Genomic DNA, 66,530 nt, shown 5'->3' on the forward strand with positions numbered 1-66,530 from the left:
GCGAGGAAAAACTCCCTTTTGGGAAGAAACCTCGGACAGACCCAGGTTCTTGGTAGGCGGTGTCTGACGGGCCGGTTGGGGGTGTGATGAACAGTGCCAATGCCACAAGAGTTATTAATTATTAGTTTGGACCTTTTTAGAAAAGACCTTGTGCAGTTTATATATATTTATATACAATATTAAGAGTAGAGAGAAAGACACACCATGCACACCATTCTTCCACTATTATTCTGAATACGACAATATTCAGAATTTGATACAGGTCATGTTAACATCATATTCTGTTTAGATATTCCGAATAAGGCCTTTTTCCGAATTTAGCATGTTCTAATGAAGACATGTCGAATATGCTGCTATTATTCGGGTTTTAGAGGCATTTGTTGGTCATTTACAGTTGCTATGGTTGTTGTACATAAACCAACCAGCCAACAGTTTGCAGGGCTGCGGTAGAGATGCATGCTTTTTATGGTTTTTAGATATGGGCTAACATCGCAACACTGACTTTTTCAACAAGGTGGTTGAAGGAATGAAAGAAGGACGCTGTGTTTGCATGGTCAAACAGGTCCGCCACCAGGGGGAAACTTTGAAAAAATCCTATTTTGCATGGCCACATGTAAACAGGAATCTTAGTGGAATATTCACTTTCATAAGCAATGTTTACAGCTTAGTGAGAATATTGTCTTTTTCAGAATAAGGGGCAAAAACCGGAATAATGTGTGCATGTAAACGTAGTGAGTGAGAGTGACATCTCTCAATCCCCCCTTCTCTTTCTCCACTTGCTACCCAACTAATCACTACCTTTACTCCCATCCTCGTTTCCTCCACCTCAACACGGACAGGCTCCCCGCTTCGTCTTTTCTCTCCGCCTGCCTGCCTCCCCTGACCCTCATCTCACTTTCTCCCTCACTACATCCCTCCGTTCGCTCTACTCCATCAGCATCTCCCTCCTCCACCTCTCTCCATCACTGCCACCAATGTCCTCACTTGCTCCCACTTTTCCTCTTTACATCACCCCCACTCCCCCTCCTTTCCTCCGCTCTTGTCTCTTTTCCTTTTTGTCTGATTCGGCTCAGAGTCCCGAGGCTTTGTCTGCGCAAAGTGCTCCTTCTGTGCTTCCCCCCCCTCTGCTAGCGTGCGAAGAGGAGGGGACGCACCTACGAAATATTTATATTATGTAATGAGATCATCTGGAGACTAATGCTGCTGTATACCAGATATACTTAGCGGCCATTAGTGGCTTCTCTATAGCATAAGCATTTGTCTGGCTGGTACACCCATATTTTAGGTTTGTCACAGATGGATGATGGAGGGACTTTGGCTTGAGTAGGTTCAATGATATATAAACCTCCAGATGATAGCAACAGCAACATGTTTGCTCATACAGTAGGGGTAATCCTCCTTCCTATAATGCTTTTGTCCTGGGTCTAGCTTTTACCTTGTGTTTTTTTTAGTAGGTGAAATGTGGATTGATGGATTTTTTTCCCTATGGAAATTGCGGTCAATTAGCACCAAACTCAGAACACATTTCTTCATCAGCCATTAGCCATGTTTCCATCCTCATGTTTTTATGGGAATTGAGTAATATTGAATGAAAAATTCCTGATGGAAACAGTAAAACTTGATTGAATTACATGAATATTGACACAAACTTTGCACGTTCGATCTCATCGGATTTTCCCTTAATCCAATCGAATCCAATCCAACTTTATTTAAGCGCTTTAAAACAACCAAAGTTAAACAGAGTGCTGTACAGAAGAATAAATCAAACATCATAAATAAAATACATAACAATATAACATGAACACAAAATACAAGTCAACATCTTACTAGGTGTCAAAAGCCACAGAGAAGAGATGGGTTTTAAGATGGGATTTAAAAACAGACAAAGAAGAGGCCTGTTTAACGTGCAGAGGCAGATCATTCCATAATTTAGGAGCCGCCACAGCAAAGGCACTGTCTCCTCTGAGCTTCCGCTTAGTTTTAGGCACACTCAGGAGCAGCTGATCTTCTGACCTGAGAGAGCGAGTGGGGATATAAGGGCGTAGAAGCTCCGCGAGGTAGGGCGGGGCAAGACCATTCAGGGCTTTAAAAGCAAATAAAAGAATTTTAAAATGGATCCTAAATTGAATAGGCAACCAGTGGAGTGAGGCTAAGATGGGGGAAATGTGCTCAAGTTTACGTGTGCCAGTTAAAAGACGTGCAGCAGCATTCTGTACCATCTGGAGACGGGCGATGGAAGACCCACTTACCCCCACATTAAGTGCATTACAGTAATCCAGCCGAGTGGTAACAAAGGCGTGGATTACCGTCTCAAAGTTTTGTCTTGACAGTACTGCCTTTATTTTGGCCAGCTGCCTCAAGTGGAAAAAGCTTGATTTGACAACAGCCTTGATCTAACTGCTCAACTTAAGCTCTGAGTCCACTTTAACCCCTAGGTTTTTGATGCTAGGTTTAATATACTGTTCCAAGGAACCCAGATCTACAGGGGGGGGGTCCCAGTGGTGCTACCAAAAACCATCACCTCCGTCTTTTCATCATTAAAATTTAAAAAGTTCAGAGCCATCCAGGCCTTTATGTCGTCAAGACACTTAAGTAGCAATCTGACAGAGTATGCATCTTTCTTTTTAAGAGGCACATAAATCTGACATCTGCATAACAATGGAATGAAATGCTGTGCTTCCTAAGTGTGGAACCAAGTGGGAGTAAATAGAGAGAGAAAAGGAGGGGGCCAAGAACTGAGCCCTGTGGGACCCCACACGAGAGAGGAGTAGTGGAGGATACACAGTCACCAAGGCTGACACAGAACGTTCGATCAGGTAAGTACGACCTGAACCACGCCAGTGCTATGCCGCTGATGCCCACCCACTGCTTCAAACGTGAGATCAATATTTCATGATCCACTGTGTCAAATACAGCAGTGAATCTAAAAGCACAAGGATAACACAGTCACCAGAGTCAGTAGCCAAAAATATATCATTAAAAACTCTCAAAGTGCTGATTCTGTGCTGTGCAGGGTTTTAAAACTGGATTGGAAAATTCTAGAATATTATGTTCTTCCAGAAAGGGCATTAATTGACTGTACACAATCTTCTCCAGGATTTTTGAAAGGAAATGCAATTTGGAAATAAGCCTGAAATTTGCAAGGACTGCAGGATCTAGAGCAGGTTTTTTAATCAGAGGTTGTACTACTGCATGTTTAAAATTTTCAGGGACCACACCTGAGGACAAAATGCTATTAATGACTGTAATAACAGATGGTCCTACAGTGGGGAAAACCTCCTTAAATATTCATTTGGAGAACCTGAGGGCTTCAAATGACCAACAATCTCCTGTAAAAAGGAAAGAGTCACAATCGGTAAACGTCTTGATGGAAATGGTGTTTGCCGATTAAATAATGAATGGTGATGACGTTTTAGGGGATTTTATGGTTGCAACCCGCCATAAAACGAAGACAAAGAAGTTGTATTCATTTCCGCCACGTATATCTGCTTTCTTTGCAGACATGGCAGGTGTCAACAAAGACAGATACAGTAAGTGGCCGAAAGAGGAGACGAGAGACTTTAATTTAATTTACGAGTGAAATATAACGGATAGTTTAGATAGCAAAAATCGTCATCTGGCATTTACGTGCATCTGCATCATCACAGCGATGATTTGAAAGCGTCGTTGTTGTCTTATTATAGCTTGATATGTCGCACTATTACAGGTTGTACAATATCATTTGTAGGTAGACAGCGCGATCCATTCTGCCTGGAATGGAAAATGTTAGCTTGAATGTTGTGCGATTCAGTGCAAAAATGAATGGAAACACCTTAAAAAGGTCTCAAATCTATTCCATATATCAATTTGACCGCAAAACAGCATGTGACGTCATTATGCACAGGTTTCTTTTTGCTTTAAAGCCGTTGGATGGAAACGCACTTTCACCGGCTTTATTCGCATGAATGTTTTTAGAGAACTTCAGGTTATTTGACTGACAAGTGGATGGAAATTAGCTAATAGCTATTGACAGTATAGTCTACTGATTGTACAGTTTTGTGCTGAAATGATTTGCCGATTACGGGGCTAAGAAGGTAGAGGTGGTCAGCTTTCACTCACAAGGTTGTTAATTATTGTCATTTATCCATTCAAAGATGTCAAATATTCTCTGATTCCAGTTTCTCCAATGTGAGGATGTACTGCTTTTCTTAGACTTTTTATTACGTTTTAGACTGTTTATCAGACAAAACAAACAATCTGAAAAAAAAAAATCACCTTGGAACGTGGAATTTGACATTATTAGTTTCTGACATTTTATTGATTAAAATGGGTTTTTCACAGTTTGACACTGTCAGCCCCCCACTCAGATAAATTCAAAACATCCCTTTTGTTGCAATTATTCAAATTCTTGCACCCTGCTGCCTCCTCTATATAGGATTCTTACAATGGAGATACTACAGATTTGACAGTGTTTGCAATGTCACTGTGTGCGATTACATAACCACAAAGAAATTGCGATTTAAGTAAACAAAAAGGTGTGCTGTGTGTGTGACACTCTAATCTCTGTATGCAATGCAGTCTTCACTTTAGCGACAGAACTTAACAACAGATGAAGCCACCGTGGCTTAAGACGCTTGGTGTTTAATTGTTCACTGTTAACTCACTTTACATCGTCTTTGCTATCTCCTGTTCCTCTCACTTTTCTCTCACACAGCCGATACGTTTACCGGTTGCTCTCCCTCCTTGCTTGCTCGACCACTCACTCACTGACTAACTTCACTCAATGAACACACCTGCAATTCTCGCTCTCACTTACGCTACCACACTTAACAAAAAGATATGACCAGTCAGTGTATTTTGGCAGTAGCGCGTGTGTCGCCTATGGTCACGTGCGTATCAGAAGTGTAGAGGGGTTTCAGAGCATGCAAAGAAGAGGTTGTACAAAGTATATTTTGTACTTTGATCACTAGTTGTTATGTTATAGGACTGTTGGAACGCATACCGAAAGTAAAAAATCAATACTAATCGAATGCTGAAATTACTATTCGAATGTGACTTTTCTTTATAAATATGTTGGCTAACGTTAGCTAATCTCCCTCTTCTCGCCTTGGTGATGATCTTAATGAATAATGCAACAAGAGCGAAGCATGTAAACTGCGCTGTTTGTTTATTCAGAATGGAATGGATTGCAAATGGATCTGAATGAAGAAACGTAAAAAAAAAACCTCAACGCATTTCTCTGTGAGGGCATGCCTCGCCCTCATGCTTGGAGAAGTAACAAAAGAGGACATTGAAGGCCGACTATCATCTTTTCTGCCACGGTGAGCCTGCTTCATGTGTCTGTTCATTATCCAAGTCCCCGTTTTATTTTATGTCATGGGCAAGCAGCATGCCACACTTAGCCTCCAAACTTGCTCAAAGGTAATTCTCCTGTTTTTCTTTTTTTCTTTACATCCTCAAGCTCCATGTTGCACTTAAGCTCCACCATACAGCCCAGCAGCCCCGGTGTGATGTGTGCGAGAGGAGGAGACTCCGCGCATGACACGTTTCATTTTGTAACTGTAGTCCAACTTGTGTAACTTTTTGGACACATTTGTTACTTTGGCCTAAATATAGCCTATATAGATAATAGTTCTCATTATGGCATAGCTTTCTCTCCACCCAATTAGGTTAGTAATAATAAAAAAAAAAGATACAAATGCTTGATCAAGGGCCCGACCCGGCCCGAGGATAGTGGCGGAAAATAACGGCCCGGCCCTTGGGTTGGGCAGAGAATCTAAACCAGGGCTCCAGACTGGTCGCATTTTGCAACCATAATTTGAGAGTGTGCGACTGAATTTTACATCCAGTCGCACATGTACGACAAGTAAATTTGCCCCTTTTTTTTTTTACACATTCAATGTGGAAATGTCGGTACCTGAGTCCTCTCTGCATATGACAGAGAGCGGAGCTCCGGAACACACACACACACACACACACACACACACACACACACACACACACACACACACACACCAACCACCCACATACAAACACGCACGCAGAGGTGCGGACGGAGCAAACTACTCTGTAGTTTTGTTGAAGTCACAGTTAGTCACGGAAATGCCGATAAAGTGGTTACAGTTTCTCAAAACTTCACGCAGACAGCGTTTGCTGCGATATGATATTAACGGCGAGGCGAAAGCGGTCGCGGTGCTGGGGACTGACTGACAGGCTAAGGCTGTAAGGCAAGGCAGCTTGATTTCTACAGCACCTTTCAGCAACAAGGCAATTCAAAGTGCTTTACATGAAACATTAAAGAGCAGTTAAAAACGGTCATGATGAAAATAAAAAAGAATAACATACAAATAAAAGAATAAAGAATACAAGTTACAGTGAGTAATAAATGAATAATTATTCAATTCAAGGTTGTAGGGACGGGTTTGGGAGGAGAGAGGGAGGGGTTTTATTTTGTATTTTAGTTTAGTAGCCTAAACAATGCATTTTTAATTTTAAGTTGAATTCATTGTAATTGTAGACTGGAGATAGAGCTGGTAAATTTTTTCATGACAGCGATGGTGCTGTCAGTTTACCTTTTATGTTGCATCTATAAAAAGTGCACAATAAAATGTGAAACTAAATTTGAAACAGCACATTGTAATTTCTATTATCAAAGTGTTTATTAGTAATACAGTGGAAATTAGTAGAAATGTGAATATTTGGTTAGCATGTTGATTTACGGTGTGTGCCCCTAGATTTTCTGGTTGCGCCCCTAAAATTTTCAGTTGGGGGCCAATGTGCTCCTAGTGAAAAAAGTTAGTCTGGAGCCCTGTAAACACTACTCCAGTCTACGTAAGTGGGCTGAAGTTTATACTTGTGCGTTGGTGTGTCGATCTCTTTAAGAGAATAGCAGGGCCGGCACGTGTGTGTGCGTGGGGAGTGTATGGTAGAGCGAGTGAGAGAGTGACGGTGATTACCTTCGGAGCGAGTAGTGACTATAGAGCAGGGGTGTCAAATTCAATTTCACTAATAGCCGAGACACACTTAGCCAATTATCGGCCGTTAGACAGTCTGGCGAGGTCAGTGACGCAAATCTGTTCGGTGTGTCCCGTGCCGTCGTCAGGCTGTTGGCGTTAATTTTGTCCGACCTGACATGTTTGGTCGGCGGCAGGGCAATCGGGACTCACCCGGAAATGGCGAGCGGGATGAGGTGACTAGAGTCTCTCAAAATCTGACGAAAATCTTTTAAACTGACCTTTGTTGAGCTGAAACGAAGACAGATTCAGGAACTGGATGGCCTATTTCTCGCTTAAAATGTTCTCAGAAACATGTTTCAGTACAATATGAGATCGTATTCTGAACGGCCGTCATGACAGTCTGGCTTTGAATTTCTGGAGAAACCAAACCCATGTGACGCGTTCGTCCAATCAGCTGCCGGTTTTCATTTCCTGGGCAACAATACAGATTAGCGCCGCCTGCTGTTATAGAGATGTATTACGTCTCGTCTCGTCTTTTTGGTGCGTTCTGTAGAACTTTTTGGACCTCGGGGACGCAACTGATCATTTCCACTGGCTTTTCTGCCGAGGGTCGGCCGTCTGGTTGGTGTGTAACCACTTTTAGGGCCACACTAGAAATGAGAATCAACTTCAAGGGCCAGACGTGTTTAGTTTATTGACATGCTTTTATTTTCACTTACAGTTTGGTCAACATAAAAAACCCTAAATAATCATACCATTTAGCAAATCATGAAAAACAAAGATTACATTTTTAAAAGCATGCTATTCGCAGCAACCTGTTTCCCAGCCTGAATATGTAAACTCTCTGCTTCTGTGGGCATTTCTGAGGCTCAAAGTCGGCAAATCTGCCAAAAATCAGCTTGGAGTCTCGTGTAATGTCGTGTAATGTAATGTAAAACTGTTTCCTGTCTTTTTGGTTTGGTGCACAACCAGTCGGACCAAAATTTGTTGTGAATCTTAATTTGAAATGCGGGCCGGATCAAAATGTGCGAGGGGCCGGATTTGGCCCCCGGGCCTTAACTTTGACACGTGCTCTAGAGGCATAGTGGGAGAAACAAAGTGTCTCCCCTGTGCTGACCACAGTTGGAAATCTGCAACAGGAAAAGTTAACCCTCTCCTTGATTTCATGTTGTTTATGGAGAAGGAGAACAAGGAAATGAGTTGGGGGAATACAACGCTACCACGCCACGGCCGAGTGACGTCCGTGCACCTCTCAAAAAATGGAACTACACGGCGCGTCGACGCACGGCGCTCGGCTGTGGTTAACTTTTCCTGCTACGGATTTCCCACCATGGTCAGAAAGCACAGGGGAGACACTTTGTTTCTCTCACTATGCCTCTAGAGGCGGTACAAGTTCCGAAGCTAATCCCCCGTCACTTTTCACTCACTCTACCACACACTCCACATGCATACAAACATACTGGGTCTGCTATTCTCTTAAAGAGATTGATGCACACACCAACGCACAAGAACAAACCTCAGGCACTTACGTGGGCTGCAGGGTTCCTAACCTGCACAACTCTTTCCTCTCCCTAAACATGCATACTGTTGTTATATGTAGGCTATGTCATTTGTTCTATTTTAAATGGGATAAATAAATAAAACTCAAAGCCCAAACCCAAATTATCAAACTTGTTGTAATTGTTGCAAAATCAACTCATTGCTTAATCCACTAATAATTTCAGTAGCGTTGTTATTTCATTTCATGGTAGATGTCTTTGGGTGTTTATGCTTATTTGTTGTGTGTTTCTTATAGCCTACATTATTACAGGCTGAAACAACAATGATAGATGTTCATCCTGAGGAACATTATTTGTGTCACAAAGCTTGAGTTCAACAGCTGAGAACATAGAAAATCATCCAAATTTAAATCTCTCATCAGGTGGCCAGACTTGGGAAATTTCATGAAGTGAAATGTGCCAATAATGATAATTTCTTGCTTTCCAAATTACACATTAGAGAGTGAGACATCTGGCTGCACTTCATAAAGCTTCTGTAATCACTTCACCTTCGCATCTTCTCTGTGGGCCCCAAAAATAGAAGCTTCAGCAGCACACAAAAGAAAATGTCAGCGAGTCGGTCAGGTGCCAAATAAGTGAACAATAAGCACTAAATGTATAAAATCGTACTGTAAATGCTAACCTATCCTTCTGGTTGACGTCATTTGAAGATGACAAAACACAAACAGCTAGAGGTAATCAACAACGGCATAAAGCTCTTCAAAAGTCTGAAGCATGTGTCCATACTTTTTACACTTTTTTAATGTTACAACTGACACCACATTAGGGTTGGGATTGACAGGGTACCTAACTATAACATATAAACCCACTATTAATTACATTATCTTAATGCCGTGTAACTACTGTAGCATATAAATAATGCACATAAAATACAAACTTGAGCAAGGGCGTTCAACAATTGGCATAATATTGAATCAACAGCCACGTGCAACCTAGCTACCAGGTGAAGAACACAAACAACGAAATCACCAGCTAACAATGAACTGACAACATAAGTTATACGACTTACAATTCTCAAGGACGCACGCACACACGCGATCTCCACTGGCTAGACAGCGAGTCTCTTTTATCTTTCTCTCACTTCTCACTTCGCGTGTCCATGCTATTCTCCAACATGCACTCTAAAAATCACTGCTTATAGATGGCCTTTTTTGTAAAAATGCATTACCTGTTTAGTTTAGCGATCAATTATGCAAAATGTAAAATGTTCTATTAAAGAAAAGACAGAAAATAAATATTTGTGTGTGCTGTAAAGTGGTTCAAAAAAATGAAATCGGAATCGTCTAAAATCGGTATTGGCAGGTCAAACTCAATGAAAAATCGGAATCGGCCTGGAAAATTTTAATTGGTGCATCTCAAATATCACGATATTTTTTACCAAATACATCAATGTTGATATTGTGCCGATATTGTAGGGTTGACTATTGGTGCTTTCACAAAATATTTACACAATGAAAGTTTTGATAAATAATCACCAATAAAGTGGAAACAATGACTAAGTGGGTAAAGGCAAATAATAAAACAGCTAGAAAATTCTGGTAAGTTCAGAAAATTACATCACTTTACTGAAATGCAGCCTGTAAAACCAGGAAAAGACGATACTGTGTCATATCACGATATTACGATATCCGAACTTTTAGACGATATATAGTCTCATATATCGATGTCGATATAATATTGATATATTGCCCAGCCCTAATACCGATAATATCATGATCCAGCAATCCTGCGATAATCAATATATTGCTTGACAATCCTATCATGATACGTCACGATATCTATGAACACAAAATGCCCGTGAAAAATGGTTAAGTGCAAGTTTTCTCTCTTTATACACTGCGAGTCCAAACTGACAGAAATGGCACAATTCTGCAGCACAAGTTTTTCAGTCTATAAATTAAAATCACAGAACTATAGAGCAACTATGGGACTTTGGACTGAAACGTGGCTGGGGCATCTGTTATTTTTCTCAAACTGGTGCCCGCCATCCCGTTGAAAATATCTTCCTCTTTGGCTAGTTAACTTATGTTCAAGTTTTCCTCGTTCATGTGTTGAGCACCACCTCGAGGAGCCATGAAGTAGCCACGCTTGGAGCGGGGAAATCTTTTTAGAGCGCCTTATTTTATTCATTAAAATATCTGTATTTGGCGCCAGCGTATCGATTCTCGTATCCCACAAAGAAGGACAACGATATATTGCCGTATCAATATTTTGTCCCACAACTACACTACATAACCCACTGACTGATAACCCAGTCGATATGAGTGATACGTTTTAACTGTTTAAATTATATTTACAGTATAAGAATGCTGCTCATTGAGTGAATGTCACCAGTTGGGCGAAAATCAAATATCACAATATTTTTTACCAAACACATCGATGTTATAGGGTTGACTATTGGTGCTTTCACAACATATTTGGCAATGAAATTTCTGATCAATAATCACCAATAATGTGGATACAATGACTAAGTGGGTAAAGGCAAACAATAAAACAGCTAGGACGTCTGGGAAGTTAGCTAACAGCAAATGGTAGAAAAAGTGGATATCTGTTAAGTAATTCAAGCAACAGAGAGCAGCAGAGTCACAGCCATTTCCAGGGGATTATTAGTTACAGATGTTGAGCTACAAGAAGGCATGTTGTTGTTTCGTTCTTTACACTGAGTGGTTGTAAATGTGTGCAGTGACACAAAAAGAAGTACAGCAAAAATGTCTGTAAACCTAATGGGATCTAGTATTTGTCTTATATCTTTGACAGGCTGTTCACTTTTGAGTTTACAGGTTCAGTACTGTACTACATATTATTGGCACTCAATCGTATTTGTTTACATTTGTTTTTTAAGTGTCTGTGGTGTTCTTTAGTCAATATTGGTCATACTGTAGGCTACTTACATTTTAAATTCCATGTTTTACTATATAATTTCACGTTAGTTATATTGCCTATACCTTTTTTGTATATTTCCTGTCTAACGTCCATCACAGTTGATTTAGGGATGTAAAATGTAGCAAAAGGCGCAAAGAACAATTACAAAATTCATAAATAAATATACCCATGACAGTGTTTCTCTAACCGCCGTTTTGCCTCCAAACTGCCTGTTGTTCCTGCTTGCCACAAACTTCGCATGTACGCTGTGTTCTAAACAAAATAAATGTAGGCTTGTTGGTTGACAATAAAAGACGTCTAAACTGCCCCTCACCTGCTTTCTGTGCCACGGACTTGAGCCCTACGACGAGCCCCAGCAGTACCCCCGCTAAGCACATCTGGATGGCCAACAACTCCTTTCGCTTTCTCCGCCTGCCTTTGCTCCTCCGTCGGTTCAGCATCACTCCTCCTCCGACGGCCGACTCCGGCATCCCTTCAACCACCACGCGGGCCATGGCGCTCTTCTTTCGGCGAGCGTTCTGGCGGAACCACCGGTGGTGGTACAAAGGTACGAGAAACTCAAGCGAGGAGGAAGAGACAGAAATGTGTGCTGTACGGGCACTGAAGTTACTCGACGACAGAAGATACGAATCGCTTGCTTGTCGATGGATTTGTAAAGTAAACCAGAGGGTAACAACTGAAACGTCCGGGGTCATATTTCAAAATAAAACCCCGCTTGTGATATTTTGGCTAGGCAAAAAGGTGGCTAGGTAACGAACATGATTTTACGATCTTTATTTATCTCGAAAGTATTTTTGTCCAAGATACTCAACAGTCAGTAGCCTACATAGTAAAACAATATAGTATACAGTATAATGGAAATGGCTGGATCGTTTTAAATGGAAAGCTGCATTTGATATGCATTCTTAGACATCTTGACAGGTAACGTTAGCTAGTTTACCTTGGACCGCAGCTGGATTCTGGCAAGGTATACACTTGTATATAAGGCATGTAGCCTACGTTTTATAACGCTAATACCAAACTTAAAAGGTTGTATAAACTATACGCTTTTATTTTGAAATTCCCATTTCCTGTTACTAGCTAACTCTAAAGATTTGACGCAGCTTGAAAGTGGTTGGCCTCCCCATAGTTCTTCTTCTCCTTTTTTCGTGTTTCAAGCCAGAGGGTGGGTATGGCGTTCCGTTTGTGCCAAAAAATCGCCATGCTAACTGTCTGTCTATGTGTCGTCGTCTATGTGTCTGCAGGGGGAGTGTGTGTGTGTGTGTGTGTGTGTGTGTGTGTGTGTGTGTGTGTGTGTGTGTGTGTGTGTGTGTGTGTGTGTGTGCGTGTGTGTGAGAAAGTGTGAAAGCATGTGTCAGTGAAGTAGGCCTACACCAAATGAGCTAAATTGCTTATATAATAAATTGTGTAGATGAAATTATGTGTTACTGTATGTTATGGTATGATAGCCTATTCAGTTTTTGAAATGCTGTGGCCCAAGAGGTGGACCGGTCGTTTACCAGTCGGAAGGTTGGTGGTTCAATCCCTGGCCCCTGCAATCTACATGTTGAAGTGTCCTTGGGCAAGACACTGAACCCCAAAAAGCTGAATCGGTGTGTGATGTTCTCGTTTGGTGAACATAGAGTCAACTTAATCATCCATTCCACGAAGTGGACTCGACAAAAGTAAATCACAGAGTCGTATGGACGATGAAACTACACCAAACACAACTAGTAAAAACAAAGCCAAGAAAACACGTAGTGGTGACCACAATTTGATATAAAGAGTCTGAAAAACAGCTGATTGTTGCGCACCAGTTTCTCTCACTGTTTCTTTTCACGGAGAAACAGCTGATCAACGATCTACTAGCATAAGTGTAACAGAGCTGTGTAGTATTGTAATCAAATATATAAATGAAAACAGGTTGAGTATAACTAATATTTACACATAGGCCTATATACAGATCAGTCTCAGGTTGAAACATAGTTCTGAAAGTTAAGTTGCACAACTTAAGGTAATGTTTATGTATGTTTAATGTATGCCTTAGTTTGAGGTTGTTATTGCATTTCCATATGACCTCTAGGGCTTTGTGGTCAGTGACAAGGATGAAAGGGTTGCCATACAGGTACAGGTGGAAGTGTTCACGACTCCACATAATGGCCAATGCTTTTTCAGTTTGTGAGTAGCGTTTTCCAACGTCGCTGAGAGCACGGCTGTCGTATGCTATGGTGTGCCTCTCTCCATTTCCATTCTTTTGGTAGAGAATGGCGCTTAGGCCGACTGGACTAGCATCTACCACAAACTGTGTCTTTGGCTGGATCAAAGTATGACATTACCGTGTTGCTGGTCAGGCTGTCTTTGATCGTCTGTAGCACTCTGGTGTGCTCAGGATTCCAGTGCCATGGTGTGTCTTTTCTGGTCAGCTCACGTAGTGGTGCAGAGATGGAAGCAAAGTCTTTGATAAAGCGAGCACAGTAGTTTGCCATGCCAAGCAGACTCCTGACTTCAGTCGTGTCTTGTGGATAACTCACCTGCTGAATGGCAGCAACATTTTTGTGGTCAGCTGGGATTCCACCAGCTGAGAAAATGAACCCAAAGAATTCGAGTTTAGCTTTGTTGAACTCACATTTCTTTCTATTGAGTGCCCTCTCTATGTTTTTCAGTCTCTGTAACACAGCTCTGAAGCTGTCGTCATGGTCTTTCTGTGTTCTACCATACACAATGATGTCATCACTCAGATTTTTCACCCCTTTGATGCCTTGCAGAGTCTGGCAGATCGCATTCTGGAACACCTCCGCCGCTGAAGATATCCCAAAATTCAGGCGCTTGTAGCGTCTCAAACGCATGTGTGGTGAATGTTTTGATGTACCTGCTGTCTGGGTGGAGTTCTAGCTGATGGTAACCGGCAGTCAGGTCGAGCTTGGAGAAGACTGTAGCTCCATTCAACTCGCGGATTACGTCATTTATGGTGGGAGTGATGTGGCGTTCACGTTGAATGGCAGTGTTGGCCTGTCTCATGTCGACACAGACTCTAACCTTGTCCGGATCCTTCGGCTTGGGTGGGGGAGACCCATGGTGTAGGGCCTGTTACTGTTTCGATGACGTCGTCATCCTCAAGCCGTTTTAGCTCCTCTTCGACCTTCTGTCGGATGTGAAAAGGTTCTCGCCTATGTGGCTGACAGGTTGGATGGATGTTAGTGTTAATGTGAAGCTTTACTTGAAAGTCTTTCAGCATGCCAATGCCGTCAAACAGCTCTGGGTGTTTCTGTACTAGCTCATCTGCTACTGTTTGGCTGGTTGGAGCAGACACAGTGTTGATGATCTTGATGAGGCCTAGCTCTTCAGCTGTGTTGTAGCCTAGCAGAGAGCAGCTATCACCCTTTATTACATAGAATTCAGCCATGGTTTTTCTATTGTCTGTCTCTGTGCTACATGTGAATGCACCAGTTATGGGCAGTTGTCATATGGAAATATCTTTATATCAGCTGGGCTGAGCTGTGGGCATGGTCTCACTGAGGACCGATTCACTAATAATGTTCACTGCAGCCCCGGAATCAATCATTGCTGCAATCTTCACACCATTGAGCCTAATGTGTGTGCGTGGTTGAGTAGTATTCTTGTTGCTACTGGCAGCAAATACATAAGTCTCATCACTACTAGACAACTCCTGTGTGGTACTGTGTGTTGTGCTGGTGATGTTATACACTTTCTTGTGCATTCTGTGTTGCTTACTGTTGTCTCTGTGTTTTGTGTCATAGTCTTTTCCAGGCGTTCTTTGCTTTGACCTGCACTGCTTGGCGAAGTGGTTTAGCTTCCCGCATGCTTTACACTCTTTTCCTTTAACTGGGCAGTCTCCGTCGTGTGGATGCTTTCCTCCGCAATTCCTGGACTGGGCGTTGGGCTTGGCTCTCCCCGCGCGTCGGCTGGTAGCTGTTCGCCCATTCTGATGCACTGCATTCACTGATGCCGGCTGCTTGTTGCTCGGACAGTTCCAACGTTCTCCCATATTCGAGAAAGTCATCCAGGCTGTTGTCGGGCTCTCTGAGCGCTCGTCTACGCAGCCTGGTTGAACTGCAGCTTTGGATCAACTGTGCTTTAATTTCATGGCTTACGTTGTAAATTCACAGTTCTTTGCTAGAATGCGTAGTCTGGTACAGTATGTCTAGATTTTCGCCCGGCTGTTGCACTGCCTTTCGGAACATATATACTTGATACTGGACATTCTTTTTAGGCGCGAAATATGTGCCTAGCTTCTGCTTAATGTCTGCAAACTGTAATATAGTTCTCAAACCTTTGTATCCATTTTGTCCAGCGTGGTCCTACTGAGCTTGGATCCATTTTGGTATCAAAAGCTGGCAGAGCGACAACATTTCCAAGTGACATTTTTTTTTTCTCAGTCTGTTTTAGTTTTTAGTTGTCCTTCTCCGGTTAGCGCTCAAACTACCCACTTCTGGTCCTCTCGCTTCTTTGAGCAAAGTCCCTTTCTTTTTCTTTTTCTTCTTTTTTTTTTTTTTTTTTTCGAGTCCAACAGCCTTTGTCGGTTTGGTGTTTGAAATGACCAGACGTTGGTTGAGTAACTAGTATACTTTACTGTGATAATATGTTCAGGCAGGTCTCATCCATACAGCCGTAGGCTACTGATAACTGACTAACTTTTGTGGGCTTAGTGCCAACGTTCTATACACAACATACAAAAGCAGTCATACAACAATACGTCACTGTCGTAAACATTATACTAATGTTGTATACCTTAAACATTATAGGGTGAATGTTTATTGAGCAGCTGCCACCTTGTATGGTAGCCTCAGCTACAACAATTGCTCGACAAAAAGCTCATTGAAAGGGGACAGCCATTATGAGCATTACCATTAAAATCAATGAGATTGATCTTTCACCCTCAAAACATGTCTCTCCAAGGCACTCCAGCTGATTAGGGCCAAAGATCATGCCCCCTGACCTCGCTATAGATAAATGCTTTTATTCTAGAAGCAGAGCAGAGAAAGGAACATAATGGGAAGGAGGAAGTAAATAGTTAGGCACTTGAAATTGTCACTTGAAATAGTGCATCATCTGACTACCCTGAACTTTGTGTATGTGTAAAGTGACATGTTCTGCGTTCTTGTCTTGCCCTCCCACTGAGGTGTGTAATGATGTCATCGCAGGGAGGACGGAAACTGGAGGGAAACTGGAGACCCATAATGCAATGTGAGAGATAGAAGGCAGTGTGACTGAGCTCCCAGATTACACCCACAGCCCCTTGGCCCATGCACACACACACACACACACACACACACACACATACACACTCACGCACACACACTTCCTTTGTGACGGATTGGGCATAATCCTCATCCTGAGCAATAGCGTCTGACAGCCTTGATTCGAGACAATGACAATGATCAAGTGTGCTGGATTAGTAGGCAGCGAGGGATTTTTACCCTTCATCCTTTTGGGGTAAAATCTCCAAACAGAGCTACATGTTGTTTTTTACATCTATACTCTTTGTCTAAAAAAGTAATTTGTTTTGTTTCAGTGCAGAATGAGACTATCCCATTGTTCCTTTAGCATGTTCAATAGCATGCTCCATATCATATTCTGTTGCTACTGACAGGGCATTCAAATATGTTGTGCGGATGAGATCATGTCATCTACATTGCTAGTTTGACATGACATAAAACACAAAAGGACCAGGCCAGAGGCCATGCATGTGTGTCCTTCTTTTGTGTCTTAAGACGCTTTGTTGATCTTATGTTTATGTTGATTTTATTTTTTCTTGATTTTAGAATGTTTTTTCTGTTACATGTTTATGTTGAGAAGCAACAGATTGTAGCACTATGTCCAAGACAAATTTCACCTCGTGGACAATAAAGTGTATTCTGTTCTATTCTATTCTATTCTATTTTAACCCCCTGATTCTGATTCACCAGGAATTACATATATTTTCCAAAACTGCTGAAACTATTCCTAGTTCCTAGTCCTCACCAGAAAAACAACAGCATTGGGCATTTGTTCAAACTAAATTTAGCTAACAAGTGACTTTATGTGGTTTTATAATGACTGTTATCTCTGTCTTTAAAGGAAGTAATACAGAGCCCTGCAGATGTCACAGAGATACAAAAAAATACAAAAACAAATTTTTGCACACATATGAATAATATGTATTGTATGTTCTTGGGTTCATTTATGGACACCAATTAACAGAATACAATGTTAAACAACAGCTCAGTTTTTAATATATATTTAAAGGAATAGTTAAACATGTCTTCACAAAAGTGAGAGGAGAATACAGTAGCTCATGTCTGTGCATGAAAGGTCCCATATTGTAAAAAATAAATTGAGATGTTTTGTTTGATTATAAAGCAGGGCAATGTGCTAAAAAAATACTGTGAAAGTGTCAAAACACTCAATCCACAGAGAAATGCACACAGCCCGTATTCAAAAACTGTGCCTTTAACAGGTGTCACAACTATACTAAATATATAGGTAGAATGCTGCTACAGTGCTGTTACTGTCATTACCTGGCTGCAATGACGGTGCAGAGACACAGATGCAGAAGACCTGGAAACGCTGACCAATCAGAGCCGACTGGGCTTTTTTGGAAGGGGGGGCTTAAAGGGACAGGCGCTACAACGAGGGCATTTCAGAAAGAGGGTGAATTCAGACAGGCAGTAAAAATGACGCCAAGGGGTCCTGACCTAGCCTCGTGAGACCGTCCTGATCTCGCGAGCTCCAGTTTTTCACTCGCAGATCAGTCTGGCATCTTGAGATAGAGAAAATTTGGAGCCATTTGCCAAACGACCGGGCCAATCAGCGTTGGTTTTGAGGTGGGTTAGGTGGTGATAGACAGATGGTTTGTCCAATCAGCTAACCAGTATTTTCAGCCAGCGTTAGCCCTAATTCTGTTAGCTGCTCGCTAATGCTTTTTTTTTATTGGATCCTTCTTTTGGAATATGGACCGGGAACCTGAAAGGGTGCCTTTTATTCGTAAATTCTCATTACACAAACGGCAAATATTTTCTAAACACTTGATCTCAAATGTAATAAAATGTATGCTTGAAACTTTTAAAGCCCGTAAAAATCTGATCCTTTGATAAATGAAAATACGTTTGTCTTTAGGTTTGACAACATGAAAAAAATTTGATTAAAAGTCATTGGTAGATTTTACACTCTGACTACCATTGCATCTCTCTCAAACACTTGCATCATACTTGTGTTCCCTCTATGCACACTCCACACTCTTACAGACACACGGACAAACACACTACGTTTGTAGTGTGATGTTACACCTGCCTTTGATGTGTTGTTAGTCCAAGGCATTGTCCTGTAAATCATTCCAGGATTCCATGTTTATTCCTTTCTGCGTGGACCATTGAAGCTGCTCCGCGCCTCTTTTGATCATCAGGGAGTCGGTTAGAACAGTTAAAAGGATTTTTTTTTCTCATAGAAGATTAATTAGGTGTGTTTGAAATTCATTCGGTGAAAACACAGAAGACTGTCCCACCCTCACTGCTGACTGAGGCACTGTTGCTTCGGTCTGTCCGTACACCACACAAATATTCATGATAAATTGAAACTTAAAAGAAAACTATAAAACATAGCTTACCTTTCCTCTTCAGCTCTAGAACATCTGCTGCGTTAATAGAAAGCAGGACTGAGTAACGGCTGAATGTCTACTTGGACCAAAGGGTAAAGAACAAGTAGTAAGATGTCTAATGTGCTATGTGCAGTTTAAAAATGATGGTAATTGACATATTGTAGTCTTTTCAAAGAAGGTATTACAACATTAATTAAAACATTATTGATAAACACAGTGGTTCCCAATGTGGATTGTGGGATTGTTGAGTAACCTTCTTTTTTTTTCAACCTGGACCCTATTTTCCTATGTTTTTGTGTCTAACTGACTGATGGGAACAACCATCTTTGACGTCTGCAGTCGGCAGTCAGCTAAATAAGCTACAATGTAAGTTGCAATTGCACACCTTCAATTTATGTTCACAAAAGTGCTTGTTTTGCCACTGACAGATTATTATTCTATGTGTCTGACAACATTATAGAAAGGATTTCTAAGGGTTAGGATTTTCTGTTAAAAAGATCCTTTTTTTAAACATAAAAACATCTGCCGTGATTGGAAAGCACTTTGGGTCAACTTCTGTTGTTTTAAATGTGCTATATATATCTGAAAAGAGAAATAATTTGTTTACGCTTGGTGCGGTAAAACCATGGAACAAGCTTCCAGAAGAAGTTGTGTGTTCCCCTTCAATTAATTCTTTTAAGAATAGGTTGGATGCATTTTTCCTGTCAAAAGGTGTAATGTATAATTATAAAGCTTGTCAGTAATTTATGTAATTTATTTATGAATTGTTAGAAATTTTCAATCATGAAATGAATGTGTTTTATGAAAACAACATGTTAAAATGTGAATATATATATTTTTTTTGTGTTGCTTGAGTCTGGAATAGAGGACTGTACCAGAATTCTTTTCAATAAATTTCAATGAATAAAGATAACTTGATTTGACTTGACTTATTAATTCACAATCTCTTTGTCTCCCGCTCTGTGGCTCAGCTGACTATGGGTGTTCACTCGAAGTTTAACCAACCAGATTTTGCCACGATCTCCCTAAGCCAATCATATCGTCTCTGTCAAACTCTACATCTGTTCTCCTCTCTGCTGCTGTCAGCTGTCATTGCAGTATGAACAGATGCGATCCTTGTCCACTCCATTCACCTCCAATCTCCATCCCATCCAGTATCCAGTCCGACTCCACTTTTATTTTTGTTTATTTTAGTTTATTTTGAACATGCTAAAAAAATAATAAGAAGAAGAAGAACATGTACATTTGAGTGCAGGCAAGAAAATCAACACAAACAAATTCCTCAGCAAACATATCTTTCTAAAATTCCAGTTACTGATTCAAATAAGGATTTCTGTGTTCACAAACGAGTAAAACAAAGTAAAAATTCTGGTCTTACCACCTTTTTCGATGACATCATCATTCAGATCTTCAGCCGCTACTCTTCACCACCACCACCACCACCACCACCACCAGTGTCTAGACACCAGGGAGGAATATTTCTGAACAAATTATATATTTAATATACTGTATGTCACTTCCCCCGTAGTCTATATGGACGACGTTTCATTTGTTCATTTGTTCATTTGTTTGGGATTGTTCAGGTGCTCCCATGATGTTTTGAAGGGCACTGTTATTGTGTCTGGCGCATAGCGCTGCCCAAGATGATTGTGATTGGTTTAAAGAAATGCCAATAAACCAGAGCACGTTTTTCTCCCATCCTGGAATCCTGTGGGGACTAGCCAGACCCTCCTCCGCAGCGCTGTGGAGGAAGGTCTGGCAATGAGAGACTACTACCCCCCTAAATATTACGTAAAGATTGGGGTCTAATCGCCAAAGACTCTTAAAAATGTCCTTTTCTTGTGCACCATGTAATACATTCATTTTTCATTGTAACAAAGTATCTTTTGATTGAAATATAAACAAGGCTATATGTTAATACATTATTTCACATAATACAAATTTCACAAGACATACAAAGTGAGGAATCATCAAATCTACACAGATGTCACAAGGGAGACATGTTTGCGTTGTGAGTGATATTCATAGGCTTTATTGTGATTTTGTGTTGTGTTATGTACTGATCGTCCCAACTTTTATGTGTCACTATTGGGGATTCAGATTTTTCATTGGAGCTTTGTGTTGCATATATGTGCAGTTGACCTCGGATTTTATTTAAACGTGTAACTAAAGCAGTGTATAGTTGCAGCTTGTCCAGACAGCGGTTAAGGCTGGTTGCTGCCCTCTCGATGAATAATCCTGTTATCTGTAAAAAAAAAAGAATGGTTGAGGTATCTTACTCAGACAGATGTGCGCGCACACACACACACACACACACACACACACACACACACACACACACACACACACACACACACACACACTGTTCTTACAGACAGACGCATAGATGTTAACTCCCTGAAGCTTTTACCTGTTCCACATTAGCACAAAATGTTTTTGTGTGAGGGAACATCCTCCACTGCAAGCTGCGCTCTCTCTCTCTCTCTCTCTCTCTCTCTCTCTCTCTCTCTCTCAATTCAATTTTCAACTTTCAACTTTCAATTTTAAAATTTTCAATTCAGTATTGCTTTATTGGCATTACAGAAAGTCATTTTGTTGCCAAAATATAGAAGATTCATATAATAGGGCTGCACAATATGAGGAAAATATGCGATATGCAATAACATTCAGGAATATCACGATAACAATATTACTCGCGATAAATGAACAGATGCCTTCTGCCTTTCTGCTACTTTCAGTATTCTGCTAAAAGACAGCAAATTGCTTGTTGAATTTAAAACAAATGAAAGGAAATAATTTCCAACATTCTTTCATTGAACAAACTGAAGATTGAATTGCATATAAAAGACCACTAAAAATAGAATGGCTGTTACATTATAAAGTGCAGTTTTTGACTGATATTTCCTTACAACCAACACAAGAAATTTCTGAGTGTCTATCGTGATATGTCGCAGCCTTTCGCAAAGTGTTTATTGCGCCAGTTGGTATGACGACTAAAAAGCTTGTGACACTTGTACCTATCTTGGCGTTTCAGTAACCAGCAAATACAGTGATTTATTCAAGCATAACTTTAAACCAGCCCTGGAAAGGGCCAAACAGGACCTTATCCGTTGGTCAGCGCTGCCTATATCGCTTGCTGGCAGGGTTAATTCCGTCAAGATGATAATTATGCCAGGTTCTTATTCTTGTTTCATACAATACCTGTTTTTATCCCAAAGTCTTTTTTCAGAGAGCTAGATAAATCTATATCTACCTTTATCTGGAATAAGACCATCTCACGAATAAGGAGGGCACATCTTGAGAAACAGAAAGAGGTGGGAGGCTTAGCACTGTCGAATTTTTTACAATATTACTGGGCAGCTAATATTTATAAACTAATATACTTGGTCTATTTGTCTTACGAGGGGGGTGGACCTGTATGGGTTGAAATGGAACAACATTCCACTCATCCGGTGTCCCTACCTTCTTTAGTATGTGCGCTGACTCAGTAAGCAGAGCCTTACAAATAATCTTATTGTGAGTGGCTCACTTCGAGTATGGTCCCAATTCAGGACCCACTTCAAACAAAGACAGGCTATGACCTCTCTCCCAATCTCGGCCAATGCACTCTTTCCACCCTCACTCATGGATACAGCATTTAAGTTATGGTTCAGGAATGGTCTGAAACGGGTGAATGATCTTTTTAAGGATGGTGTGTTCATGTCATTCAAGCGGCTGGTATGGAGTATTATATCCCCAGTTTACATTATTTCAGGTATCAGCAGGTGCGTGTCTTTGTTCGGAAACATTTCACTTCCTTTCCGTTAATCTTGCCAAATAACTGGATAGATGAGTGGTTGGAGGGGGATCTAAATCAAAGAGGAGGAGTGAGCAGATTATATGAGGATATCCAGATGATCACCTCGCCGTCACCTAGTCATATTAGGGCAGGGTGGGAGGGGGAATTAGGATTTTAAATGTCGGACGTCTCCTGGCAAAGCGCAATTACAGTTTTTTACAATCGCTTACACACTAAAATGAAAACTTTCCCACAATTAGCAAAACCTTACACTCAAGGAGCAAAACACTAGGCTAGATTTGCACAACTGTAAGCACATTGTCAGCTTCACACTTTTTGCAAAACATTACACACAGTGATTGCAAAACACATTTGACACAGAAATTTATCATGATGTCATTTCCTTGCAATTTCAAAGCAAAGGCTTTCAAATGAACACACATGAACCAATTGGTTAAACACAGCCACCAGGTACGCAAACACATGACTGCTAAATTGTAGACACACCAATCGGGTTTAAGCACTATATAAAATGCAGCAGGTAAGTTCACCTGCCTTCAACCAAAATGGAAGGAGTCAGAAGAAGAAGAAGAATGAGAGTGAGAGGGAGAATCCACAAAGGAGGAAAAGGAGGTAGAGGAAGAGGCCCAGCCAGAGGTAGAGGCACACTAGTGGACCATGTTGTGAACCACGGATTGATGCTGAGGGAGACTGGACTAAGAGTCAGCCAAATCTTAGTAGATATACAGTGGCATCTGTCATAAGGACATTTCAACAAGGAAACCAACACAGTCTCACTCCCTACTCGTCAAATGTATGACGCATGGTCAAGGACCCTGGCGTCAAGTTTCAACGAAATAGGGGTACCCTTGGCGTTATTTTTCGGCGAGGGGGTCCGCCCCCCGCCCCTTTACTCGAAATCTGTGACAGTTATTGGTATTTTTAGCCCAATAACCGCTGTTTTAATCAACATTATTCACGAGATATAATCATGGTTTATATGTATTTCTTTTTATGTTATTATTTCGGTATATTTCGGCCAGATAAGCTGGATTGCTTTTTTGTTGATTTATATTTTTTAAACTATAATGCTACATCTATCAACATTTATTTAGATGTTATCATGGTATTCATTTCTTTACTTTAATAATATTATTTCGGTCTTATTACCGGTGAAATATTACAGTATATATGCTGTAATACAGAACATTACGATATGATCCGAGCAGGAAGCATTCAAAGACGATAGGCCTATCCCCAATGCAATGCGGCCATTCATTTCAAAAGAATCGGGCAGCGATCAGCTGGTCTTTAACGCCAGGATCGCTTCAATATACATATATACAGTCAGTGATTGTGTCACCAGCAACAACACGTTGCTCAGTTTTGTTCCAGTAAGTTATGAACCATAATAACGTTTAAACGAATCCGCGGAAAACTCCGGAAGTGACGTAGTACGTCCCGCTCAGCGGATACGAAGATAAAAATATATAATATTCGTAATATTGATGTTTTTTTCTAACGTTGTATTTGAGGAGTTAAACAATAAAGATAGTTATAATAATAAAATACAGTTTCATGTATTTGTCTCATATATTGTGTGCTCGGCCGGCCGGCGGGCAGCATCAATCTGAAATGGAATCAAGCCATTTCACGGCAGACAGCAGAAAGAGGAGCCGAACGAGTCCCCCCACCCACCCCGGAAGAACTACAAGTGCTCAAGCTTTGTAACAGATTCTGTGGCGTTTCTTATGGGGGTTGTAGTTTTAAAGTATATTGGTATATTTCTCATAAGTAGAAGTTGGCAGTGTATAATTTTGGATACACCCTGGGGTTTTTTGGGATGGAGAACACACTGGTGTCATCAGATTTTAAAAATCGAATCGTTAAATAGGTGAAAATAGCTTATTACCATATTTGACAGTGCTTACAGTAGGTAATTTGGTGACCATATCTACGTGACAGCTGAGGTCCAGAGCTTTCTATAACAGCTGGTTTTATGTGTGTAGAACCTTCTGTTGCTAAATGACAGGCCTTCATACATGTACTGGGTTCAAGGTTCAGAGGTCAATATTTCAAAGCAGGAGTAATGTATCCTCTTCAGACTGACATATGTTCCTCTCCAGGTTGAGACCTTTCCAACGATGTGTTTGCTATAGTCCTACAACAACGTTTTAATTTTTACACATCATGGAGACCACTTAGCAGGAGATACTTTATTGTCCCCAGAGGGATATTTGCCTTGAGTTCAAATGCTTCACAAATAACACTTGACATATTGTTTTATCATACAGCTGACATACTTAAAATAAAAAACAACATAAACTAAGTGATATAGTCTAGACTGAAGCACATCACACAGCAACAATCTATTGCTCATCTTTCACAAACAGTGACAAGAGCAACACAACCATGCTTCTATCATGAAGCTATTGCACACCCTCAATCTCAAGTAACATTATTTAAAGTTTTAATTGAGGTAGGTCCGAATTAGGCCTATATCATCATCAACGTTTTTATAGTTTAGAAATGTTAAGTTTACCCATATCTTCTGCCAGAGGATAAGAGCTCATACTTGGCATGGAGAATAAAGATAGAGCAGACCATATTCTGTGTGCTTGCCTGGAGAGACTGGTTTCTATTCCTTACACAACCTTCATGAGAGTCATAATAAAATTCTCTGTAATGCAGCCTTGTATAACATAAACCATCTGATTCACCGTGGGTGTCTGCTCTAAATGATAACACACACTTTCAACACGGGCCTTCCAGCCAAAGGTGCATGTTGTCCATATGAACACCATTGGGCCTATAGGAGCAGAGCCGATGATTGGTTCATCATTTATGACCTCTGATATCCTCTGACCCAGCTCTATCTCGAGAGTTACCTCAACTTCATTTTCAAAGGGGGGGTCAGCTTTTCTTAGACATGAGTGGGGGGGGCACCAAGGAAAAAGGTTGGGAACCACTGCTCTGACCCATGTCATGACCCTTTTCTCAGCTTGTGAAATGGTTGAATGAGATGTGTGAGTTTTGTCTTTGTGCAGTAGTGCTGAGGTAGAAGTGTGCCAAAAATGCCATATATATACAAATGTTGTATATGTATACATACCCAAACAAAGCTATATACATCTTACTCAGTGAACAAAAACCTTGGTAACAATCTGCTTATCCTTTTAATTTCCTGAAAATGCTTCTTAAAACTAGTCCCTTCTTAATTTTGAACAGGTAGTCTCAGTAAAGGCTACAAAGGTTAGGATGGCTACAAGCTGTAACCACGGTGATTGATATGAGGATCATCTTCTGAATATAATAATGAATATGTTAGGCCTACCATAAATTGATATTTCAAAAAGTAATTTATTTAAAACAACTATAATGCAGTGTGATTTTAAATCACTAAGTCCCACACATAAATATACTCATGTTTTACCCCTTTAGTCTTTGCTATTAATATTCATCAACTGCAAAATTAGAGAATTGCGTTTTTAAATAACTATGTATGGAAAATAAAATAAAAAATGCTTCTCTTTGTATATAGTTTATTGTTTTTCACAACAGTACAACTCAAAACAAATGCAAATTAGTCAAACAAGCCATTAGGCTGTATTTCTAAACACTCAACTGTAGGTTTTTTATATAGTATATATAAGGCAAATCAAAGTGCTAAATATAAAACACAATTTTTTCATTATTAGTATTTTATTGTGTAAATTCTCACGTACAACGTGGAACATTCTTTCACAGACGAGATCACTTCCGTGGATTCGTTTAAACGTAGACAGATACATGAAACTGTATTTTAATATTATAACTATCTTTATTGTTTAACTCCTCAAATACAACATTAGAAAAAAACATTAATATTACGAATGTTAGGCCTATATATTTTTATCTTCGTATCCGCCGAGCGGGACGTACTACGTCACTTCCGGAGTTTTCCGCGGTTTCGTTTAAACGTTATTATGGTTCATAACTTACTGGAACAAAACTGAGCAACGTGTTGTTGCTGGTGACACAATCACTGACTGTATATATGTATATTGAAGCGATCCTGGCGTTAAAGACCAGCTGATCGCTGCCCGATTCTTTGAAATGAATGGCCGCATTGCATTGTGGGATAGGCCTATCGGCTTTGAATGCTTCCTGCTCGGATCATATCGTAATGTTCTGTATTACAGCATATACTGTAATATTTCACCGGTAATAAGACCGAAATAATATTATTAAAGTAAAGAAATGAATACCATGATAACATCTAAATAAATGTTGATAGATGTAGCATTATAGTTTAAAAAATATAAATCAACAAAAAAGCAATCCAGTTTCCCTGGCCGAAATATACCGAAATAATAACATAAAAAGAAATACATATAAACCATGATACTATCTCGTGAATAATGTTGATTAAAACAGCGGTTATTGGGCTAAAAATATCAATAACTGTCACAAATTTCGAGTTAAGGGGCGGGGGGGGGGGGCGTGTTTTTTTCTTTCGTCGATATCCGACGGTGAGGGAATAACATGAATGTCTATCTGACGGACCCCCTCGTCGAAAAATAACGCCAAGGGTACCCCTATTTCGTTGAAACTTGACGCCAGGGTCCTTGACCATGCGTCATACATTTGACGAGTAGGGAGTGAGACTGTGTTGAGGAAACAGGTAAAAGAAAATCTGTCTACAGTTACAGTAATCAGCTGCTCATTGGATGCACCATATCAGCACTTTTGATACCCCTCCCTGTGACATGAGGATTGAGGGTCGAGAACGACAAGGAGGAAGGGGGCCCATATTCACGCGAGGGTTTACGATCTCCGGCCCCAGGCTCAGGTACCCCTCATTGAGGCCATGGAGGACGCCTGTGACCAAATCTACGCTGCAGCTGTGCAAGGATGGATTTGACATTCAAGATGGTTCTTCCCACGCTGTCTTGCCAATGAGGATATCGCCTGTGATGTTGATGAAATTCTCTTGGCCGGATCCAGCTAGGCGAAGAGATAATATCTAGTATTTTCTGTACTTTTTCAGATCTTTTTATTTTGTTTTGTCTGTTTTTTCTGTGATTGTAACTGGATAGAATATTTTAGGTTTGTTGTTTGTGGAGCTAACAGTGTTATGCACACTACTGTCGTACAATGAAAACTGGGATATGTTTTGTTGTTGATTCTCCATGTTGACTGATTTGGGTATATGGAGAGAAATAAATTATATTTGCTTCAGTTTAAGGTGCTCCACAGGCTTCATCTATCTAGGAATAGGCTTGCCAGGATATATCCAGATGTCGATCCGACTTGCTCCCAATGCTGTCAGGCTCCGGCTACACTCTATCATATGTTCTGGGCTTGCCCAAAGTTGATACAATTTTGGTCTTTAATTTTTTATACTTTTTCTTGCATCTGTGACTGAGAGATAAGCCCTGCTCCTGAAATCGCAATATTTGGTGTGACCCCTGCTGGGATGGCGATATCTGGTGCACAATCAGACGCCATTGCGTTTTCATCTCTATTGGCCAGATGTCTTATTTTGTGTAATTGGAAGTCAGATAGGCCTCCCACACACTGGTGCTGGGTTGAGGATGTAATGGCACACTTGAAACTTGAGAAGTTGAAACACATGATCAGGGGTTCAACCCAGAGATTTTATAAGGTCTGGCAGCCATTTCTGGATTATTTTAATTTACAATTTCCTGCTGGAAACACTGGGAGATAATTGATTCACAGGCTCTGTAACTCTGTAACATGTCTGTTTTTTGTAAAAAAATAAATAAAAGAATTATACTTTTTTTTTTTTTTTCCCCCCCTTTTTTATTATTGTCATTTTATTATTGTATATGTTGGGGTTGTTGTTTGGGGACTTGTTAATTGTTTTATAAATGTTTACAATTCAAAACCCAATAAAAACATTTGAATAATAAAAGAAAACAACATATTGTGCAGCCCTATCACATACATATCACATATTAAATACTTAGGTGTCACGTAGAATCTGTATATTGTACTGATGATTGCTAATACAATACAGTACACTGCAATACAACTACATTACACAATACAATACACTAACATTTTGTACAATTTCATATAATTGCTCAACAATACTATACAAATGTATAATTTTGGGATCCTATAGTGGTTGTAAGTCCCTCAGGCTGTGGCGGGCAGAGCTGCCAGAGGAGCTGCTGTCTCTTCACTAGCTTCTCTTCTGGGATTAAGACAGGAAAGTTTGATGTTGTCTTTGCCTTTTCCCTGAAGTGTAAATCTCTTAGTGAAGAGAACTTCTCACAGCGGAGGAAGGGCATCTCTATCCGTGTTCCAAACTGTTCATTATGACGGAAATAGTAAGTTAGAAATAGTTTACCATTTTGTAGTGGTGTTCCAATTTTCCGTGGTTAATTTCATTCACTATAAAGTCCACTACAAAATACCCACAATGCACTGCTAATTTGAGTGTACATAAGATGTACCCTAAATGTTACTCCTGTATACCACGATGCAATGCGGTCCTAATTTCCCTGGAGGAGAAGAAGAAGCAGGACCCGTGAAAAAACATAATAAGGAAAAATGGAGCAGGCTTTCCAGACCCCTCTGGAATCTGATTGGCCAACCCTGACACCACCTCATTAGTATCATGGATGGATTTTTTTATGAGTTATATTTCTGTATTTATTGTAGTTAGTTTATCCTCACCACTGTCCCACCAAATGCATGCTCTTGGTGGGAATTGTGGTTTTTTTGTAAATTATAGACTGTGGTCTAGAGCTACTTTATCTGGACAGTGTCCTGGGATAACGTCTGTTTTGATTGTAAATGAAAGTGAATTACTGAATGGGTTCGGGTCCCTGGACCAGGATGCAAAATGAGACACAAGCTATTAATAATGTACAGTTTATTATGACCAAGAACCAGGGCTGTAACACATTCATACTCATTTTACAGAAGCACTCTTCTTCTTTAAACTGGTTAGTTTAAGTACCGCTGTCCAGAGTGCTGATCTAGGAGCTGTCCGCGGTACTTTTCTGTTAGCAGGTTTTACTCCCATTGGCCAATACTTACCCTTTGGTCTTTTGTCTGTCATTTACTGCACCACATTCCCTGCCTATACTGTACATACTGTTGATGCTGTGTGTTCCAGATCCAGGGTGCCGATCTTACATGCTCAGTAGGGCTGAAGTCTATATCCTTTGCGTTCCACTTCCGAGATCGCTCCGGTTGCCTTCCACTTTCTTTGTGTTTGAATTTTAAATTTGGTGGATTTATGAGGACTATGGTTAACTGCTCCTCAGATCTCTGCAGGGTAAATCCAGACAGCTAGCTAGACTATCTGTCCAATCTGAGTTTTCTCTCGCACAACGGCTCTGTGCAGAGTTTAGAACCAAACATGACGATTCTGATTGGTTTAAAGAAATTAAACCACAGCACGTTTTCCTTCCATCTCTGAATGCTATGTGGAGTAGCCAGACTCTCTTTCAGCGCACTTTGGAGGAGGGTCTGGCAAAGCGAGACTAGTAGGGCTGCAACTAACCATTACTTTCATTGTCAATTAATCTGTTGATTAGTGTTTTCCAAAGCCCAAGATGACGTCTTCAAATGTCTTGTTCTCAAAGATGTTCAGTTTACTGTCACAGAGGAGTTAACAAACTAGAAAATATTCACATTTAAGAAGTAGGGATCGACCAATACTGTTTTTTTAAGGCCAATATTGATACTGATTATTAGTAGTTATTGAAACCGATAACCGATTTTGGATTTAAGTCAAAATTTAAGATTTTGGAATGTTACAAACTCCAACACAAAACATTTATTAAATGCTTTAAGCAATTATTTAAAGAATTAGAAATTTTCAACCTAATACACAATAAAAGATAGTCAGATAGTGTTGTGGGCGGGACATAAAGTCAGACTCAGTGATGAGTGAAACCGAAGCAGAGGGACAGACACAGAGCTGTAGCGCAGCCAAAGTAGCACACTTTTTAATTCATTAACTGTATTGGTTATCAGGCAAATAAAACGGCAATACACACTAACAAAAAAAATATTAATTTGAATAATCAATTATCAAGATAGTTGGCGATTAATTTAAAAGCTGACAACTAAATTGCATTCTAATGGTCAGTCAGTCTATCTGTTTGTCTTTTTAAAATACAAAAGAATTATATTTAGTTATGTACTTCTAGTGATTCGGTATGCAGCAGTTTAGGTTTTATTACTGTAGTCCAGGTTTTGAGATCTCGGTCTCTGAGATTTCTGCCTCCAGCAAAGAGATGGATTCAATTCCTCACACCACCAAACACTTTTTTTTTCATTTACAGTTTTTTCCAACTGCTTACACACATTTTCAAAACTATGTCTCCTTTTTTCAAAACTCTACACACACATCCCAAAACTGCACACACAAAATGCAAAATGCCTCACATCTCCTTCAAAATGAAACACTGCATTCAAAATGACCATAAACACATCTCAAAATGAAGTATTTGCATCAAATGGCAAACACTTTTTTCATAATAGTAAATCTTTGGATATACCATGTACACACTGTTCTAAATCTCAAGCTCCTTTGTCTGTCATAGGCTTATATCTACATTTACAATGTTTTAGAGAGAAAGTAATCTGCTGAGAGTGGTTGAAAAGTACACTGTAAACAACAATGTAATGTTACAGTAAAACAGAAAATATTTATTGGGCAAAACGTTACATTTGTAAGAGTAGTACAGTGTTGTATACAGTAGCATGAAACAAGAAGCAAGAAAACTGCAAACATATGTAAACCAAAGGTATCATTTTTAGAATAAAGAATATGTGTGTGTGTGTGAGACTGTATGACTGTGTGTGTGTGTGTGTGTGTGTGTGTGTGTGTGAGACTGTGTGTGTGTGTGTGTGTGTGTGTGTGAAAAGTAATCTGCTTAGAGTGGTTGAAAAGTAACAACAATGCGATGTTACAGTAAAACAGAAAATATTTATTGGGCAAAACATTACATTTGTAAGAGTAGTACAGTGTTGTATATAGTAGCATGACACAAGAAAACAAAACTAAGGTATCATTTTTACAATAAAGAATATGTGTGTCTGTCTGTGTGTGTGTGTGTGTCCTTTTGAATGATACATTCTGAACTGCTCCTCAGTGTGAACTGGAGTAAAGGGAGTAGGTAGGTGTACAATACATTTTAGGTTTGAATATAAGACGACCCCCCCCCTTTCAATACTCATTTTTGGAAAAATACTTTTTGAAGACCAAATCTTGTTTTTATAAGAAAATCATTTGATTTGAAAATAATTCTAATAAAAACACATTCAATAAAACAAGGTAGCCTGTTTTGTTTTCAACATCTTTTAAAAAAAATTATATTTTCAGTATCATTTTAGATGAAAGTGTCACATTTAAAGTAATATTTCCAAGGCCATCAGCTGAATGACTGCTCTGGTAATGGGCATCCCATCATTCCATTTTTCTGTCAGGTAACCACACACTCTCCTGTCAATCTCTTGGAAGCTGCCACTTTGAGGACCAGGGTAAGATTTTCTCTGGCTGTTTGCATTTTTAGACGGTGTAACATTTCCATGACAACGCCTCGTTGTACTTCCGTTTTAACTTAACGTTTTAGGCTTTTTTGGAGCTGGATATATCACTTGTTTTGTCTGAATGTGGATCATTTTAGTGATATTGAGATGCTACAGTTACACATCTAGTGATGAATCGGCGAAAACATGTTTTATTTCTTTGAGTCACGGCTTTGTGCTAGCGCCCCTGGGCTCTCTCTTCAGTCTCTCTCTATCTCTCTCCACCATATAACGTTACCGTGCTTTCGGGTGGTCGATGAGACTCCGTCTAAAACTCTGCAATTTCGACCAGCTGTTTGTAACATTAAAGGTCCAATATGTAATATTTGTACTGTAATAAATCCAAAAATGACACCAATGCCTCATCAGATATTAAGGAAACATGTTAAACTGAAATACTATCTTTTCTGACAACAATGCTAATGTCAGTATTTTTTCTTTTTGAAATTTACATTCCGTGACGGAATTTATGTTTATGTTTTGATCTGTGTGTTGTTATCAACGGCCCAGTTTGACAGCCAGGCCGGGTTGCCAGATATACCTGTAAAAACGTAAACCCAGCGCGCTACAGCTGTAACGGTAGTACAGCCATGAAAGCAGCAAACAAACGAACAGGGTCAACGGAGATAGATTCTACATGACATAAAAAAAGAAAACTGCATGTTTCTAACAGTTGAGAGACGTAACAACCCCCTGGTAAATATTGGAGATGTATTTGAAAGATGGAGACAGCTTAGATCCCAAAAGGACGCAGAGTTGGCTTATTTTCTCCTGAACATGTAAGCATTAGCTTCAGGCTAATTTATCACAGCTACTAGGGATGGGCATTTTTTGTGAGTTATTTTAAGCCACGAGAGGGGGGCTGTAAATCGGGAAGAGAGGACTGTGAGTTTGCAGTGTGTTTAGCGATTGTTGCCGTAATTCTAAGCCAATGAAGTGTGCCTGACTGGCGTGTGGAGAGGACAGTGAGGTTGTTGTGTTTTTAGCGGTTAATACTGTAATTTTAAGCCGAAAAAGTGTGTCTGTCAGTTGGTTACAGAGCTCCGCGTGAGCACGGGCTTTTATGACTGTCAATATAGCCAGCATCTACCGTTAGCTACTCCGCTGTGCTGTGGAGTAATGTCTGGCTATGTGAGAAAAGCGTCTAGCAACATTGTTGTGAATGCTGCGCTCTCAGCCTGGCAACCCCCGTGAACTTCGAGTCTGGGCAGGAGGGGGCGGGGGAAACGACTCTCCAGTATTTTGAATTGGTAGTGCAGTAACTATTTTAACCGCTAGCTGCCAGTATTACATACAATATTACATATTGCACCTTTAAAATAAAATGGATTATGATTGCCAGGCAGGGTGAAGTATGGAGGGAGGCCACTGAGGCCACCTGGGCTGTTTCAATAGCCATGAAATACGCTGGCAAACGGGGCTCCGGTGAAGCTAGATGGGCCAATCACCCGTAAGTGGATAAATATGATTACAGAAACATTCATGGATAGCATTCAGCAAGGTTTGAAAGTAGAAGGTGTCTCCCCCCAGACAAATATGACGCTGGACAACTCAAGCTGGAAGGACGTTGCTCAGCTGACCCCCTTTCTTACAACCAAAAACAGTACAAAGATAGGCTCATGGACAGTGTTGCCACAGTTACTTTGAAAAAGTAACTTAGTTACTTTACAGATTATTTGAGTTTAAAAGTAGTTTAGTTACTTTACAGATTACTTGATTTTAAAAGTAACGAAATTAGATTACAAGTTACTTTATTAGTTACATGCAGCAGCTGCCGACAACACCCCTACAGCCTCAACCTAAAAATGACAACCGGTTTACTGTGAGGCAGCTCAGCGTGGCCAGTAGTAAGGATCTGGAAAGAGAGCGAGTCAACCGTGTTTAAGGGCAGCATTTCCGCTACAACATAGGCCTACTGCCTGACCAACTTCTTCAACTCTCCCCCATTTACTGGTTTTGCACCAAAGTCCAGCTTTTGTTGTTTGGCTGGTGGGGGACCTCCTCTCTGCTTTGCTCCACCTGCTGGGACTTGCTCTGTAAGTTTGACTACAGCGCTGCGACTCCAAATGTTTCTTCAAATTTGACGTAGTCGCCACCAGCACAGAGTGTACAACAGACCTTAATATTGCCGTCTTTAGCTGACACAAACTCTAAATAGTGACTGTATTTCCAGCTAGAAAACGTGCATCTCTCTCCTCCCTCCATTGTTGTTTACATTTGTGTCGCTGCGTGGTACACGTGAACTGTCCACATGCTGAAAACGTGACTTGTCGCATACGTGACTTCACTCCCCGAGACGCAAGAAGAAAGCAAAAATATATATTTTTACTAAGGAAAATGACAAAAGTAACGCACAGTGACTTGGATAAATAACTTTAATCTGATTACTGGTTCGGAAATAGTAACGCGTTAGATTACTCGTTACTGAAAAAAGTGCTCATGGCATCACTGCTCATGGAACGTTAGAACAATGTACCAAGCCGGTAAAGCATCTCAAGTAGCAGCGAAAATGAAGCTCTCTAGAGAAGCAGCCAGGTCACTGATGGAGTGGGAGGCAATAAAGTGAGTGAGTCCATACCAAGATAAAGAAACTCACCATCATCCAGTGCTATGCACCTACAAACGAAGCAGATCAGCAATCAAAAGACAACTTCTATGATGTACGACAGCAAGTCATCAAAAAACAGAAGAAGAAAGACATCATCATTCTGACAGAAGACTTCAATGCCAAGATAGGCCAAGACAACACGGCCAAAGAACAAATAATGGGTAAACACGGTCTAGAAGAAATGAACAATAACGGAGAACAATTCTCAGTTTTCTGCGCATTCCATAATCTAGTTATAGGAGGCAGCGTATTTCCACATAAAAGAGTGCACAAAGCCACGTGGGTCTTTTTTTTTATGCAGGCATAAGAGACGCAAGGAAGTGATATAAACAGACTTATGTGATTAATGAAAGGGGGGAAAATGCATAAGGCGAGGCAAGGCAACTTTATACAGTGGGGGAAATAAGTATTTGACCCCTTGCTGATTTTGCAGGTTTGCCCACTTACAAAGAATGCAAAAATCTACAATTTTAATCACATCATATGAATTTATTAAAATTGATAACCATCTGATGAGGAAAAACAAGTAGTTGACCCCCTGGACAAACAGCATGTTAATATTTTGTAGAAAAGCCATTATTAGCCAGCACAGATGTCAAACGGTTTTTATAGTTGGTGACAAGGTTTGTGCACATTTCGGCAGGGATGTTGGCCCACTCCTCCCTGCAGACAGCCTCCAAATCATTCAGGTTCCGAGGTTGTTGCCTGGCAACTTGAATTTTAAGCTCCCTCCAAAGATTTTCAATCGGATTCAGGTCTGGAGACTGGCTAGGCCACTCCAGAACCTTGATGTGCTTCTTCTTCAGCCACTCTTTTGTTGCTTTGGCGGTGTGCTTAGGGTTGTTGTCGTGCTGAAACACCCATCCTCGACCCATCTTCAGCTCTCTCACTGAGGGAAGGAGATGTCGGTCCAGAATTCCACGATACATGGCCCCGTCCATCCTCCCCTCAATACGATGGAGTTGTCCCGTCCCCTTGGCTGAAAAGCACCCCCAAAGCATGATGTTGCCACCACCATGCTTGACGGTGGGGATGGTGTTCTTTGGGTTGTACTCTGTGTTCTTTGCCCTCTAAACACGACGAGTTGAGTTGAGGCCAAAAGTTCTATTTTGGTCTCATCTGACCACATCACCTTCTTCCAGGCCTCTTCTGAGTCGTCCAGGTGGTGAATGGCGAACTTCATGCGGGCCTGTACATGTTTCTTCTTGAGCAGGGGGACCTTGCGTGCGCTGCAGGATTTCAATCCATGACGGCGTAGTGTGTTACCAACCGTTTCTTTTTGTAACTGTGGTCCCAGCTGCCTTCAGTTGATTCATCAGTTCCCCCCTTGTGGTTTTGGGATGATTCCTCACCGTTCGCATGATCAGGGACACCCCACGAGGCAAGATCTTGTGTGGAGGCCCAGACCGAGGGAGGTTGGCGGTGGTGTGGTGCTTCTTCCATTTCCTGATAACTGCACCGACAGTTGATCTTTTCTCTCAAGTTGCTTTCCAATTCTCTTGTAGCCCATCCCAGCCTTGTGCAGATCAACAATCTTGTCCCTGATGTCCGTAGAAAGCTCTTTGGTCTTGCCCATGGTGGTGATGTTGGATGCTGGTTGTTTGGGTGTTGACAGGTGTCTTTTATACAGGTAATGAGGTGAGGCAGGTGTATTTGATGTAGATAATTGGTTCGGATTGGGGCTGTGTCTTAAAGAAAGACTAACTGGCTTGTAGGAGCCAGAATACTTGCTGTTTGTCCAGGGGGTCAAATACTTGTTTTTCCTCATCAGATGGTTATCAATTTTAATAAATTCATATGATGTAATTTTCTGGAATTTTCTTTGGGATTCTGTCTTTCACTGTTAGAATGTACATATGATTACAATTGTAGATTTTTGCATTCTTTGTAAGTGGGCAAACCTGCAAAATCAGCAAGGGGTCAAATACTTATTTCCCCAACTGTATGTAAAGCACGTTTCAGCAACAAGGCAATTTCAAGTGCTTTACATAAAGCATTTACAGTTTTTTACAATTGCTTACACACTAAAATGAAAACTTTCCCACAATTAGCAAAACATTACACTCAAGGAGCAAAACACTAGCCTAGATCTGCACAACTGTAAGCACATTGTCAGCTGCACACTTTTTAGCATGAAAACTGGGACATGTTTTGTTGTTGATTCTCCATGTCGACATGTTCACTGATTTGGATATATGGAGAGAAATAAATTATATTTTCCTCAGTCTGCAGCATTGGTCTTGTGTAGTGTTTGGTGAACTTACTGTATATTTTCACTTTCTCTGTGTACTTCATTTACAGTACTCTAATCACTGAGAAGTAGAATTGCTAAAAGTGTTTTAGGTTAGCAACAGCAGTGTGTATCTGGTTCAAATATAATTAAGTCAAATGAAACGTGTGTGTTTCATATGGTAACAAAATATGTATTTTATAAATTAGTGTATAGTTTTTGCAAGAGTGTTTCATTTTGCAAAGGGTCTGAGGTGTTCTGCTGATTGGGTGTGTGGTTGTGCTAATTGTGTGTATTGTTTTGAAAAAGACTGTCCCTGTTTTCAAAATTGTGCTTGAAAACAACTGTAAGAAAAAACCCCAATTTAAAACATCCATTAAAAGGAATATAAAAACATCTAGAATAGAATAAGAAATATATAAAATACAAGAATTAAAGTTATAATGCAATGTAAGAAATTATAAATTACTTGCAGCATCAAAATCTTTATCCTTGATTTAAGGGTTAGGGTTAGCCAATCAGAGGCAGAGTAGGGCGGCTCATTGGGAAATGAAGAGGGCGATAAAGTCAATCAAACTACCATAAATAACAATAATATACAGTGTGTATATATATATATATATACTAAATAGCCAGTGGCTGGGAAAAGACGTCATTTGGGATTGGAACTGTCATGTTCCTGCTTTTCTTGTGTGTTGTTTTGTTCATTTGCACTTCCTGTTTTATTTTGACATCATTAGTCGCTCTTATCCCAGGTCACTTGTCTTCCTCCTGTTGTTTGCTTTCCCGCCTATTTGATTACTGTCCTCGCCCCTAATGTGTTTCATCTGTTTGTTTTCAGCTTCCTCATTCATAAATACTCACCAGTCCCACTTCCCAGTGCCAGATTGTAGTTGAACTTATGTCACTCTCTCCGGCGTTTTTCCCCAGTGTTTGTTTTCCCGTGTTTCTAGACCTTTTGCTTCGGTTCTCGACTACGATTTTTTGCCTGCCGTTTTTGTACCTCTGCCTGCATTTTGTTCTTGGAAAAATAAAGACTGCTACTTGTGATACCTCTCTGAGTCGTGCATTTGAGTCCGCCGTTGTACCTTGTCAGTACAATCTGGCCAGAATGGACTCAGCCGACTCTGAGGCAGTTCGGTCAGCTCTGCGCACTCAAGCTCACCGTCTGCATCAGCAGGAAGAACAACTCGCTATTCTTCGGAATGAGCTGACGGCAATGGCTAATAGTCAGGAGAACCAGGTGATCGGAGTGAGTGATCAGCTTGCTCAGCTTGTCACACAGTTCCAGCGCCTTTCTACCAGAGAGTCATCAGCTGGCTCTGGGACTGAGAGAGGAGCCGCGGCCACTGCCGCTTCGCAGACTCTAGGAGGGGATTCAACTGAGCCTAGAGCCTCCTCTTCGCCGTTTCCGCACCTTGCTCGTCCAGAGAGGTTTTCTGGGGATTCCGGAGACTGCAGGGCATTCCTTACACAGCGTGAACTCCACTTTGAGCTGCAGGCTGCCACTTACCCCTCTGATAGAGCCAAGGTGGCGTTTATCATTTCCCATCTGTCTGGAAGAGCCGAGTCTTGGGCAGCAGCGGAATGGAGCCAGAGGTCTGCCGTTTGCAACTCCTACACAGGTTTTACCTACACTGTAAACCCCAATAAGTTCATAGTACTCAAAACTTTTGTAGAAACTGATTACGTAATAACTTTTGAGGTAAGTAACTTAATTTTTTTAAGTATGATTTTTTTTAAAGTTACAATCTAATCAAACTTAAACATTTAAATTTTATTTTTAATTTTTTTAAGTGCACCGTGTTTAAAAATATTGTTTAACATGCACACATTTTTAGTTTTTCCATACTTATTATGATCCAATGATAGTTATTTAAATAGAAATCTACTAACTCAAAAAATATGCTTGTGTATAACCCACAAGCTGATTACATTTACAAGTTAAAACTACAAAAAAATAACTTCAGATTTACATTCTTTTTATTCAGTCTTAATATTGTTTTACAAACATGTCAAACCATCAACAACAGTCATTTTTTAAAACTCTGTTCTAGCTCAGAGGTGTCTAACCATGTGCCATGATACGCTGACTCAAGTCACATAGTTTCACCACCTACCCAATAGCTGTAAGTGAGTTAACCAGTGAAATTACCTGGTTAAGTATTTAGTTGGAATGAAAACCTACATAGACACAGCACAATTAAACACCTCTGCTCTAACTACAAATATAACCAACATCTTTTTAAACTCATTTAGTATATGGTTGTGCGTGTGCGTGTGTGTGTGTGTGTGTGTGGGTGGCTGTATGTGACTGTGATTGTGTGTGAACATATGTATCTCTACATATCAACAAAATAATCAGGAACTGTGCATCTTAAAGTGCGTAATATAAAAAAAGTATGGCCTGATTTCTTAAAACAGCATTAGTAACAGCCATGACCTTCAAAGTGCAAATTAAATTAAAATTGTTTAAAAAAAAAATACAAAAAATGTAAATAAATAAAATATAAACTTATCAAAACACGAAATCAAGACATCAAATCCATCCGGTTTGTAAAAACCTATAAAAACAAAATATAAAAAGGCACATCTCACATCATTTTAGGATTCAAGCACCAAGTTGGTGTACAACCGATAAGCATAAACAACAACAACTACGTTAGATTTGGTGGGCAAGACATAATCCGCCAAATCTAAACTGTTTCAAATGCTTTGACTAACATGGTGTTCAACAACATACTATAAAGTTACCATACTGGGAACCCCAAAAACACATCAACATGCAGACAAAAAAATACATGTGTATTTTCTTGTAAACACAACTCTTAAGTTAGCCTACTCTTTCATTAACAGGTCATTTTTTAGACTCAGTAGGCTGGGTTTAAGTGGTTTACCATCATCAAGACCCATTAGGATTTTCTGGATGAATGTAAAAGTGTGAATGAGTTTCTTGGGATAGTCCAAATGCAATGCATACATCAACCCAAACAACAATGCAAATGCATCAGCCAAGTTAGGGATATCACTCATCACAACATCGTCTTCCACAACAATAGAAATGCTTGCAGGACTGAAATGAAATGGATCTGCAGTGTCCTCTGTGACAAGAGCAACAGGAGTGTCAGTGATGCCTGGCTCCTCTGACTCCTCCACCTGAAAGACAGAGGGTGCAACTGTTAGGTTAACTTGAAAAAACACAACAACTGCATGTACACTCACTGGCCACTTCATCAGGTGCACGTGTGTAACCCAATACAACAGCTCTCCTTTAAATTCTACATTTATGAATTTTATACATTTTCAGTTTTTGTTGACATTGTCAGAAAGGTGATAATTCTACTTCTCACTGAAGTTGTAATACGTGGTGGTGGCATAGTGGGGTGAATTATATTGAATGGTGTTCCTAATATTTTACCCCTTTCTTGTATGTTAATGCAGTGGACAAAATATTATGAAACCCATTCAATATAATGCTCCCTAATACATCATTATCACCCACTATGACCTCAATAATAAACATAGAATTTTCAGCTTTCTGACAATGTCAACAAAAACAAAATATATAAACTTTATAGATGTAGAATTTTTATCAGTGTTGTTGTAATGGATTGAATTAGATTGCACAGGTGTACCTAATGAAAAGGCCAGTGAGTGTATATTACAGGTGATTACTCAACAGGTAGGTACAGTATATAGTAGGTACTGTATATCTCAAGTAACTATTCTACAGGCCAACAACCCACAGGTAGGAATACAGGTTAGTATTTTAAAGCTGTCCATTCTACAGGCCATCATAAAAGAAGTAAGTATAGCAGCAGGTATTTTACATTTTAATATCATACAGGTTGTTATTTAATAGGTAAGTGTACCCAGGTAGGTATTTTACAGCTGATTATTCAACAGGCTATTAATATGCAGATAGCTATTAGATAGTGGGTGGTGTATAGTGATATGTAATGTACAGCATCTCATAAAAGGTATTTTTAAGTAATTTTACAGAGAGAGAGTGAGTGTGTGTGTTATTTCATGAGAGGTTAAGCCAAAAGGACCAATCAAATGATTAGCCTTCTCCAGGTCTGGGTAAAGTTAGGCCAGGGCTTTGTGAGAGATTAAGGTTTGGGATTATATGAGGTTAGGGCTTTTACATACATGTATGTATTAGGGGTGGTACGGTTCACAAAACCCACGGTTCGGTTCGTATCACGGTTTTAGGGTCACGGTTTTTGGTTCTGTACGGTTCTTGTTATTTTTCTTTTAATCTTTAACACTCCAGAATATACTTCAGCAGATTGCTAAAATTAGCATATTGAACATCATAGGTAACATGAAATCTAAAATGTTCCCACACACCAGACTATAAACGACGCTGGCCCATCCTCCAGCTCTTGGCAGCCTCTCTCCCACCTGACATCTCTGCAGGTGACATGACATTATATACTGTCTATAGACGTGACCTGCAGCAGCACCCTACTCCACTTGAGGAGCGGTTGGCTCGGTGTCTCTCAAAATCTGACGAAAATCTTTTAAATTGATCTTTGTCGATCTGAAATAAAGACAGATTCAGCAACTGCATGGCCTATTTCTCGCTTAAAATGTTTTCAGAAACACTTTTCGGTGAACTATTTTAGTACAATATGAGATCGTATTCTAAACGAGCCGCCATGACAGTCTGTTTTGAAATTAGGGACCGGCCAGACCCATGTGACGCAATCGTCCAATCAGCTGCCATGGGTTGCGTTTGTCACGCCCATCCCGCTCGTTATTTCCAGTAAGTGTTTTAACATAGGTGTCGAAAGTGGGCACCAAGGCAGTAAGAGGTTAGTGACCATTAACAGTGTACTGACGAACCGTGCGGTACACACATGCTCCGAACCGAGACCAGCGAACCGAGTGGTTCGGGTGTTTTTTCATGAACCGTACCACCCCTAGTATGTATCCTTATATGCACATACTGTATATCTATGTGCACACTAAGTACAGTCCATTTACCATTACAATGACACCTACACACAAGGTTTAGTAAGGGGTAACTAGATATAGTTAAGTGGCTGCTAGAGATACTAATAGTTCTGTGAATATACTTACATTCCAAGTCTTGAAGAACTGTGGGTCCTCCTCACGCAGGTATACGGGGAGGGCACGAAGGGCTACAGTACGCTTCATATTGACATCGCGCACTTCCTGGAAGAACAAGCATAAATGAATAAAACAGATTTCATTCTTCGTTCAGTATGGATGTGCTGACCAAATTTCATGGCATTTGGCAAAGTGTTGACAGACAATGACACCCTGAGGCTCTGTTGTCCAGTGGGACCTGAAGCTCAAAGTTCATCTTTAACTCACCTGGAGATCATAAATCTTTAAGATGTCACGCAGAGCCTCTGATATCTTTCTGGTTCGTGCCGCCTTCTGCCTATACAAGGCCACCAGTCCAGGTGTATGTTGGTCAAGCACAGCATAGAACTGGTTCCGTAGGTTGACGTTTGTGATGCGTTGGAACTCAGCACAAAGCTACAAAACCAAAAACACAGAAAATGATTATATAAAAAGACTAATACTCAATTTGCAACAGAAAACACATTTGTGATGCAACAGGTTCCGTTAAAATTAGGGCTGTCAATCGATTAAAAAAAATTAACTAATTAATCCCATAATTTGCTGTAATTAATCGCGATTAATCGCTTTTTAAATTGAGACTGAAGCTTATAATAATGGATATTTAAATGCTAAATCATTGCAAATATGAAGAAAAAACCAAACAAGGAAAGGTTCTGCTAAGTTCAGAATGTTTAATATCTTTCAGAACAACAGCAGCAACAATTTGGCTTATTTAGTCCTGCTGAAGGCTGCTGGAAACGGCTAGAAACTATCTGACTTGAGAGCAGATTTTTGTCACCGTCCCCGACTGCTGTCGCCTGCTCTCGTCTACTTTACAGGCGAGGCGCAGTTCATCTCCAACGAGCCTATGTTCAGTCGCCGGCAGGGCATTCGGGAATCACCCGGAAATGGCGAGCGGAGTGAGGTGACGTGACTGGTCTCTCAAAATCTGACGAAAATCTTCTAAACTGACCTGTGTTGAGCTGAAATGAAGACAGATTCAGCAGCTGCACGGCCTATTTCTTGCTTAAAATGTTTTCAGAAACATGTTTCAGTGAACTCTCTTAGTACAATATGAGATCGTATTCTGAACGGCCGCCATGACAGTCTGGCTCTCAATATCCGGAGAAAACAAACCCATGTGACGCGTTCGTCCAATCAGCTGCCGGTTTTCATTACTTGGGCAACAATACAGAGTAGCGCCGCCTGCTGTTATGGAGACGTATTACATTTCTCAGCCGCCACATGAAGTAAACAAACACAGCTGCGTTAATTTCGTTAATTTTAACGAGTTAAATATTAAAAAATTAACGCAAAAATTAACGCGTTAATTTTGACAGCCCTAGTTAAAATACATTGTTGAGCAACATGGTCACATGCAAAGTGATAGTTCTTACCCACAGTGAATAGTGGCATTTGCCGTTTCATTTGAATGTAATACATATTCAAAATTTGGCACAGAAATGTGTGTGAAGAGTGGCAGAAAAGAGAAAGATAGAGTCTGTATTTTACCTGTGATTCAATCCGAAGTGCCGGCCATTTCCCCAAGAAGTCCTTTACCTGTGGGTTTTCCTGAATTATCTCCTGGCGACGAAGGGCAAAGGTCTTCTGCATTAGCATTTCTATTAAGCGTAGGTTTGGCTGACTCTTCTGAACTTCGTCCATAATCTGCAGTCTCATTTCTTCCAAACTGGCCTGACTTTCTCCCTTGGGAAAGTTTGGAAGGAAGTTCACTTCAGCTCGTCTGGCTCTTTTTATGTTGGAGTGTGGGTGCTCTTTGTCTGGGTTATTTTTGCTCCTTTTACCTGCGTTGACAGACACCTCCAAACATCCAGATCTTGACAGCTTGCCACGATAATCCCCCATCTTAAATTTCAGGCTCATTTTCCATCCATACCATCCACTCACACTTCCAGGCTCTTTAAGACAAGGATGAGCTGTAACAATAGCTTCAGCTGCCATACCCACATCATTGTCACTTGGGTAAGGTTTGAAGTTGTACATCACTGCAGCCATGTTCTCCAAGATGTTGTGCTTTTGGGATCTGGTTAATTTCAGTGTCTTTCCAGAAGTTGCAAAGGAACGGTTTCCCTCTTCAAGCACATGCTCCACTTCATAGGAAAAAGTTGGCACAGGGAAGATGTCAGGCCAGGATTTCTGACGCTGGCTTATAGGCACAAGAGGAAGGATGTCCGTATCAGAAGATGCACATGAGCTGGTATCACTTTCTGATCTGATAATTTTCAATGTTGCCTTCTCTGGTAACTCTTGAATATCAACGAGACAGCTGAGTTGTCCACCAAAGTCAGGATCCTCATAATGCAAGGTAAACTCAAAGTCCAGTCTTGGCTTGGCTTTTTCTCGCAGTATGTTGATTAGCTCTATCACTGACTCTGTTCGCTCAGTCAACGTTACCTTTATAGCAACATCTGTGGCAACATAAAAACGCAGCAGAAATTTTGGGGTTGCTGCCATCTTCTGAGGGACAAATTATGTATGAAGATTGACATGGAAAAATAAGCAGATTTAGTAGTGCATACAAAAATGTAACAGCTAATTATCACCATTTACATACTGGAAGTTTACCCTTGTGTTAAAATATGTTTTAAGATCTACTACTTAGCATTTTTTTTAAATCACAAGATGTAAATGTACTTTCAGTGCAACAGTATGAATCGTTTGGGCGCCAACAGCAATTTTCCTTCTACACTGTATGCAGAGAGGGGTGAGTTGTCATTTAGCTCTGATACACTGTGGACAGTTACATTGCCTGGGTAAAGTTCATATGATCTCAGGTGTTCAATGTAGTTTGATTTGTGTCCTTGGCAAAGAAAAGTGACATCATTGTTAACAAGGAGGATCTGCTGAATTTTGCTAAATTGAGGCAGTCCCCCCTCCTGCCCCACTGATACAAACATCCCAACATCATAATCCGTACCATCAATAATGATTTTTGATGTGCTGTAAATCAGGTTGCTGTCTGTTTTTTGCTTAATGTGTTCTTTTGCAACCTCAGGAAGCTCTGAAACCAAGACAGAGGAGACATTTGATGTCTGCTGATGTGGTTTAAAGAATGATGGTGCACTGAGGTAGTAGGCCATCATGTGCTGATGCCTAGTGGCTAGTGTTTTTAAAACATTCTTGAAGTTTAGGGTGTCATGTACTACACGCTTGAAGAAGCGGTGTTTGCCCTCAAACCGCATAGTCCACAAATGGACAAGAGGCCCAAAACACTGTATGAGATCTGGGTAGTGTTCAACATAATGATGTTTAGGGAGCAGCATGAACTCTGGGAAAACCTCCTGAAGCATGTGTCTGTGATCCTGGATCTTAGTCTGCAAATACTGGATGGATGCATCATCAAACGTTGGGGACAGCACAAGCTCCACAATATCTTTCAAATCCATCAATACAGTCCAAGCACCATCTCCCTCAGGGACTGTATTACCAATCATCAATGGGAGTAGTCTCAACAATGTGCTATTTTCGTGGCCATTGCCACCAATGGTCCTCTTTGCAGCAAAGGTCTTTGAAATAGGTCGTGGTTTATCAATCTTGTCTGTGTGTTGGTACGGGAATGACACAATTTTCAAGTTCAAATACTCAAGAGTAAAATATTTGAGCCGAATCATCTCCTTAATACATAGGGCCAACTCAACAGGTACAATACCTTCAAAAAGATCATGCAGGACATCAGGAGGGAAACCAGTGATTGTATGGAAATACTGCAAGTTCTTTCTCAAGATACAGTCCCCTTTGACACCACACTGGCTTTGACCACCCTCTTGTGTAACACCCTGCACATCACAGTCATGACTGGCTTTAGTCCTTCGACTAAATTCACCATCTCTGACTTCGAGAGACTGAATTTGGTCTCGTTTAGCCTTGCAGAATCTACAAATATATCCTGCTCTAAAGGACTGCATAAAGCCTGCCAATGAGTGGGCTGCCAGATTATCAGACACAACACATAAAACAGTGCCACGGACTGACTGACCAAGGCACTCAATGAATACGCCATCTTCTTCAAGAATGCGAAGGTCTCGTAGCAAAGGACCAAGTACTCCTTGATAGCCACACCTCTTAAGATCAGGTACCTTGCATAGTGCTGCTAGCTGAATCACATGCAGTGATGATCGGTATTTTACTGGCAAATCAGCAACCACCCAGTACACTGAACAGAGTTTATGGATTTTCCTTGAAGTGCCTAGTGGATTTGCAATTTCAAGGTCATCCATGTACAAAATCAGTGGCAGTGACAGCTCTGAAGAAGACAACAAATTATTGTCTTGGAAATATGAGCCATCTTGATGGCTCATGTAATGGCCTTTTTCTGAGCTCTTGGTTTCCTTGATTCTGTCAAGGATGTCAGTATGTTTGAACATTTTCTGGATCATCTGGAGCATAGGGACATAAACCACTGTGCATCCAGGCTCTAATACATACTGCACTGGCATTACCACAGGGTAGTTTTTCTCAATAAATGTTTTTCTTCGTTTAGTTGAGGACAACTCCTCACCTTTTGCTGTGGCACTGACAAAAATATTTGTGTCCATAACAGCATTCACCAAATCATTCACAATGGCTTCAGTAGGAGAGACATGATGCCTCTGTAGTATCTCTTGTATAGTATCTTTAACAAGAGGTTGAGACAGGGAAAATATCTGAGTCAGGTGATCCACTATTTCCTGAGAGGCCATGTCAGAAACATGAAGAACAGTTTGCATCTTCAAGAACAAGGAGGACAAATTATGGTGTAACTGGGCCCTTAACTGGCTGGTGTCACACCAACTGTCAGACTCAGGAAAAGCAGATGTGCCTGCATGGTGACACTGAGCAGGATCCTCGTCCTCAAGGACTGCAGTGTTTATGACTGGTGCACTATCATTCTCTGTTGATACAATGTCATCACAAAAGTTTAAACTGCCTTCATGTATCCTACTTTTGTGTGCATTAAATGATGAATAGACATTTGTGCGGTAGTTGCAGTCCTTAAATGGGCACGGTACATTCTCATGGTTTTTTAAATGTCCCCTTAAATGACTGAACAATGTCACCTCTGAGAAAGGCCGTTTGAAGTCACACAATGGACAGTCAAAAAGTGTATGTCTTACTTGTGCTCTTTCATCTGCACCAGTTCTGCATGTGTCTTTGTGGACACGTGATAAATGAATTTTCAATGCATTAAATGACGGAAATGTACAAATACAAGAGTTGTGGAGACATGGCAAAGGGCTAACTCTTGAATAATGACTATGCTGTAAACGGTAGTGCCTAAATAAATGGGCCCGGGTGTCTGTGGTGACAGCACACAACTTGCACTTCCACTCCATTGAATCATTTGACCACTAAAATTCCTTATGCTTCAGACTCACTACTTGTAAACTTAACAGTTAATGTTCCTGCATGTGAAATGTGTGATTACCACAGAAAGGTCAGACTTGTTCAATATTTGGAGTAAGTAGGTCCTGTGGGCACAGATAAAACAACCAATATGAAACCAGTCAAATTATGCAATCAACCTCTTTACAAATTAATGATTTAAAATTTCAAGTGTTAATGTAACTTACCAATTAAGTTGCTCTCTGGTTAGTCTGGTGACAATGTAGTTCTGCACATGCACACAAAAACAGACAGCAAGATATTTAATTTTTAAGAGACTTTTGATTGATTTACTCAAGGACAGAAAAAGCAAAAATAATTGGCAAAGACTTGGTTTTATAGATACTATTACAACTCACTTTACAAAACATTATCAAAGTCTTCAGTGTCCATGCATTCACTGCTGACTGCCTAAAATAACTAGACCAGGGCTGATCCCCCAACCAGTGAATCACTTTATGACCAAGAGTGCAAATAACAATGTTATCAGATTTCAAAATACTGGTGGGATCTAATCTGCTTTATGCTTTGATATTATGAAATCACACAGAATGTTTCTGCTTCCGCTCTTCCTACACTTTTAAATGAATGAAATGAACACAGAAACCATGTTGTTCCACTTCAGAGGATGGCTAACTTGTTATTCACAAATATTAGCTCAAGATATAGTGTAAGGCCAGCTATATGCTAATGAATTAGGCTCCAAATAAAAGAAATGGTGAAAAATAGGTGAAAGCCTAAATTAACATTTGAGTCACCTTGATATTGGGGGATGCTCACTGCACTTCTTCCACTTCAACCTATAATGAAAAGAAGTTTGTAAAGGTTTAATAAAAACTTGCAGAGTTCATTCGGTAACTATTATGTCCATAACCTTAACTTTGAGTAAAAGTTACAGCTAGCTAACGTTAGCAACTAGCTTATTTGAGCGCATGTAGGAATAACATCACATTGAACGTACCAGAGCAGGGCGCTTAACACAAACAGCAGCAACACACTCAAAAACAGAAGGACTATCGCTTGCTGAAAAGAGTTTTTGACTAACGTTAACATTACTGCCTTGCCACGACATTAACAGTACACAGGATATATTATCTGTCACTAGCAGGCGGACTAACTTCGGCGCATGAAAAAAGCGCGCGGCACGGTGAAGCTGCGCACTTGCAACTTATATATTAAAAATAGCCTTGTCTAACAGTCAAATGTCACATGTAATATGATATTCTTACAAAGTTACAACAAGCAAAGTAGTTTTGAAGTGTTTTGGTTTACTTACTTGTTTCATGCTCTGTACCGCGTCGCTCGCAAGGGTAGCCATCTTGGATAGATTTTTCAGGTAACGTCAGTTAGGGCCGCACGTCTTGACGTCCTATCACGTGATCGACAGTACGCTTAAAAATAGTGAGTGAACAAGCGGCATTCACTCAGAAATGCTGAGCCACATAAACATAAAAATCCATATTTGTTCATAGACATTAATAGTTTAAAGGTGGATTAACTCAGCAAGAGATTTCAACTGTAGTGACCTCAGTCTTTATAAGCTAGTAGTACTGTTCGGGCTTACAGTGTAGGCTTTCACACAGATCTTTCAACATATTACTCCCGGTAGGGAGGCTGCCCGTGCTTTGGTGGGATTGCGGCAAGCCAGATGGAGAGTTTCGGACTACGCCATCGAGTTTTGCACCCTGGCTGATGAGAGCAGCTGGAACTCTTGTGCCCTATCAGATGCTTTTTTGTGTGGATTGTCGGCTAAATTGAAGGACCATTTAGCTCCGTTGGATTTACCGGCTGATGGATGGCGCTGATAGCACTAGCCGTAAAGATCGACAAGCGACTGCTGGAGAGGGAGAGAGAGGAATCTCGGGGTGGTCGTTTTCCGAGCGACCATCAGAGGGAGCCATGGTCATCCAGAGCTGCTCAGCGCTCCCAACGTGCTCCGTCTGACCTCCGCCGTCTGGGGATGACTACTTCCAGAGCTCTTCACGACTCTCCTTCTGCCACACCAGAGCCTTCCCGACCTCCGACGCCGTATTCCGGGATGCTGCCAGCTGAGGAGCCCATGCAGTTGGGTAGGGCTCGCCTTTCTCCTGAGGAGCGTCAACGTCGCATGAGAGAGGGATGCTGTCTCTACTGTGCCCAGCTGGGTCATCGCATCACATTCTGCCCAGTAAAAGACGGGGCTCATCAGTAATCCAGAGGGCGCTGGTGAGCCGTACATGCATTCCTAGTTGTTCCTCTCGTCCCAAGGTTGAGGTCACTTTGAATAATGGTTCTGTGTCTCTCACGCAGGTGGTGTTGATGGATTCTGGCGCTGAAACCAGCCTAATTGACACCAATCTCGCCAGAGAACTTCTTTTGGACTCCGTTCAGCTTTCCAAACTGTTGGAGGCAGCGGCTCTGGATGGACAGTTACTATGGAGTATCACTCACCGTACATCTCCAGTGACCTTTTTGGATGGTCATGTAACAGCTGCTTTTAAAGAAGTTTGCTACTTTTAAATAAAACTAGATTCCCGGGCCACACCAACACAGCGAGAAATGACCAGACAAAAGATATATATATAAAATAGTCATTTATTGCTATTAAAAGTTAAGTTTAAAACATTAAAATAAAATCTCAAATAAAACCCAGGAGACAATTAAGCCCAAGGAATGATTCAATGCTCTGTCCCAGGGTAAAAGCCTACCCAAGTTCAGTCCAGACTGGAATTAGCTCCGGGTTTTCCTCTGCCGCCGGCACAGAATGTCTCGCTCTCACGGTGCTTCAAGTAGTCAGTTCCGTATCCAGAAGTCCGGGACCAGGAATTCCGGGGTGCCGCTCTGCTTCTGTCAGTAAGGAAATTATAAAATCATGCGCAGCCCGAGCCTTGTCCGGCAACTTTAAAACAGTGTCAGGTGATTAAAGTGACGACTTTCCTTTTATACACTTCATGTAGGCCCATCAACAGTATTGCGGCTCCGCTGCTCTGCCGTCAGCTGCTGGATCTGGCACCTTCACAGAAATTGACATCTACTAACAACGGCTCGAACTCAAATGCCAAAACAAGCTAAACATGCATCAGTGCGGGATAACAAGGACCACTTCCCTTCAGTAGGAGTTTTGCGAGTGTTGACATTGCAGAGTCTAGGGATCGGCTCCAGCAGGGCACAGGAAATCCAGCCAGCAGTGACTCCAAGAGAACAGAAGCTCAGCAATCCAATCCGCTGCTACTCCGTACAGCACACAGCACGTCCATCCGTCCAGCGCGTCCCCCTGGTAAGAGATCTAGCCTCCTTTTATTGGGAGTGGTCTGATCAGCTGGCAAATCAGAGCTGATGAACGGGGTTCTACAGGTGTGTCAATTAGTGTTTGTTTTGCAGTTCGTGAGAGGGAAAGAAATAGTCCACAGCAACATAACGTAAAACCACAGCAAACAATATAAGAAAATCACAGCAAACAATATATGGAAACCACAGCAAACAATATAAGAAAACCACAGCAAACTATATAGGAAAATCACAGCAAACAGAGTTTTAAAGCAAAAAATATAAAAAGTATAGAAGTATACAAAATAAACACCCGGTGGTTCTCGGGTTTCCATGGTTCTCTACTCACAATCCACATATTGACTGGCTCTCAGGCAGCTATTTGGACATTAAGGAAGTATTCAACAAGACCAAGGCCACATCACTGCCCCCCCACAGACCTTATGACTGCGCTATTGACCTTCTGCCTGGTGCCTCTCCTCCCAGGGGCAGGTTGTTTTCTCTGTCTCCTCCTGAAATGGCGTTCATGATGGAGTATGTCGAGGTGTCGCTGAAGACGGGACTCATCCGTCCTTCTTCTTCTCCGGCTGGGGCTGGATTTTTCTTCGTGGGCAAGAAGGACAAATCCCTGCGACCCTGTATTGATTACAGAGGGCTCAATGATGTTACTGTTAAGAACCGCTGCCCCTGATTGCCACTGCCTTCGAACTCCTGCAGGGGGCCAAGATCTTCACTAAGCTCGATCTCCGCAACGCCTACCACTTAGTCAGGATCCGAAGTGGTGACGAGTGGAAGACGGCATTCAATACTCCTACTGGTCACTATGAGTATTTGGTGATGCCTTTTGGCCTCACCAATGCCCCTGCGGTGTTCCAGGCGTTGGTGAACGACGTTCTAAGAGACATGTTGAACATTTTTGTATTTGTCTACATCCTCATCTTCTCCCCTGACCTGCAGACGCACATTCAGCATGTGCGGCGGGTGCTGCAGCGGTTGTTGGACAATCAGCTTTATGTTAAGGCTGAAAAGTGTGAGTTTCACGTTACCACGGTTTCCTTCCTTGGTTTTGTGGTGTCCGAGGGGGAGTTCCGCATGGACTTGGAGAAGGTGAAGGCGGTGACTGAGTGGCCCACTCCTACCAACCACAAGCAGGTACAGCGGTTTCTTGGTTTCGCTAACTTTTACCGGAAGTTTATCAGGAACTTTAGCACTGTTGCTGCCCCTCTCCATGATCTCACGTCTGTCAAGGTGCCTTTCCAGTGGTCACCGTCTGCTGAAGAAGAGTTTCTCCACTGCTCCTGTGCTCATTCTGCCGGATCCGCATCGCCAGTTCGTGGTGGAGGTGGACGCCTTGGACGTGGGTGTTGGTGCCGTTCTGTCCCAACGTTCCTCGGAGGATGGGAGGCTCCATCCCTGTGCGTTTCTTTCTCGCAAGCTTTCCGGGCCTGAGAGGAATTACGACGTGGGAAACAGGGAGCTGTCGGCCGTCAAAGTGGCCCTGGAGGAGTGGCGCCACTGGTTGGAGGGGGCGGAGCTGCCTTTTTTGGTATGGACTGACCACAAGAACCTGGAGTATCTACGCTCGGCTAAGAGACTGAACGCACGTCAGGCAAGGTAGGCTTTGTTTTTTACCAGATTTAACTTTCATATCGTCATATCGTCCTGGCTCGAAAAATGTCAAACCTGATGCTCTGTCTCGCCTGTTTGACCCTGACCCATCGCCCTTGGCTCCTACTAACATTTTGCCTGACACCTGTATTATGGGGGCTGCTACTTGGGAGGTGGAGGCTGCTACTTGTGATACCTCTCTGAGTCGTGCATTTGAGTCCGCCGTTGTACCTTGTCAGGAACATTTCCAAAAAACTCTCTTGCACACTTATTGCTAGTGTGCCATTGGTTGAGCTAGTGCGTGCCATTCAGCGCTTTTATAAATCAACAGTAGTATACTGAAATCTTTAAGAGACAGGAAGCCAGTGTAAAGACCTCAGAACTGGATTGAGGTGATCCACCTTCTTGGTGAGGACTCAGCAGCAGCGTTCTGAATCAGCTGCCGCTGTCCTATTGATTTTTTAGGGAGACATGTAAAGACACCGTTACAGTAGTTGAGCCTACTGAAGATAAAAGCATAGACAGGTTTTTACATATCCTGCTGAGACATAAGTCCTTTAAACGTTGATATATTCTCAACTGAGTTGGCTTAGTAAATGCAGCTGTCAAAGTACTTAAGGGTCAGTTCACCCAAATTACAGATCTCTCATGCAGATACTTTTGGTTTAATTATCTACAGTAGATTTTGAGATATCTGTCTTCGTAACTTTCACACAGGCGGCGAGTCGGCTTAAAGGCACAACAGTTCCGTCTTGAACAGGCTGTGTGAAAGGGGCTGTAGTATTCCCACATCTCTGCAATTCCCTTTGTAAGAACAATGTATATGCCAATAGAAATTATGAAAGTTTTATACAGTAACTCTGGACCCAATTTGGGGTCTATTTTTTCTCCAGATTGTACAGGACAACCAACTGACACCTTCCATCTGGAAAGGACACCTGGACGATAGGATGCAGGGTTGTAGGCTAAAGCAGGTGGATTTGTTTGAATAAATGAGCGTATTTACTGTCAGGCCAATCTGTCTGGATGACCCTCATCTCCTCTCCCGTCACACTGTGACTCTGGCCGAATGCATAATAGATTGCAACGAAAACGAGCCAAAACACAGCAGGAGGACAAACTGTGAGCAACACACTTTTCCAAACACACCTCCGCTAGCTGTTGACCAGCTTCCAGACGCTCTGACATAAATGTTCAGTCTTGTTTTGCTTCCTTTTAAGATTTCCAGGCAGCGCGTGAAGTACAAGGATCGGTGCTGCAGATGGTGGGAAGCTAATCAATGTGAACAGGCCTTCTTTAGCCTCAGCGATCACACACACACAAACACAAACATACACACACACACATTAGCATTCATGTAATCTCAACAGAAGCACCATTAATGCATAACCACATGCTTTCAGTTGCTAAGAGTGTGATGCTATATGGAGAAGTCTGCTCACTGCATTTTGAATATTGAATAACTGCATGTATGCCTTCAGAGATGGACAGTACATGCGTACACATACCTATAATGGTACGTGTCCATTGTCAGCATCATTTCCCCGCTGCTTCCCATTCATTGTCTATGTGAGAAGCCGTGCAATGCATTCTGGTAGCGGGGACTTTGGAGAAGCGGGGCATCGAGTTGCACGCTCCTCATTTGAATAAAGTTGAATATGTATATCTGTATCAGTGTCTCTGTCTCCCAACCAGCAGCAGCAGATGGCCGACCACCAAGAGTCAGGGTCTGTCCGAGGTTTCTTCCTAAAAGGAAGTTTTTCCTTGCAACTGTCGCACCAAATGCTTCATCTTTGGGGGAGGGGGGGAATTGTTGGGTCTCTGTAAATTATAGAGTGTGTTCTAGACTTACTCTGTCTTTAAAGTGTCCTGAGATAACTCCTGTGTTGATTTGACGCTATAAATAATATTGAATGGAATTGAATTGAATCCAGGCTACTTTATGCAAATGAGGAACGGGCGCCTCGACTCGCCGCCTCTCGAAAACTCCTGAAAATCTTATAAATTGACTGTTGTCGATCTGAAATGAAGACAGATTCCGCAACTGTATAGCCTATTTCTCACATAAAATATTTTCCAAAACACAATTCGGTGAACTATTATCTTAAAATAAGAGATTGTTTTCCAAACGAGCCGCCATGTTGGTCTGTTTTGAAATCCAGGAGCAGACAGCCCCAAGTGAAGCGTTCGTCCAATCAGGTGCAGACATCGCGGTTGTAGGAGGTTGGAGCCTGTTTTCTTTGCTTGTCAGTCGTTAGTGAAGAGAAACTGATAACTGCTGGTGGCAAGCCCATCAAGCGTGCAATTGAAAAGCTTGAAAAATAAAAATAGTTGATGATAAAGCTTGTTAGAGCTTGTTTTTTCCCCTAAATTAACAGGTAATATAATCTAGTGACTTTTTGAGCGGGCTTTAGCTTCTGTTCGGTGCAGCATTAATTAGATCATCTGATAAGATAGTATGAAAACATTACATCTACACAAAGACAGATGGATGAATACCACAGGACAGTAATGGGGGAGGTGTAATAAAAACACACTGTACATCACTTAACATAAGTGATTTCATCAAAATTTAATTAGGAAGTACATGTTTAAAGGGGAACTATGCAGTTTTTTAGCTTAATTCACCTTAACTGAACAACTTCAGAGTCATTGAAATGGTTATATGACTTTTTTCGAGTTGAATGGTGGTCGTCTCGCTTCCCCCTAGCGCATGTGGGCGGAAAAACCACCCTTGCAACTTTCGGCCGGCGAGCTGATATCAGGTCTTGCGATGTAACTAACTGCTTCACGGCACTGGACACACACGCCCATTCAGGAACCGGCTTACAAGGTAGCGATGGAGTTTTTCACACTATCGTCATGGCTGAGCCAGCAAAAAAGAAGCAAAAAGCTAGGAAAGCATTGTCGGAGGAACACAGAAAGAGGAAACGGCAGACTCACCGAGCGAGGAGTCAGACACAAGTAAACATAGGAGCTTCCAAATATCTATTCTGAAGCTGTAGGGAGAGCTCTACAGAGAAACCTGTGAGCAAAAAGCAAAATGGCCAAAACTGCATAGTGCCCCTTTACAGTTTTTTTCAATTGCTTAAGCACAATTTTGAAAACAGGGACAGTCTTTTTCAAATCACTACACACAATTAGCACAACCTCACACCCAATTAGCAGAACACCTTTGCACCTTTGCAAAATGAAACACTCTTGCAAAAACGATACACTAATTTATAAAAAACATATTTTGTTACCATATGAAACACACACTTTTCATTTGACTTAATTAAGTTTTAACCAGATACACACTGCTGTTGCTAACCTAAAACACTTTTAGCAATTCTACTTCTCAGTGATTAGAGTACTGTAAATGAAGTACACAGAGAAATTTACAATAAGTTCACCAAACACTACACAAGACCAATGCTGCAGACTGAGGAAAATATAATTTATTCCTCTCCATATACCCAAATCAGTCAACATGTCGACATGGAGAATGAAAAGTTGTCATGCTACTACAGTAGTGTGCATAATACTGTTAGCTCAGTAAACAACAGACAAACATAAAATACGGTATCCAGTACAGGTAACAATCACAAAAAAACAACAACAAACAAAAAAATGATCTGACAAAGTACAGAAAATACTAGACATTATCTCTTCGCCTAGCTGGATCTGGCCAGAGAATTTCATCAACATCAACACACAATCATTGGCAAGACAACCATCTAATGTCGAATCCATCTTTGCAAAGCTGCGGCTTCAACTTGGTCACAGGCGTCCTCCATGGCCTGAATGAGGGGTACCTGAGCCTGGGGCCTGAATGAGGGGTACCTAAGCCTGGGGCCTCAATGAGGGGTACCTGAGCCTGGGGCCTCAATGAGGGGTACCTGAGCCTGGGGCCGGAGATTGTAAACCCTCACGTGAATAAGGGCCCCCTTCCTCCTTGTCGTTCTCGACCCTCAATCCTCAAATGTCACAGGGAGGGGTATCAAAAGTGCTGATATGGTGCATACAATGAGCAGCTGATTACTGTAACTGTAGACAGATTTTCTTTTACCTGTTTCCTTGTCGAAATGTACGTATGACAGATGCCACTGTATATCTACTAAGATTTGGCTGACTCTTAGTCCAGTCTCCCTCAGCATCAATCCGTGGTTCACAACATGGTCCACTAGTATTGTGTGACTTTCATTTGATAAATTTGGTCCTCTTCTTCTTTGAGCACATTCTCCGGCTTCAGGTCTTCCTCTCCCTCTCCCTCCACCTCAGGCTCTACCTCTGGCTGGGCCTCTTCCTCTTCCTCTACCTCCTTCTCCTCCTCTGTGGATTCTCCCTCTCACTATCAGTCTTCTTCTTCTTCTGTCTCCTTAGATTTTGGTTGAGGGCAAGTAAACCTACCTGCTGCATTTTATATAGTGCTTAAACCTGATTGGTGTGTCTACAATTAAGCAATCATGTGTTTTCATACCTGGTAGGTGTGTTCATTTGAAAGCCTTTGCTTTGAAATTGCAATGATAAAGTGTGTTTAGTGTTTTGCAAATCACTGTGTGTGATGTTTTGCAAAAAGTGTGAAGCTGACAATGTGCTTACAGTTGTGCAGATCTAGGCCAGTGTTTTGCTCCTTGAGTGTAAGGTTTCGCTAATTGTGGGAAAGTTTTAATTTTAGTGTGTAAGCAATTGTAAAAAACTGTAACTTAATAAAAAATGTATCCGGGTTGATTTAATTTATTAATGCTTTAAAGCAGGTGTGTGACTAAAGTGGTCTTTAAAATTAAAAGAAATTTTTGACACTGATCTGGTTCTTAAAAAACATTCACACTGATCATGGATCATCTATATGCTTACAGAAAATGAGACATTGCTTAAAATAACAGAATACAAGGCATGGTGGGATGATGCAAAAGCCTATAAATAAAGACTTGAGTGGATCTGGAGCTATGACTTTCAGAATTATAATCTTTTATTTTGGGAAGGTTGGGAGGCCTGGTGACAGATTATCATACAGCAAGCTCACACATTAGAGGAGACACATTGTGTAACACCATGACATACTCAGACACAAGCTGGAGGGAAAGAATGTGTCAAAAAAAACACAGCGTGCCTTGACGATATGATTTGAAATAATTCTCTTGTCAGAAAAATTAGCCCATTGGACGAAGTATTGCTTAGATGTTGTCAATTAACAGACAATCCTGTCAACATTTACATCAGGCAAAAATGATACGCCTATCAAATTTAGAGACTGTACTGACTAGAAAAAACACTTTTTAAATCTTTTAAACTGCCATTATCTATATTAACATCTACATTATCTTCCTGACAAGCGCCCTCTTGTAGCAATGTGAATAATGGCTATTGTCTCTGAGATGGAAGGGCGGAAGTTGCATGACGTTGCTGTAGCACTACAAAACCTCTTAAAGGGATTCTTTGCCTTTGTCACCTTTGTGTCTGCAGTGTGTTTAGATAAACGGTTTCATAGTTTAGAACATCATTTCTATTGGTGTATTGGCTGCTTCCCAACTAAGATAGCATTTATGTTAATTTAGTGAACACATTTCTCCACTTTGTTTTCATGCCCTTTGCTGTATTTTTGTCAGCTGCCAAAGGTCCTTGGGTTTCATGCAAGTTCCTTGGTAAAGTGTCCTAGGGTTTCATGAAAGGCACTATATAAATAAATGTTATTATTATTATTATTATTATTATTATTATTATTATTATTATAAGGTAAAGAGAGAGGGGGAGACATAAGGTCCTAATTAGGGATTAGTATCGAGAACAGGTACTAAATTGGTACCAGTTCCTGACTTGTAAGTACCAAAATATCGATTCGCTCCTGGAAAAACGGTACTGCTATTGGTTTTTATGTCCTGCCACCAGGCACCTGCCAGAAAAGCGATAATTAACTTGCCTCATTTGACCCACCTCAATTGATGCTCCTATTGCACACTGCAGACATGAGATTTGAAGAGCCAACACCATAGTACCAGCAGTATTTTAGGAAAACGTCCTTATTGAGTCAATGTTTTGTATATTACAGATACCCACATTCTTTTTCTATAGCCTACATTTCTATTAGAGTAACGTTTTTGGGAAAAGGGTCACTATTTATATGTATGCAGGCACATATACCCCTCAATATTTTCTATACATTTCTATTTGAGTTGTGGTTGGCATGGTGCAGAAGGCGTGCACGGTCCCCGCTAAAGTCTGGTTGTTCATACTGATTCAAAGCGGCTCCAAGAACGGACCATCTCTCCTCCGTGGACCTCTGTTGTTGTAAATTAGACTCATTTCGCATTCGTGAAGACTGTTCAAGAGACTTTGATGACACAGGAGCATTTAATGAATTCTCAATTGAGGAGAGAATTAAGCAGGCAGTACAGTTTCACCATGATGTGAAAGGAAAGGAACTTCAGATGTAGTGCCGTCCAAAATATCTGAAGTTCCTTTTTTTGTGAAGTTTATTTAAACTCATGCTGGAGGCATTAAGTTTAGCTGAACCTTCAGTGAAAACAAAGATATTGTGGGCGCCCAAATATCTCAGCACAGACAAAATGTGTTATGTGTTTACTTCCTCCCTGACCTTGGCAGGGTGAGCAGCACTGTCTTATCATATAGCTTCGTCTCCCATCTTCCATGGAGAAGAAAGTGGCATGAAAAGAAAAGACTCAAGTAAAGTATAAGTACTTCAAATTTGTACATAAGTACAGTACTTGAGTAAATACTAAGTTACATTCCACCACTGTCTTTAACTTTCACTTGTCAAGGGCCAGGAACGTAGTGGGAAATACATTCTGCATCCTTACCTCACCTCCTCTCTCCAGAAGGAAGAGTCCCATGGCAAGACTAAATAGTTTGGAAGAGGCTGTTTTCTAGAGGGAGGGGCAGATGGGAGATGAGAAGTGTGTTTCTTCAGCTTGCCTCAGATTTTGTATGGTTGAATTCAATTAATAATAAATACAATTATGATTTTCAATCATTTTCATTGTTGTAATTTTTCCTTAATCATCTTAAAATTACTCATGCCACATCATGAGTCTATATATTTTAAGAAAATAAATAAAATAACTATGGAAACATGTTTTATTTTTTGTTAATTAACCTAGCTCTTGGTAAAAATGACTAACGCTACACAACAGGTAAATACATATATATATATATATATATATATATATATATATATATATATATATATATATATTTTTTTTTTTTTTTTTTACGTATTTGCTATATTTATATGAAATGAGAATGTTCCAAAAAGCATATTTTTTTTTATCCACGGATCATACCTATATATGGTCAAGAATAATGGATTGGGGTTTTTAAAATGCAGACATTTGCGCACACCCACCCACCCACACACACACACACACACACACACACACACACACAGCTGAATACGTCAACATTCTTAGAGCACTCTCTTCAACAGAGCAAACTCTATTAGTAAGCATCTTCCCTCAGGGCTGACACTGACTTCTCCTATCAGACTCCACTGTCCTCAAAAGGACACATACATACACACACACACACATACACACACACACGCACACAAACACACACACACACACACACACACACACACACACACACACACACACACACACAGGCGTGTCAGACGCACATAAATGCTTCAAGCAGACCTGTGTGTATGCGTCAGAGAGAGAAAAGAGAGAGAGAGAGAGAGAGAGAGAGAGAGAGAGAGAGAGAGAGAGAGAGAGAGAGAGAGAGAGAGAGAGAAATTGACTTATTAAGAAACTAGAGTTAAAAATAGACTTTTCAGCAAGTCACAGTACAGATTATTTCTCATACATGTTTCATATGGTGAAATCAGTGAAGGCATTTCCAACAGTTTGATGCTCTGAAACAGGGGTTGGCAACCTTTTTGATATGAAGTGCCCTTTTCAAAATGTCTTGTTTATTAGTGTGCCATGTCAACATTAAGTTTACAGTTTTTTCCGATTGCTAAACGACAGTGGGCACAACTGGAGTCACATGTGCAAAACTCAAACTACAGTCTGCACTACCAACAGTCACCTGAGCTAAACAGTTCACAGCACCTGCAAAACAGGCTCAGTGCAGCCAAACACTATGCACAATCCTCAACACACACTGTCACTCAGAACACACTGAGGGTAAAAACACTAGCATCAAACACCAATACACAAATTACAAACTTTCTCATCTTTACAGTTTGAACAATTTGAGTGACTTGACACTACTCAATAGTTTATTTAAGGAAAAGATATGGATTGTATAATATACCAATTTTACGTAAGGTAAACAAGAATAATGAAAATCAGCAGTTTTCTTCAATATAGAATTTTATCTCTAGTAATTTATGGAATTACTGGGAAAAAAACTAAAGGTACGTACGTAACAGTAACAAAGAATAGTGTGACTAATTCTGCCTCTCTCCAGCATCATGTGGCAAGTTTTCTTCATCACATTAGATGTCTGCATCATCTCTAAATACTAACAAATGTGGTGTTTCTATTGCTTTCACCTCCATTACTTTCTGAAAAACAGTAAGAATCCAGTTTTACTATAGTAAAGATATAGTGTTTTTCACTTTTTTTATAGCTGTGTACATAACCTCAGACATCTTACCTGGACATATTGGTATCTTTGCTCTTTTAACTGTTTCTCTCAAACGGTACAGTGTATAATTGTTTCATTCTTATTTGGTGTTTGTATACAAAAAAGGCTTTCTGAGCTTTCTCTATATAAATACCATATTTGTTCACTAACTAGTCTAAAACAAGACACCTACTTAGGCTTTCAGCTAAAATTGCAATCAGCAGTGTTTGATAGGCACCAGACTAAAATCTATTCTGTTTTGAATGTGTGGTTAACGGTTTTGACAGCAGTGTGTTAGCATTTGAACAAAGTGCTGTAAATCTACAGTGTTGTGCACGTTGTGGTTAAAGTCATGGGATAAGTGTGTAGAGTTTTGAAAACTGTGTTCAAGCAATGAAAAACGTACTAGAGTTTGGTCCACATGAACTGCTGCTGTGTAGACTGTAGTTAGAGTTTTGCACATGTGACTCCAGTTGTGCCCACTGTCGTTTAGCAATCGAAAAAAACTGTAATTATGACATCACATCAAAATTTAATATCCAGCTTTAATGATGAATGGACTGATAAGCAGGTCCTGTATGCCTCATTTGCAATGAAACAATGCTGTTGCAAAATAATATAACCAGCATCATCATCAAGAATGAAGAATGCGAACATAACGATTGTGCATATTAAGAAGCCACATGCATCTGTTTTGGTCTTAATACATCCATAGATTTTCCAGCAGAGAGGAAGTTTGTTTAGCCAGCAGTTAAGTTTATACAAATATGTCCAAATTTCAAGATTCCCTGCAAACTAAGATAAACTGTTAGACTACAAACCGACAGCTTTTGTTTTAGCTTAGTTGTAAAAATTCGCTATTTGCAGAGTAGAGCTGTGTTTGCATAAAACAGCGCGGTGGACAAGAGCGGACTGAGCAGACAGAGCTGATTGAAATATCGCATTCTACATGTTTATGCCTGTCTATACAGGTGAGTGCATTGATAAGTATTGGCTTTTTACTCACAAAAGGTTTTATTGTAGCCTACTTACAGTAACGAGACTAGCATTAGTTCATCTGCCCCAGCGGCTGTTGGTAATCCTCTTTGTATCGTTCCCAGTCAGCAATATGTTGATCTGAAGACTGTCAGCAAAGCCAACGCAATGTTCCTGAGACAGCAAAACTTCTCTGGTACAGATATCCAGCAGGTGAAGATGCAAGTTCCGTGATCATGCCTTGCGGCGGTTTCCAGCTGTGTTGAAGTCTTCAGCTCAATCAGCTGCATTTCCACGTCCTGTACATCCAGCCAGTCCATCAGAGATAAATCTAGTTCATGTCCATCAAAGCTATCGGGTTTAAGCAATGCGATAGCTTGCTTTGGAAGCATGATTTCTGGCCGTGGCACGTTTGATAGATTCAGACTTGTATGCCGTATTTTTGAATGTTTTCTCATGTTTGGTCTCAAAATGGCGTTTAATACTCGATGTTCAGCAAACAATAATTTCAAGACATAAAGTGTGCTTCAGCATTTCAACCATGATTTCAACATCAATAACTCTCTTGCACACATACCGTATTGCCAGCGTGCCATTGGTTAAAGTGATGGTTCTGAGTAATTTCTTCTGGGGGGTTGTTTGGCTCGAGGTTGTGGTGCAAAGGACCCTAGGGTGAAATTACTCCGAACCATCACTTTAAGGTACTGCATGCCCATGGTGGCATGCGTGCCTAAGGTTGCCGACCCCTGCTCTAAAATGAGCATGTTGCTTTCAGTTTTCAGACACATGGAGTAAATGAGAAATAATGAGTGACTTCCAACTTCATTTGTACGTATTCCTACACAAGCACGCACACACACACACCAACCTTCTATATTTAGATTCTCTATTCTACGTAAGACCTGAAAGGCATGGTGAAAAAAGAAATGGCAGGCAATGTTTGTTTTTGCCAACATTGCCCGCAACTTTGCCTTTCAGGGCTTTTGTCCTATACATATCAGTATTTTAGATACATCTTAGCCACGTACGAACAACTATACATCTCTTTTAAAGTTTTGTTAAGTGAACATAATTTAGAATTTTTAGGTGAACATTTCTTTTTGAATTAATAAACTCCACTACAAACTTGTAATAAGTATTGCTAGTTTCTCAAAGTTAAGACCATACTCTCCATAAACCCGTTCACTTCCATTGTTCCCAAAATGATATTTTTTTGCTGCAAGAACAGCGTCCCACTTTCAGCTTTGCACCAACAAACAATTTCTCAGATTTCCTGCCAAATCCAGCCCGATGGCACATGATGTAAAATGCAGTTTGGAGGCTTCTAATCCTCTTGGCAATAGTGTTGCTTTTTGATGATAATTACAACAACATCAAACAATTAACGTGAACATGATGCATTGGTGTTATAGAGCTACATACAATCTCTTTAAGCAGATATACATCAGAGAGCCAAACAGTGAGTGGCTGAGTGGGAACAGATGGTACAAGACAGTCATAGATCCATACTTCCATCGTGTATCGCTGGGGTAGGTATAACCATTGAACACCAAAGACGTTATAAAAAGGTTGACAAGAATGTAAACTCCAACCTGTGTTTAAGCTAAATCACTTCTTTAGAAAAGTACTAGGCCTAATTGAAGTTGATTTACAGTAAAATTCCCGTGAAAATGTATTCATCCCCGTGGAGGTTTTTCTGTATTCAATAGCTTTCTGAAAATAAATAACACCAGAAAACATTCCCAATACAAAAGATAGTTACAAAAGAAGATAACAATAGATAAAATAGTCAGCTGATAGATAAAGATCAATGACAAGTGGTTGTCCTCTAACCTCCCTTTTTTATTTTTTATTTATTTATTTTTTTTACAATTATGTATTGGGAGTATTATATATATATATATATATATATATATATATATATATATACTCAAAGCTGAGCACAAAGTGACTCTGGTGAGGCGGTGCAACATCACCAAGCTAGCAGGAATACAGTTAGCATTCCTCACATTTTTTATCTACGTGATTAATTCCTGAATAAAACGGATAGTAATATAATATAATATAATATAATATAATAAAGCTCAACGACTGCTGGATGTTCAACATTAGAAATAAGACGCTGTAACTATTGCCATGTTGCAACAACAAACAGATATGCTAGCACGGTGCATTGAGGCTTTTCTCAAAAAAAATGTAATCTCCTCTTTCTTTCAGGATGAGCTACCACATGATTAAAAATTACATAAATGTATGTCGCATGGGAACATTTAGTAAAATAGATTACTAGTAGCAATATAAACTGGTGTTAAAGCCACTGCTGTACTGTGGGCATACAGTGGGCACTTTGGCCATACTGTCGGCATACTGTGGGCACACTGTGGGCACATTGGGCGCACTGTGGGCACACATTGGGCATACTGTCGGGATACTGTGGGCACATTGGGCATACTGTCGGCATACTGTGAGCACACTGTGGACACATATTGGGTATACTGTGGGCGCAGTGGGCATAATGTCGGCATACTGTGGGCACACATTTGGCATACTGTAGGCAAATTGGGCATACTGTGGACATAATTTATAAAAGTAATTGTGTGCACATCCCACCTTCTGGCAGGTGCAGGACGAATGAAAGTACTCAAAAATGAAAAAAAGGTAATGTCCGTAACACTGCTTTAAACTCCCATATTTAATATAAAATGCAACGTTTCGACCATACTGATATATAGGTGTGGAGCGAGTCAACAAACCTCCTAGAGGGGGAGACCAGGATAAAAGGCTCCTCCAACGGGAAACCTTTTGGATTCATTATCTAAACACAATGTCTCCTTCTCTTCACCATTCTTATAAAAAATTTTGTAAGATATTGTTTGTTTCTTATATAAAATATTGTAAGATATTGTCTGTTTTTGTAAGTACTAATGCATCAGATTTTATGAATGTGTGGGGTAATGTTCATCAATTCTTTACTGTTTGTGGTAACTTTATATGGAATTGTTTCCTCTATTGAGTTTTGTTTTTGTATTGTTTTTTCTTTTTCTTTTTTCCCTTTTTCTCCAGTTTTGTGCATAGTAACATTATGTATCTCCTTAGATATATTGTATTTTTAAAAAGCCCCCCCCCCTCTTTTGAGATGTATATGGTGAAACCCTCTATGAAAATGTCATGGGTGGAGCTTTTTTGGGCTGCTCACACCTAATCAGACTAATTGAAGCCAGATGGTGTGTCAGCTGAATGTGAGCCCTACATATATCTCCAGGTAGGGAATGAGTCCTTACCCCAAGTGAAGGAGTTCAAGTATCTTGGGGTTTTGTTCGCGAGTGAGGGGACAATGGAGCGGGATATTGGTCGGAGAATCGGTGCAACGGGTGCGGTATTACATTCAATCTATCGCACCATTGTGACGAAAAGAGAGCTGAGCCAGAAGGCAAAGCTCTCGATCTACCGGTCAGTTTTCGTTCCTACCCTCACCTATGGTCATGAAGGCTGGGTCATGACCGAAAGAACGAGATCCAGGGTAAAAGCAGCCGAAATGGGTTTCCTCAGGAGGGTGCCTGGTGTCTCCACCACCCTCAGTCATCCGTGAGGAGCTCGGAGTAGAGCTGCTGCTCCTTCGCATCGAAAGGAGCCAGTTGAGGTGTTTCGGGCATGTGGTAAGGATGCCCCCTGGGCGCCTCCCTAGGGAGGTGTTCCAGGCACGTCCAGCTGGGAGGAGGCCTCGGGGAAGACCCAGGACTAGGTGGAGGGATTATATCTCCAACCTGGCCTGGGAACGCCTCGGGATCCCCCAGTCAGAGCTGGTTAATGTGGCTCGGGAAAGGGAAGTTTGGGGTCCCCTGCTGGAGCTGCTCCCCCCGCGACCCGATACCAGATAACACTGTGGGGACATTTGGCATACTGTTGGCACATTGTGGGCACATTGGGAATACTGTGGGCACATTGGGCATACTGTGGGAACACTGGGCATATTGTGGGCACATATTGGATATATTGTGGGCTCATTGGACATGCTTTAGGCATACTGTGGACATACTGTGGGAACACTGTGGGGACATTGAGCATACTGTGGGCACACTGTGGGTACACAATGGGCATACATTGGGCACATTGGGTATACTGTGGGCAGACATTGGGCATACTGTGGGCACACTGTGGGCACACATTGGGTATACTGTGGGCATGCTGTGGGCAAACTGTAGGCATACTGTGGGCACATTGGGCATACTGTTGGCATACTGTGAGCAGACTATGGGCACAGTGGGCACAATGTCAGCATACTGTGGGCACATTGGGAATACTGTCGGCATACTGTGGGCACACATTGGGAACACTGTGGGCACATTGGTGCATACTGGGGGAACACTGTGCATACTGTCTGCATACTGCAGGCACACAATGGTTATACTGTGGGTACATTGGTGCTTAGATCTGAAAGCCGAGACGGTGGCTCTGCAAAATGATCCTCCTTTATGATAGCTGCAGTAACTGACAAAACTGACCCATAACATTACTAGCATG

The 66,530-nt window shown here is 40.9% G+C and overlaps 4 protein-coding genes across 5 annotated transcripts in view; 1 reads left to right on the plus strand and 3 right to left on the minus strand.

Annotated features, from left to right (window-relative positions):
- slc24a3 (solute carrier family 24 member 3) overlaps positions 1-12,039 on the minus strand; it is a 148,672-nt gene extending 136,633 nt beyond the window's left edge. The window contains exon 1 of the mRNA XM_028603933.1: positions 11,691-12,039. Within this exon, the coding sequence (XP_028459734.1) occupies positions 11,691-11,871 (181 nt within the window). The 5' untranslated portion in view covers positions 11,872-12,039. The remainder of the gene's footprint in view (positions 1-11,690) is intronic.
- Positions 12,040-38,235: 26,196 nt separating this feature from the next.
- On the plus strand, positions 38,236-39,765 carry LOC114572484 (retrotransposon Gag-like protein 6). Its single transcript, XM_028604146.1, has 2 exons — positions 38,236-38,763; positions 39,733-39,765. Exons 1-2 carry the CDS (start codon positions 38,236-38,238, stop codon positions 39,763-39,765), a joined length of 561 nt encoding a protein of 186 aa, XP_028459947.1.
- LOC114572564 (uncharacterized) lies at positions 39,680-44,133 on the minus strand. Its single transcript, XM_028604242.1, has 4 exons — positions 43,737-44,133; positions 42,471-42,638; positions 42,213-42,308; positions 39,680-40,280 (listed from the first exon to the last, which is right to left on the minus strand). Exons 1-4 carry the CDS (start codon positions 44,106-44,108, stop codon positions 39,963-39,965), a joined length of 954 nt encoding a protein of 317 aa, XP_028460043.1. The 5' UTR covers positions 44,109-44,133; the 3' UTR covers positions 39,680-39,962.
- A 116-nt stretch (positions 44,134-44,249) lies between these two features.
- LOC114572217 (uncharacterized) lies at positions 44,250-48,953 on the minus strand. Of its 2 annotated transcripts, XM_028603730.1 has the most exons (4): positions 48,883-48,953; positions 48,365-48,406; positions 47,795-47,835; positions 44,250-47,692 (listed from the first exon to the last, which is right to left on the minus strand). In XM_028603730.1, exon 4 carries the CDS (start codon positions 47,555-47,557, stop codon positions 44,882-44,884), a length of 2,676 nt encoding a protein of 891 aa, XP_028459531.1. In that variant the 5' UTR covers positions 47,558-47,692; positions 47,795-47,835; positions 48,365-48,406; positions 48,883-48,953; the 3' UTR covers positions 44,250-44,881. The 2 variants fall into 2 exon arrangements, with proteins under 2 accessions (XP_028459531.1, XP_028459532.1); XM_028603731.1 differs by lacking the exons at positions 48,365-48,406; positions 48,883-48,953 and having other exon boundaries at positions 47,795-47,849.
- Positions 48,954-66,530: the final 17,577 nt, after the last annotated feature.

This window comes from Perca flavescens, chromosome 17 (genome assembly GCF_004354835.1).
Source record: "Perca flavescens isolate YP-PL-M2 chromosome 17, PFLA_1.0, whole genome shotgun sequence".
Classification (NCBI taxonomy): domain Eukaryota; kingdom Metazoa; phylum Chordata; class Actinopteri; order Perciformes; family Percidae; genus Perca; species Perca flavescens.

What these genes read in the sequence shown, in the direction of transcription:
- LOC114572484 (XM_028604146.1), top strand. Translation starts at nt 38,236, where the DNA reads ATGGACTCAGCCGACTCTGAGGCAGTTCGGTCAGCTCTGCGCACTCAA. An exon ending in ACACAGGTTTTACCTACACT is followed by an intron (nt 38,764 to 39,732) that starts GTAAACCCCAAT and finishes ACATCATTTTAG; the next exon opens with GATTCAAGCACCAAGTTGGT.
- LOC114572564 (XM_028604242.1), bottom strand. Translation starts at nt 44,108, where the DNA reads ATGAGCCTGAAATTTAAGATGGGGGATTATCGTGGCAAGCTGTCAAGA. An exon ending in TAAAGATTTATGATCTCCAG is followed by an intron (nt 42,309 to 42,470) that starts GTGAGTTAAAGA and finishes TTGTTCTTCCAG; the next exon opens with GAAGTGCGCGATGTCAATAT. An exon ending in AGTTCTTCAAGACTTGGAAT is followed by an intron (nt 40,281 to 42,212) that starts GTAAGTATATTC and finishes TCTGTCTTTCAG; the next exon opens with GTGGAGGAGTCAGAGGAGCC.
- LOC114572217 (XM_028603730.1), bottom strand. Translation starts at nt 47,557, where the DNA reads ATGGAGTGGAAGTGCAAGTTGTGTGCTGTCACCACAGACACCCGGGCC.